At 38.5% G+C, this 69,017-nt stretch overlaps 3 protein-coding genes and 2 long non-coding RNA genes across 6 annotated transcripts; 3 read left to right on the top strand and 2 right to left on the bottom strand.

Annotated features, from left to right (window-relative positions):
- Positions 1-12,925: 12,925 nt before the first annotated feature.
- On the bottom strand, positions 12,926-13,496 carry LOC5566728 (39S ribosomal protein L47, mitochondrial). The gene is made up of 2 exons (XM_001651083.2): positions 13,303-13,496; positions 12,926-13,235 (listed from the first exon to the last, which is right to left on the bottom strand). The coding sequence occupies exons 1-2, from the start codon at positions 13,395-13,397 to the stop codon at positions 12,941-12,943; spliced, it is 390 nt and encodes a 129-aa protein (XP_001651133.2). The 5' UTR covers positions 13,398-13,496; the 3' UTR covers positions 12,926-12,940.
- Positions 13,497-24,467: 10,971 nt separating this feature from the next.
- On the bottom strand, positions 24,468-32,968 carry LOC110680561 (ATP synthase subunit b, mitochondrial-like). The gene is made up of 3 exons (XM_021856349.1): positions 32,802-32,968; positions 32,178-32,497; positions 24,468-24,977 (listed from the first exon to the last, which is right to left on the bottom strand). The coding sequence occupies exons 1-3, from the start codon at positions 32,827-32,829 to the stop codon at positions 24,609-24,611; spliced, it is 717 nt and encodes a 238-aa protein (XP_021712041.1). The 5' UTR covers positions 32,830-32,968; the 3' UTR covers positions 24,468-24,608.
- Positions 32,969-33,043: 75 nt separating this feature from the next.
- On the top strand, positions 33,044-35,094 carry LOC5566727 (small VCP/p97-interacting protein). 2 transcript variants are annotated; one of them, XM_001651085.2, is made up of 3 exons: positions 33,044-33,210; positions 34,443-34,613; positions 34,679-35,094. In XM_001651085.2, exons 1-3 carry the CDS (start codon positions 33,151-33,153, stop codon positions 34,691-34,693), a joined length of 246 nt encoding a protein of 81 aa, XP_001651135.1. In that variant the 5' UTR covers positions 33,044-33,150; the 3' UTR covers positions 34,694-35,094. The 2 variants fall into 2 exon arrangements, with proteins under 2 accessions (XP_001651135.1, XP_011493291.2); XM_011494989.2 differs by lacking the exon at positions 33,044-33,210 and adding an exon at positions 34,069-34,162.
- Positions 35,095-38,694: 3,600 nt separating this feature from the next.
- On the top strand, positions 38,695-39,487 carry LOC110680562. Its single transcript, XR_002502921.1, has 2 exons — positions 38,695-39,083; positions 39,151-39,487. It is a non-coding gene; the product is annotated as an uncharacterized LOC110680562 (long non-coding RNA).
- A 19,308-nt stretch (positions 39,488-58,795) lies between these two features.
- Positions 58,796-59,471, top strand: LOC110680563. The gene is made up of 2 exons (XR_002502922.1): positions 58,796-59,267; positions 59,330-59,471. It is a non-coding gene; the product is annotated as an uncharacterized LOC110680563 (long non-coding RNA).
- Positions 59,472-69,017: the final 9,546 nt, after the last annotated feature.

Below are 69,017 nucleotides of genomic sequence, written 5' to 3' on the forward strand. Positions count from 1 at the left end.
ATGAAAAAGGATAGGGGATTCTACCCCATTACCCCGAATGCCAACACCCCAAATTCCATTACCTCGAATGTACCATTACCCCGAATTCCATCACCCCGAATGCTATTTCCCCGATTTTTTTTTACAATTTACAATGATATTGACATGATGACATTGATGCCATTTCCCCATGATATTGGAATTCGGGGGTGATGGCTCGTTCGGGGTTTTGGAATTCGGAGTAATGACGTTCATATTTAGATCGAAAATAAAAAAATGGGTTTTAGAGGGTTAACTTATAAACTATAATATCAGAACGACCACTGAATGACAATGACACTGACATACAACACGTTGATAACGAGGTGTGCGCAAATAGGTCCACAACAACTATTGCCTCGAAGATTTTCAGGAGTTCAATAAGTATTTTTTTGGACATCCTAACCAACTATTCCGTTTAAAATTCCTTCAAGAGTTCATCCTAGATTTTTTTAACGATAACCACAGACATTACTTTCAAAGAGAAGGAGTTACTCCAAAGATACTTTCAAAAAGTTCAGAAAATCCAGAATTCTCCAGGAATTTATTCGAATATCCTTCCATAAATTTACTAACGACTTCTTCTAAGATTCCAGTTCAGAACATATTCAAGAATTAAGCCAGTAATTTCTGCAGAAAGCCCCTCAACAATAACACCTTTAGCGCATGACGGCCTCACCATAGTAGCATGTCCGAAACAACTTGAAACTATTGAGAACCAGAGTTACAGGTCCAAAGCCCTGATAAAGGTGGATGGTAATGATGGCTATGACGAGGTCATCATGTAAAGAACAAACGGACAATGCTGTATCGTGTCAGCGCCGATGAGGCAGCCCCTCTAGCACGATGTAGGTAGCGCAACCCTAGTTAGGTGGCCTATTGAAGACTCTAAACCAACCAAGAAAGGCAAAAGTAGAGCAAACGGATTTTACGGCAACAGACCCGGCCACGAATAAAGGACAACGATTGGAAAGTTGTTGTGCGGAATGTCGGTGTGAACGTGACAGCTATCCAGGAAATATGCTGGCCAAAAACCGGAAAACGTGAATTCCGAGCAGTGGATCCCATTGCCAAACCTTCATTCAAGTACCACGTCTACATCAGCGGCGGCGACTGAGCAGAACGTGGAGTTGGCTTCACAGTGATTGGGAAGCAGATGAAGCGAGTTATTCGGTGGAAACCGGTAAGCGACCGAATCTGTGTGTTGAAAAGGAAATTCTTCAATTACAGCTGATTCAGCATATATGCGTCGACGAACGATAAGCCCGATGACATGGAGGATAAGTTCTATGAGAGCATAGGAAAGGCCTACGAAAAGTGCTAAAAGCAAGATGTCAAGATAGTAATCGGCGACGCAAATGCGCAGATAGGGAAAGAAGATAATGGCCTGCGGCTAGTAACCTTCGCTGCTCAGTATGTACTTCGCACGCAATAATATCCGCAAACACACCTGGCGACACCCGAGTGGCGTTGCCTGCTCCCAAATAGATCACGTGCTGGTTGATGGACGACATTTCTCAGATGTCATGGATGTCATGACCTTCCGAGGTCATAGTACCGACTCAGATTATTATCTCATTATAACTAAAATACGGGTGCGGTTATCCAGCGTCACGAGTTCCAGAACTAACAGAACGCTGCGCTTCAATATTCAACGCTTGTCGACTGATGGGCTTGCTGCACAGTTCTGCCAGCAGCTAGACGAGCAGTTGGGAAGAATCAACGTTTCTGAAAATTTCGACAGCTTGTGGAACCCTATCCACGAAGCTGTGACTTGAACGGCGCGAGAAGTGATTGGCACTAGTCAACGACGAAGACGAAACGACTGGTTCGAAGAAGAGTACCAGAAAGTGGCATACGTAAAGACTGTCGACAGAAGCAGTATGCTTGTGGCCAGAACCCAACAGAACAGAGAGCGGTACTGGACAGCGAGAGTTGAAGAAAAGCGAATCCACCGTTGAAAGGAAGAAAAAAAAGTACAAAGACAGTGTGGTAGCTGAAGCGCAAGACAGCATAAAGCGAAAAATACTGTACCAGTGTTCACCATGTGCAATGATCGAGAAGCGAATTTACTGACCGACAAAACGGCGATGGCTGCTCACCGATCATATGAACTGACGAACTGTAAGGCTGCTGGAAATGATGAGATCCTGATCGAGTTTCTCAAGCACGAAAGTAAGCTGCTTTACCATTCGATCCACCGAGTACTTCTGAAGGTATGGGAGGACGATGAAATGCCCACCGGCTGGTTGGATGACCTTATACGCCTAATGTACAAGAAAAGGCACAGATTGTAGTGTGCCAATTACAGAGGATTTACCCTACTGAATTCGGCGTACAAAATACTGTCGCACATCCTATTTAACAGACTGAGACCGCTCGAGGAGTCGGCGAATACCAAGCTGGTTTTCGTGTAGGCCGCTCGACAAGTATAGCTACAAGTTATATATAACTATACGACGGGAGTATAGCTTGTAGACTGATCATCTGTTTATTGGAGTGGCGATTCCCTAACCTCAAATCTACCTTTTCCACAAATAGAAATTCTTGACTTTCCGCAATAAATTTGCATCTATCAAGTGAAGTTTTGTTAGAAAGGAAGATTCCAATCATTTACTTTTTGCTTTATGATTTCAATTTCCCGAAAAAGGCATTTTTAGATGCGTCATCATTCATTTCATTTTATTTATTTATTTGACGTCAAGCATTTTGTAGACCATTCTAAATTACATTGTGTTCTTAATATCTATGTGTTTATATATTATAAATTTGTTGAGTATACTCGATTCATAATACATTCCTCAGTTACTATTGTTTTGTATATCAAAAAGTATTTTTTCAGTTTTGTTCGAGACATGTTAACATCAATCATTTCACAATGCTGATTATATATAGTCATCATCTGATTCAACGGACTAAATTTAGCGTAGTTCGTGCGATGATGACCTACTGTGAACAAGTAACGATTGCGTAAGTAACGAGTTGGAGTATAAAAATTCAGTTTTGAACGTATATCAGCAGAATCAATGCGCTGTGAAACAATATCGTTAACAAAAGAAACCATAGCATAATCACGACGCACTTTCAGTGATTTCATATTGATAAGCATGCATCGTGTGGAAGTTCATATTGATAAGCATACATCGTGGAAGTACTGACCAGCCTAAATTACGTAGTGCGTATAATAAAAACTGCTTTTGTATCGATTCTATACGTTCTTCATGTTTTTTTGTGTAAGGTGACCAAACAATACTACAATATTCTAATATTGATCTTACATATGCAACATAAAGTATTTTTAATGTGTAAGGATCACGAAAGTGTTGGCCAAATCGTTTTATGAAATTGAGCATATTTCCTGCTCTATGAATTATTGCATTATAGTGATCTACAAATCTCGCGTAACATTACCAAAGGACCCATGTACAAATGAGAGATTCTCTCCTCTCTCGTTCTCTTTTGATTATAACAGTGGAATACTAAAGATTTTGGGAAGTTTTTCATTATAGATCGAAAGTCAATTTCCTTGACTAGCGTTTCATACAAAAAAAGCAACAGAAGAGATTAATGTGACTCAGTTATTCATGAAAGAGAAAGTAAACAAAGAGAGCCTCTCAATGTTAGATACGTCCTTTAGTAATGTTACGCGAGAAATGATAGTTTTGAGTCTAAGATAACTCCTAAGTCTCTTATTTTATCACATTTTTTTACATGTTTGTTTCCTAAAACAATAGACATATTTGGTGTGGTTCGTTTTCTGCTATAACTTATGAGGTTACATTTTTTATATTCAATTCCAATAAACTTTTGCAGCACCACGTGTAGAAAATTTGTATCCCATTCTTAAAAACATTATGATCGTCATCATTCTTTATTTCTAAAAATAGCTTCATGTCGTCAGCATATATAAGGACCCTCAGTTTGTTTAGAATATAAGAAACGTCATTAACATATAAAATAAAAAGAAGAGGGCCTAAGTGTGAGCCTTGAGGTACTCCAGATGTAAACATGTATTGGATTTGATCTTTTCCCATTGAATTTTACTATTTGCTGACGGTCGTTTAAATAGGACTTGATCCACTTAAGGAGACTCATTTCGATTCCCATTTTTTCAAGCTTGAAAGTCAACATTGGAATGTCAAGTTTATCAAATGCTTTACTAAAGTCAGTGTAAAGAGCTTCTACGGAGTAACCTTTATCCATTGCACTCAGTGAGTAACTTACAAATTCCAGAAGGTTCGTAGTGGTCGAACGACCTTTGAAAAAGCCGTGTTGAGCGTTTGTTATACGATTTTTTTATTTGGGTAAACATATTTTTGTTTACAATTAACTCGAAAAGTTTTGGAATACATGACATAATAGCAATACCGCGATAATTTCGAATGTCCGATTTCTTACCTGATTTATATATTGGTATGAGGAATGATTTTTTCCATACCTTTGGAAATTGGCCAATTTGAAGAGACATATTGAATAACCAAAATAATGGAGTTGTGAGTTCACTTGCTAAGTTTTTAATGAATCCGGGTGGAATTTCATCTGGCCCTGATCCTTTAGTGGCGTCCAAATTTTTAAGACCAAACAAAATGTCTAGAACATTTATAGAATTAACGCCAACATCACTCGGAAAGTCAGCAAAATGTGAAAAGTAAGAATAATCTCGATCATTTTCCGAAAATGTAGAATAATTTTCTTGAAATTTTTTTTGCGAAAAGATTGCAAATATCTTCAGAATTATTTCCTACTTTTTCATCCAAAGTCATTGTTGATGGAAAGTTGCACGATTTGAGTTTAGTTTTAACGTAATTGAAAAAAATCTTTGGACATGACTTTATTTCATTTTCAGTTTTTATGTTGTACTCGGTAAGTGCTGTAGAAATGGCTAAATTGAGTTGGTCGCAAATAACCAAATATTTTTCTAAATCGTCTGTTTTTTTATATCTTCCGTAAACTTTGTGAGCTTTTTGTTTTCGATTTTTCAAATTTCTGATTTGCTTGTTGAACCAAATTGGATTTTTTGAGTTGTGATTCCTTCGTCTCTTCTTAACAGGTACTTCCTCCCTAATGGTTTCCCACAATAAATTGTAAAAGATTTCTATTGCACATTCAATATTACTTTGATTTCTCAAAACAGATTGCCAATTTGCGTTATCTAATTTTAGTCTAATATTAGTATAATTGGCTCTACTATAATCGAAAATATTCTCATACATATATTCGTGAGGAGTATGATAAATATGCATAAACATAGAATATTCTATTGCCGTGTGAAACGCTTCATTTTTCCATAATGGTGAAATTGACTCACTTACACAGAAATCTTCATGCATATTTGTCAATAAAAAATCTAAGTAACAGTTTTGTTTATTTTTTACGTGATTTATTTGATTAAGGCCTAAGGATGCAGTTTTGTCAAAAATAAATTGCAAAGTTACATTATCGCCAACAACAGGGAGTAGAATACTCTCGTTTTCAAAATCAGGAATGAAATCTGCATTACGTTGATTGAAATCGCCATAAATATGCACCTTGTTTTCGGGAGGAAGTTGAGTTATGATTTCTTCTGCTATCAGGAAAAAACTCTCGTATGTTGACTTACAAGCCTGATCTGGGGGAAAGTAAACTGATACAAAAATATGAGTTTCATTACCAATATTTGATTTAATCCACACATGCTCAAATTCTTTAAATTTAGGTGTAGCAATGATTTCAGAACTGAAATTTGATGATATTGCAACGACGACTCCTCCGCCCGATCTTCTTTGTGTTAAAAGTAAGTCACGATCATTGCGAAATACGTAGTAATTGCTACCAGAAATTTCTTCACTTTTCACATCATCATTCCAACTTGTTTCTGTTCCCAAAATGATTGAGTACGATGAACTTAATATATTTTTATGAATTTCATTAATTTTAAAAGCACTTTTCATGCGATTAAAGTTCTGACAATAGATTAAACTTTCAGTTGGCTGTGTTTCAGAAGAAATTATTGGTAGTTCGTTATTTAAGTCTGTTAAACCATATGATGAATTGTCATTATTATTTGTTGCCAAGTCCTGATTAGTTTCACCGGGTTGAATTGAATTATTTTCTGCCTCTGAGGGGTCCGTCAATTCCGTAGAAAACATTTCATTTATTTAGTTAACATCTACACAGATAACACTGAATCAACAATTTCACGCCACAATACTCGGTTCGTGGCCGCATCTCTCCATCCTCGGTTCTGCCCCACGCTCGCCAAATCGATACGCACTTGATCCGCCCAACTAGCTCGCTGCGCTCCACGCCTTCTTGTACCAACCGGATCCGAAGCGAACACCATCTTTGCAGGGTTGCTGTCCGGCATTCTTGCAACATGCCCTGCCCATCGTATCCTTCCAGCTTTGGCCACCTTCTGGATACTGGGTTCGCCGTAGAGTTGGGCGAGCTCGTGGTTCATCCTTCGCCGCCACACACCGTTCTCCTGCACACCGCCGAAGATCGTCCTAAGCACCCGACGTTCGAAGACTCCAAGTGCTTGCAGGTCCTCCTCGAGCATCGTCCACGTTTCATGCCCGTAGAGAACTACCGGCCTTATGAGCGTTTTGTACATGGTACATTTGGTGCGGGCATGAATCTTTTTTGACCGCAGCTTCTTCTGGAGCCCATAGTAGGCCCGACTTCCACTGATGATGCGCCTCCGTATTTCGCGGCTAACGTTATTGTCAGCCGTCAGCAAGGATCCAAGGTAGACGAACTCGTCGACCACCTGGAAAGTATCCCCGTCTATCGTAACACTGCTACCTAGGCGAGCCCTGTCACGCTCGGTCCCACCAGCTAGCATGTACTTTGTCTTGGCCGCATTCACAACCAGTCCAACTTTTGCTGCCTCGCGTTTCAGGCGGGTGTACATGTCTGCCACCTTTTCAAATGTTCGACCGACGATGTCCATATCATCCGCGAAGCAAACAAATTGACTGGATCTCGTAAAAATCGTACCCCGGCTGTTAAGCCCGGCTCTTCGCATAACACCTTCTAGCGCAATATTGAACAAAGGCACGAAAATCCATCACCTTGTCGTAGTCCCCGGTGGGATACAAACGAACTGGAGTGTTCGCCTGAAACCTTCACACAATTTTGCACACCCTTCATCGTCGCTCTTATCAGTCTCGTGAGCTTCCCGGGAAAGCTGTTCTCGTCCATGATTTTCCTTAGCTCTACGCGGTCGATACTGTCGTATGCCGCCTTGAAATCGATGAAAAGATGATGCGTTGGGACCTGGTATTCACGACATTTTTGGAGGATTTGCCGTACAGTAAAGATCTGGTCCGTTGTCGATCGGCCGTCAACGAAGCCGGCTTGATAACTTCCCACGAACTCGTTTACTACAGGTGACAGACGACGGAAGATGATCTGGGATAATACTTTGTAGGCCGCATTTAGAATGGTGATCGCTCGAAAGTTCTCACAATCTAACTTGTCGCCTTTCTTGTAGATGGGGCATATTACCCCTTCCTTCCACTCCTCCGGTAGCTGTTCTGTTTCCCAGATTGTGCCTATCAGCTGGTGCAGACAAATGGCCAGCCTCTCCGGACCCATCTTTATGAGTTCAGCTCCGATACCATCCTTACCAGCAGCTTTATTGTTCTTGAGCTGGTGAATGGCATCCTTAACCTCCCTCAACGTGGGGGCTGGTTGATTTCGCAGTACTGACGAAGGCATTTCCTCCGTTGTCCCGTCCTTCACTGCCTGTGCTCTCAGCGCCATTCAGGTGCTCATCGAAGTGCTGCTTCCACCTTTCGATCACCTCACGCTCGTCCGTCAGAATGCTCCCATCCTTATCCCTGCACATCTCGGCTCGCGGCACGAAGCCGTTGCGGGATGCGTTGAGCTTCTGATAGAACTTACGCGTTTCTTGAGACCGGCAAAGCTGTTCCATCTCCTCGCACTCAACTCAATCGATTCTCGACACTGGACTCTCTCAGGTGAACGATATTACGAACTGCAATGGACGTCTGAAATGCGACATTTCGTCTGTAACTGATACTCAACCGGGAGTTAAGAACAATGCGAAACAGGCTTCGAAAAGTCCGTAAAAAGTACTTCAAGCACCGATCAGCAGAGACTGCTTCTCTCTTGAGAGTGGAAAAGGTGGAAAACCTATATGATGAACTGCGAACAACCGCATTTCGGAATTACATCAGACGCCTGGAATCCGACTTCAAGCACGACCCCTTTTCGTTCTGGTTTTTCGTTAAAAGCAGGAAGCACGGTCATGGAGTTCCGTCGGACATGGTTTACCGCAGCTGTAAAGATCCGAGATACCGCAAACTTCTTTGCGTCGTTCAAACTGCTTCTGACAGTTCCATCCATCTACCTCGCCTGGAAGTATCAACAGCGCTGGCAGATGCTGGGCCGGATCGCCTTCCTCCTGTTTTCTTTGAACAGTGTGCGTCTTTGCACTCGTTACCAGCATCGATTATTTTCAACAAGTCGTTAGGGACCGTTCAAATATTACGTAACCCAACAGGGAGAGGGAGGGGGTCTTACATAGTGTTACGGTTCATACAAAAATTTAAAATTTTCCATACAAAAGCTGTTACGTGGGGGAGGAAGGGGGTCTAAAGTTGGCAAATTTTGCGTTACGTAATATTTGAATGAATCCTTATTGGACGGCATTTTTCCTGATGCGTGGAAGATTGCATCCATTACGCCCATTCACAAAAGTGGCAGTATTCACAATGTCGAGAATTATCGCCTAATCTCAATACTAAGCTGCTTGGGTAAGGTACTTGAGAAAATAGTTCATGAAGTTTTTTACCGCTCCGTCCGACATGTGATATCTGATAGTCATCATGGATTCATGAGAAACCATTCAACGACTACAAATCTCATGACATTTGCGAACAAATTGACTAAGAGGATCGAAAAGAAGTAGCAGGTTGGCGCAGTTTACGTTGATTTATCCAAAGCTTTCGACAAAGTGCCTCACACGTTAGCTGTGGAGAAAATGCGCCACATTGACTTGCCCGATTGGATCATAAACTGGACGTCATCGTACATAACTAATCGTAAGAGTTACGTAAAAATTAGAGACGCATATTCCGATACCTTCACGTTTCCTCCAAAGTCCCACAAGGCAGCCACCTTGGCCCATTAATTTTCATAATTTTCGTCAACGACATCTGTAGTCTTCTGCGCTGTGATTGTTTGATGTTCGCGGATGACTTAAAAATCTACCGTACCGTTCTGTCACCGTTAGACTGCTGTGCTCTTCAGAAAGATCTGAACATGGTTTTGGACTGGTGCGAAAGGAATGGAATGCAAGTGAACTTCGCGAAATGCAAGGTTATATCCTACAGTCGTCAGCGCTCTCCATTCTTCTTCCCGTACATATTCGACAGTGAACAATTAGAACGTGTCAACAAAATTCGGGATCGCGGCTTCGTTATTGACTCTAAAGATAAGTTTAACGAGCATATCACTAGTACACTCAAAAAAATCCAAACGTCATTGCTACGTGAAAAATCATGTAGATCATTCCAAACTTTTAGGGGAAAGGTATTCAATATCGGCAGATAGAGATATGTTTACCAAATTAAGTGTAATTGTGGTAACATTGTGCTAAAAGATTATGTAGCCGGCGGGACTTGAACCCACAATTTCCATTATGTACACGGACGCATTACCAATTATACTACAGCTACGCTACGGTAAACTGAAGTATTTGGCTAATGACCTTTGTAGCATCCCCAAGCCCCACAATCTTACTAGTCCAATATCCACACTTATCCCTCACCATATCTCTATCTGCCGGCATTGAATACAGTCGGTGTGAGAAAACGCAACACTATTGTACCTACATCCCCATATGATCGCACGGGTTGTCGATTCGGCTGAGGAATAGGTGCGTGGCTGCTGCCGTACACACTGACCAACGACGGCTATGATACATCCGTATCAAAGGGGTTTACTCTTCTCTTTTTTATTTTCGACTTTTGCAGTCAGCTATTTTTACTTTTTAGGGGAAAGGTATTCAATATCGGCAGATAGAGATATGTTTGCCAAATTAAGTGTAATTGTGGTAACATTGTGCTAAAAGATTATGTAGCCGGCGGGACTTGAACCCACAATTTCCATTAATTGTTAATTAATTGGAAATTGTGGGTTCACACACCGACTGTATTCAATGCCGGCAGATAGAGATATGGTGAGGGATAAGTGTGGTATATTGGACTAGTAAGATTGTGGGGCTTGGGGATGCTACAAAGGTCATTAGCCAAATACTTCAGTTTACCGTAGCGTAGCTGTAGTATAATTGGTAATGCGTCCGTGTACATAATGGAAATTGTGGGTTCAAGTCCCGCCGGCTACATAATCTCTTAGCACAATGTTACCACAATTACACTTAATTTGGCAAACATATCTCTATCTGCCGATATTGAATACCTTTCCCCTAAAAGTAAAAATAGCTGACTGCAAAAGTCGAAAATGAAAAAGAGAAGATCATTCCAAATTCATTTTACCTCCACTTCACCTGACTAAGATAAAGATCACTAAACCATTCATACACGGGAAAAAATTCTGTGGTAATAATTACTATTGTAGCTGACTACGCCCATTCTTGAAACTATCATGGAATTTTAGACCAATTTACTATGTTTACGGTACATCCCACCATATAACTGGTACATTTGACAGAAATAATTTACAACAATCTGATTTCGACTACAAACATGGTGAAATCAAGCGCATTTCTGGTCTGCTGAAAATTGCCGGTGCGAGCGCTTAAGTTAATCCCCTGAAATAGTAGTTCTTACCGCACAATTTTTTTGCGTGTACCTACCAAATAGTGACTCGGTAATGTTTACTGAGATTACCTATCGCACTTACGTGGAATTCACGTAGGTGCCTAAGTTCACTTTGACATCTGCTTAGTGTACGTGCATTCGGTGTTGAGCTCAAATCCTAAGATGGCGCTTGCTTGATTTTTGAAGAACTTCAGAAGCAGCTGCGGCTTTAAACACTGTGTAAGATTGATTTCAAGGTAAATATGCTTTGAATAGTGATGAATCCCTGCATTGCTTCATATTTTCACGCGAAGGCTACAGTAAGACAGACCAAACTCACAAAATTGAGGAAACAGGATTCAAAATGCTCAGATTAACAATAAAAGTAGCACAATCTTTAAGTTTGTTTACATTTTCCAATTGTGAATTAGTTTTCTTCCAAAGCCTATTAGAAATAAGATTGGTCTTCATTACAGTTAAATTTAATGCAAAACCATCTAGGTCCTACTGAAACGCTTCGTAAAGGCTATCGGAAAATCCACGTAGCTCTTAAGTTTAGCGACGGTGGAATGGAGCAATGCACGAGTTCACTATCTGACGTTTGAGCGGTGCCGTGTTATTTACGTGATCATGGCAACGAGTGAATTCGGCACCACTCAAACGTCAAATTAGTGAACTCGTGCATGGACCGATGCACGAGTTCACTATTTTGACGTTTGAGCGGTGCCGAATTCACTGGTTTCCATGGTCACATAAATAACACGGCACCGCTAAAACGTCAAATAGTGAACCCGTGCATTGGTCCATAGGTCCATGGACGAACTTCCAAAGTTCATGCGTTCATCCTGGGCTACCTATGATTTACGTAAGAGCTACGTGAAAAGTGCGATGGAAAAAAATCACTCCGTCATTGAAATTTGTACGCGTCGTTGATGATTGTTGCTAATTCATTTCACGGATTCGAATCAAAGAAAATCAGTTGGTTTTGCACTGACACAGCTGAAAAAGTATCAGCATACTTTATGCATATTAGCGCGTAGAGTGATACTTTTTCAAATCAATATAAACTATCAAGACTGGGTTTTATCACTTTGAAATGCAAGCTGAAAAGTCATCATTGTTGCCAAAACGAATGACGGGCTACTTAGCCTTAAAAACTCTTTTTTGCTCCTTGGTGTGTAGCACGTCGTCTACCGTGGTCCAATCCCATCAAATTACCGATCGTTGCCAACTAATCGACTTAGAAACGTTAGCGAACCGTAGAAAAAAAATTATTCGTGTTTGACCTGATTATGAATCGTATTGACTGTAATTATTTGTTAGGTAATATTTGTTTTTATAATCCTGTGCGCACTACTCGCAACCGTTCTTTTTTGTGGATTCCTACTCGACGGGAGGGGGACCGACGCGTGGAGGGAGACCGATGGCTAGCCATAACCCACTTAAATACCTCAGGCAACAGATTTTTTTATCGTGTTCAGATATTCACTTCACGGAATGATACAATAATGCGAGTATGTTGTGAAAAAATGAAGCAATTTGGTGCAGCCGTCTTTGAGTAACCAGCATTTAACTCTTAAAAACCTCATATGTGCTCATATTGTAATTTTCAGATTTCTCCAAGAATACTGAACCGATTTGTATTATTTTTTCAGAGTAGCTCCTTATTACTTGGCATTGTATAGTACATATTTTATTTTTTTGATAAATTGATCAAAAACAAATTGGCTGCCAAAGACATTTTATATTGAGAATGTCGGTCCCCCAAGGAACATCGGACTATTTTTAAAACTTGATCAGCAATGATTAATATCGACACGGATTCTTAGTTTTTTTTTTGAAATCTTGTGAAAAATTGGTGCAAAAAAATCAAGAAACAAAAAAGTTATCACGATTTGAATATTTGTTTAGCGGTAATAAATGAAGCTGCCGGTAGACAATTCTCGACTCGAGTGAAGTGACTCGCCGTGTAAATCAAATGGAGAGTCACTTCGCTCGAATCGAGTATTGTCACCTCGCTATACGAGACCGACAATTCTCACCTCACGCCACTCGTGGAATAAACCCAATTTTCCCGACCTTTTCACGGTGATTTCAAATTTCAGCGGTTTTTCCGCAAATTCCCGACCGGGTGGCCACCCTGAAAGCACCTATTACCATTTTACCTTATCAAGCCGCTCGGGACTGGGAAATAGTTCCATCTTTTCCTCGCATTCATGTTCCATGGTCATCAGCATGTTCCGTTCCTTCAGAAGCACGAACCAAAGTTTATGCAAATCCACATTCGACTTGATTCGCAGCTCGTCTTTATTCCACGCCCGACCATGTTTAACTTCATTTTCGCCCCAGTTTTTCTTGTCGTCGAAGAAATCCATCAAATCGAAACGGTTGCTCGAAACGGAGAAGCTTTTGGCCATTTGTATGGAGGCCGGAGTCGCACTCGAAAGCCTGTGAGAGTACACAAGTTGGTAGTGATGTAATCAAAACATTGTGTGCAGCGTGATGAATAACTTACAGGCTTCCATTATAATGAAGTATACTGGTCCGAACAACATTATATATGTTTCCCACTTGCTTTGAGGCAACCAAAACTCTGTTCAGCACGTTCATTATTACAAAATTTTAGCAAAATTCTAAACTTCTAAAACACACATGCCGAATGCGGCAATCTTTTTTCAATGATCTGAGCTTGTCAAATGTCAAAGCAGGAGAACAACAACTACTGTTTACTTTTTTAATCATCGTCATCAATGATGCACGGAAAAACAAAAGTACTCAATATTAGGTATTTTTACTCAAAATTTAGTACACTGTTTTAACAGTGTTTTTTTGCCAAATCTCGCATAACCTGTGATCTCACCCTAAAAGCCATTGGTAACCGAGTGTTCAACACAACTTCGTGCACATTTTTGCTGTAGGGATTATCATGTATTTTGGACAGGCTAAAGATATGTCTGGAAACGGCGATCGATTAACTGCATAAGATTCTAATATTTTATTACGTTATGATACTTATATGCTTAACGTCTCACTGTACTTTGTTTCTAGGGTGAAAAAATCAGAGGGGGTTGTGTACAAGACACGACCGCATGACGTTAACTCGCCAAGTCTCGATTACTTTTTCAAATCGACGTAAGTAACTTTCATATGGTTTTGAGAAAATTAATTCAGAAGAACCACAAGCTGTCTTTTAAAACTGGTTTAAAATTATTCAACTTTTTAAATTTTTTTCGCCGTGTACATCGCTTAAATTTTGCATACATTAAGCTCGCGTTCAAAAACTAGGGAGTTCCTGTTATTTCCCACAAAAAAAAATATTACAAAATGATAAGCCGATTTATTCAGTTACTTTCGACGTTTTTCTACCAGTGTAAAATCGGCTCAAGTAGTGTTTTGTTTTGATTCGTGGTTAAGTCACTTTGTCTCTCCATACAGCGGGGCGGCGAAAGTAGTGGTTAGGTTGCGAAAGTTGAGAATCTTACTTTCGTCGTTTTGTAAATCCGGAAATTAAACGTTTTAAAAGTGAAAAATCGAGTTGGTTCAGAGCGCATCGTGTAGAATTTCGTCTGCGAAACACGTAGAATCGATAAAGTAAGTTTGTATACTTTTTTGACTTGAGTCTGTTAGAATAAGTTTTCGAGAAGTGATTTTCTGCATTTGAATTTTAGTCGATTGTCATAGTTGCAGCCTTCCTTTTGTTCAAACTCTAACATAATATCGTGATGGTCGCAACATTTTAGATTTTAAATTGACACCCAGTATATCCAGCTTTTTAAAAACGCTAATGGCTGCCGCAAGCAGGCTGGCTTTCTGGTAGGGATCGGGCGATTTGACGTTTGACTTGGGTCATTTCTATAGGCCTATTCACATGACGTCTCAAATCAGCTGATCGGGAAGCACTTTGACATTTCTTCTATGAAAATGACAGGCCCGTGTTAGCACCGGTCCTCCACCGATGTAAACAAATGCATAGACGGATCTGTCACATGAAAAGGCCTATTGAATGGACCCAAGCCAAATGTCATATCGTTTCATCCCTACCAGAAAGCGAGGCTATTTGTGGCAGCCATTGGCGCTCGTAAAAAGCTGGATTGCCGTGAGATGTAATTAACATCAAAAGAAGAATGAGCGAAAAAGTAGAAATTGGTCTTCTTTTATAGTGCTTCCCAACCCACGTGTTTGAACGTGTTTGGTTGCGTAAGAATGGGGTCGACATTTTCCCAATTTTCGACAGTCTATCGTCAAAAATCAAGAGTTTTCTTAATTTGAGTAAAATGTTGTATAAATTTTCAATCGATTGGTGGGAAAATTTTGAAAATCTACTGATAAATGGCTGAATTATTAGTATTCAAAATCTTACATAATTTCGTGACGGTCACATTTTAGATTTTCAATTGACACCCAGTATATTGCCGTAAGACGAAGTTAACATCAAAAGCTTACAAACTGTAGCATTGGCTGCCAAAATAGCGTTTTTTATCGGCCTGTCTGTTTTGCATTCCGGACACCAAATATGCTTTAAAATGCCATCGTGTGAATATAATTTGGACATGGGCGTTTTCTTAATATCCATACAATGGTTCCTTAAAAAAACGATCATATCATAACGAAAAACGCCTTCAAGTATGCATGTATGCGACATTCCAGTGTGTTTCATCAGATGGCCAAATAGGGTCCTAAAATGGTTAATGAAATCTTGTTTTCATTTAATAACACGAAAGATCAAATTACTGCAACTACTTTAGCAATTTTTCTCGCTCAAATAACGGATATATCATATTAAAACTTTAATTTCAAAATTGGATCCATTAATGAACCTTGACACTTGAGATCATGTTTGACGTTCGCTTAGTCGACAAAGATATCACAGGGGTTTTAGTTTTAACACTGGGGTTGTTCCTATCTGACATTTCAGAAGGGACACGGAAAACAAAATACACCCAAAATTTGAGTTCAAATCAAGGAGTGTGACAAAATCTATAAAAACATAAAAAAATGTTTTTTGTAATTAAACAAATGAAAAACATTTGGGTTTATTCTACGACTGGCGTGAGGTGGCAATTGTCGGTGTCGTATAGCGAGGTGACAATTGTCGACTCGAGTGAAGTGACTCTCCATTTGATTTACACGGCGAGTCACTTCACTCGAGTCGACAATTGTCACCTCGCTATACGACACCGACAATTGTCACCTCACGCCAGTCGTAGAATAAACCCAATTGAAAAAATTGAGTAAACATGTGTTTTTGGCCTGAACGTAAGCGTTTGGCACTAAAATTGGGACATGGCTTTAGGACCCTATTGTATCAACTGAACAAAAACTATAATCTATTTTGGACATCACCTGATTTATGCTTTATATACTAATGTTAAGCTTGTAGATGAACTTAACTTTATTTTTAGACATATTTTATCATATTGCCACCTTTAAACTTACCATGAATGCCAATTCTGAGCGTTTTTATTGCGTTTAATGTATGTTCTTGAAACAGTACATCCTCTTGCATTCGTAGTTTTCACAAATCTCGCATAACTTCTGATCTCGCCCTAAAAGCCATTGGTAACCATGTGTGTAGCTCGTTGTTTCTGAGCATTTGAATGAATTTTCATGTTATTTAACAACGCTATTGGGAAGAAAGGGTCATTATCTTTCTGCCAGTGATGTTGGTTTGGATGCTTATTCTTTCATTTGCTCAGAAACAACGAGCTACACACGTGGTTACCAATGGCTTTTAGTGCGTTATCTCAGAGTATGCGAGAAATGTTCTGTTGATACAATTTACAATTTTAATATTTTTTATTTTATTGATGTACAAGGGGGTCAGGGGCCAAGTCTCCAGCATAAGTTTAAAAACTCACACCTTCCATAATACACCGGGGATTTTGGAATATGGAAGTAGGCAACGCAACATCTTTGACCAGAAGGTTCTTTAAGTTTTGCTTCTACTCTAGACTTACACTACACGTACGAATGATGCAAAATCAAAAGAAAATGAATCAGTCATACATATAGCGGCAGTGAAGTGTTTTGCCTAAGGATTTGGGAATGGAGGGATTTTGTGTGGTGTTTTGTAAATCGCTCTGTGAAACAAATGTGTTATTAGTTGAATAATAAGATAATCTGATTTACCTTTCATTTAGTAATAAGAATGATTATAAAAACTTTATACTCATCTTTATTTCGGCCATTACGCTGCCATGATAAGGGATGTTCGTCCTCTCCGTTAAGGTGTTCCTCATAATAATGGCGGGTTAGATATGGAAACAAGGTTAAAGAGAGAAGGAATGTTAGTGATTGTTACATGCTTTATTGCAGTATTGGCCTACATTGAAGTCATACAAAATTCGCTCTTTGGATTCCCACGATAACAATCCCTGAAACTAATGATAAACAACAAAAAATGAATCCGAAAGAGCGAAATCTTTGAAGATTCAATGTAGGACAATCCAGCTTTATTGCATGTAAGAAGTTCTTGGTGATATTCTCACAACGGCCATTCAGAATGGTTCGACGGATGTAGATAAAAGATCATTATGATGAAATTAACGCGACGACATGTTAGTAAGCTCGAAACGATTATTGTATTTGCAACTGTTAATTTAAATAGTTAAGCTAAGGGTCGATTATTGTATATAACTTTTTAGATAAGCAGAAGTAAAGCACCTTGAACGTGAAGTAATGACCTTCCATCCCATCTTCAAGTGCTCCCCACAAGCACAACACTTCATTCTGGCACTTTACAATGCCCATGTTGTAATTTGTTCACACAAGAAATCTGCCTCGACCCAGTTGGCAGAACGCGCCCATACCCCTTTCTGAACCAAAGGACAGGGAATTTACAATTTTAATATTTTTGAAGCCAATTTGTGATTGTTATGAAAATGGCCATCATTAAAAAGTATCATAGTATATTAATAATGCAATACATGATTTCTCGTACATAAATTCCTCACCATCTCATTATATATGAGCATTTACACCAGCATTTGGACCAGCCTGTCCAAATTATATGCATGTCCAAGTTATATACGTTACACTCAAGAAAATGGATCCCTGCACTGAAACAAGCGTTGAAATAATGAGAACCATGAACAAGTTCTTAATTTTACTATCCATTTATAATCCAATCATGATTGAGCTATCAAGAACGCTTTTTATTTGCGTTTTGTTTCCTCTCAATCCAACCGCATCGATAGCCGAGCGGTAAGCGTTCGCGCTTGACAATCGGAAGATCCTCGGTTCGATTCTGGCTTGCTGCAAGTTTTTAACCATGATATAGTAATTTATACTGTCGAAATGGTACCATGGTAAAATTGAATGCACAAAATATTTGAAATAAATGCAAATTTAGTCTGCACAAATCAAGTGGCGTTGTGTATTTAATTTGACCCTCTAATATAATATTTTCAACTGCAACGCTGTTCTCAGTGCACTGAGAACAGCGTTGCGGTTGAAAATACTATATCAGAAGGTTAAATTAAATACACATCGCCACTTGATTTGTGCAGACTAAATTTGCATTTATTTCAAATATTTTGTGCATTCAATTTTACCTCTCATTACTGCAACGCTTGTTTCAGTGTATGGAGCTACATGCTCTCATTTCGCTTATGCGGTTTTCTTTTTTCAAGGAACCCTACTCCTATATCCTCCCATATTTCCCTTCCCTTTCCTCTTTCATCGGGTAGATGATGAAATCTCGAAAACTTATTCATACAGACTCAAGTCAAAAAAGTATACAAACTTACTTTATCGATCCTACGTGTTACGCCGGCGGAATTCTACACGTACCGCTCTGTACCAACTTAACTTTTCACTTTTAGAACGTTTAATTTCGGGATTTACAAAACGACGAAAGTAAGATTTTCAACTTTCGCAACCTAACCACTACTTTCGCCGCCCCGCTGTATGGAGAGACAAAGTGACTTAACCACGAATCAAAACAAAACACTACTTGAGCCGATTTTACACTGGTAGAAAAACGTCGAAAGTAACTTGATGAAACGGCTTATGATTTTGTATAATTATTTTTTTTTTGGGAAATAATAGAAACTACGTAGTTTTTGAACGTGAGCTGATTGTATGCAAAATTTAAGTGGCATACACTGCGAAAAAATGTTAAAAAGATGATTCATTTTAAAACAGTTTTAGAAGACAGGTTGTGATTCTTCTGAATTAATTTTCTCAAAACCGTATGAAAGTTAGTTACGTCGATTTGAAAAAGTAATCGAGAAATAGGCTCAAATATGACGATTGTACAAATCTCCCAATAGGGTCCTAAAGCCCTGTCTCAATTTTAGTACCAAACGCTTAGGTTTAGGGCAGAAACACATGTTTACTCAATTTTTAATTGATTTTTGGTTTAAGTACAAAAAACATTTTTTTATGATTTTGTCACACCTTTTGGTTTAAACTCAAATGTTGGGTATATTTTGTTTTCCGTGTCCCTTCCGAAATGTCAGATAGGAACAACCCCAGTGTTCAAACTATAGTCCATTTTACGAGACGTTTTTGAACAGCTGATCGCTTATTTTATGAATGAAATTTTGACAGTAGGCGGTGTCGTAGCGTGTGAAAGTAACAGCAATATCATCAATGTTGCCGTTCCGTAAAATGGACTATATGCCCTGTGGCATTTTTGTCGAAAAAGTGAATGTCAAACAAGATCACAAGTGTCAAGGTTCATATTCGAAACCATTTTTAAAATTGAAGTTTGAAAATGTTATAGCCGTTATTTGAGCTGGAAAACTTGCTAAAGTAGTTGCAATAACATGCTCTTTCGTATTATTAAATAAAAACAAGAATTCATTAAACATTTTAGGACCCAATTGGCCGGGAACATGCCTTTGGAGTCGGCCTTCTGATACCTGATATCTGAACTACGGCTGTCACTCACATTATGCTGGAAGTACAGCGCCTATAGCGGGCCGACCACAATGGGCAATGGGCATGCTGATTGAAGTAGAATACGGCTACTCAGTCAAGGATGGATGATCAAATTGGTGAGCTCGTTCATGCTTTTATTTGTGCTATATATTTCGAAACATATTTTTTTATCATAACACGGTCGGAATGTTACTCACATGAATTGATTTAATAAGAAGAGTTCGTCACTATAAGTGTCGACATCAACTCTTGTACATTTATATAACAGTAGAAACCCCATACTTTTCCTTTTTACCTTATTTTGATCATTATAAAAAAAAACCTTTGAATGGTTCGACGCTAAAAGTGTCAACATATCGTATGTTCACTTTGTATTTGAAGTACTGATAGTTGATTTGTTGAATTGAGGTTGTATGAATCGCATCACTTACCAAGGTGAACCCTGATCATGCAGTAATGATTCCTCCCCACTAACAAACCACTAACAACCATGGAGATGCAGAGGTGATCAATATAACAATGGATGTCACACTAACATTCCTTCCCTTCCCCGATGAACGTAAGGACGTGGCCGGTGCCGTTATTGACTTTTTAATGTTTGGAGTTCTCGAAAGTGTACATTGAAGATGGAAAGCTACTCCCAAGCTACATCTCTTGATTCCTTGTGCAACTTCGATTACTCTGGTCAATCACGGAGTAGCAACTACGAATTGTACGGTCAACAATGCTTATTAGCTTATGCTAATCTTAGAAGTTAATTCCAAACTGTTTCACCTCAAGTGTCCTATGTACTGGTCCCTTCCCGAATATATACCGTAAGGTGGTTCCGGGGAGAAAAGGATCTGAGGCCAATGGTAATGTTTGTGCATTATGTACACCACTTGAGCTATTAAGTGAGAAATCTCGAAAACTTATTCAAACAGACTCAAGTCAAAAAAGTATACAAACTTACTTTATCGATTCTACGTACTTCGCAGACGAAATTTTACACATTTTGCTCTAAACCAACTCGATTTTTCACTTTTAGAACGTTTACTTTCCGGAATTACAAAACGACGAAAGTAAGATTTTCAACTTTCGCTACCTAACCACTACTTTCGCCGCTCCGCTGTATGGAGAGACAAAGTGACTTATCCACGAATCAAAACAAAACACTACTTGAGCCGATTCTACACTGGTACAAAAACGTCGAAAGTAACTGAATAAATCGGCTTATCATTTTGTAATAATTTTTTTGTGGGAAATAACAGGAACTCCCTAGTTTTTGAATGCGAGCTTATTGTATGCAAAATTTAAGCAATGTACACGGTGAAAAAATGTGAAAAAGGTGATTCATTTTAAAACAGTTTTAGAAGACAGGTTGTGATTCTTCTGAATTAATTTTCTCAAAACTGTATGGAAGTTACTTACGTCGATTTGAAAAAGTAATCGAGAAATGTTCACCTACAGTGCATGGGCTGGTTTTAGTGGGTCGTCAGTGGTGCAGCATCCCCACACTCCCTGAGCTACCTTCTCAGGGGTCTCAGATATCCCCCTTGTAAAAAAGTCGCATGAGTATAAATTCTAAAAGTGATGATGGATTCTAATGCCCCATTAATTATTTTATGTTTGAAAAAATGGTCACCAGAGGAGCAAAAATACAAAAAAAAGCAAATAGGGGAAGGCGGGGCAGTATGGTCATACGGGGTAAAATGGGCCACCTTTTATTTGAGCTTAAAACACAGATTTTGATCTCAATAACCTTAGGACCTTATAAAGTATGCTTCAATTAGTCACCACCGTGAAAACTAGGCAAAAAACTGATTTGGAACTTCATATATCGATAAAAATCTGAAATGTTGATGCTACTACGAAAATCTTATAAGATTTTGGATGTAAAAATAAGCTTTGCATAAAGTTTTGTTTATTGACTTCAATTTTTTTCACAGCAGTTCGTTCTTCCATTATTCATAGGCATTATGTGCACAAAATTGTATAGATTCTAAAATAAATTTTCAATAAAATATAATTTATATGAAACATCTAGGAACGGGGCAATATGGTCATAGCCGGTCAAAGCTATCTTATCACAAAAATAGATACCGTAAAATGGGGTGTTAAGGACTCGTGGGGTTTTAAGGGATTGAACTTCTCCATCAAGTTTGACAAGTCACTAAAATGTCGAAAGTCGATATTTCAGTCATCTGAAATGCTTCATTGGTTCGGAGGATTGTGAGCTGCATTATGTGATAGGGGATGTCTTTTAAAATAAAGTATTGTAGAGTCTAGATATTGAAAACGTTCCAAAACATTTTTGTTAAAATTTTATAGGCTGTATACATTTAACTACAAAACTATGTTTCAATATTGAGAAAAATATGTGAGTAACTTAGAAGGTTAGTATATTTAATTGAGATCATAACGCCGACAAAAGCTTTGGAAAATTTCATCTAGATTTCGATTTTTGATCATTTTTATGGAAGAAGTCTCTTTTTGAAAATAAGAGGGGTGTTAAGGGGTTATCTTTTCTACTTTTTCCAAGTTACTAAACTCATTCAATTTATGTCGTAAGATACTCCAATATACATTTGGCTTGTTTCGTGAAGTAAAACTACATTGTAAATGTTAAGGGATCTATTTTATTTGTTACTGAATGTCACCAAAAATGTCTAATCTCGAAAATCGGTAAAACTGGTAGGGACAACGTGGGATTTTCTTGATACTATTTTCAAAACCTGTTCGATCACACTAGAATAATGTTAGGAATGTTGAAATGATTTTTTTATTTGGAAATGGTTTTGAAGCCATTAATACTTTTAGTAGTAATCCTATGAAGTGGAAAACAATAATAAAAATTTTGTCATTCCTGAGCTCTTTTTGAGAAACTTCGCGGCCTCGTCGAATACTGAGCGCATTATGCTTTAGAGTGTGCGTTAGATTTCTGCTTCATACTGGAACACTTTTCTTCAGTATGTTTTCGACCATGCCACTGGGTGTTGCATGTAAATACGTTGTTTAGTGTAGTGCCTTATTTACAGGGCAAATTGGCTATTCTCCTTATTAAAGCTACAAGTTTGTTGTAATTATCCTTATATGATAGCTTATTAACGAAGGTGCTCTGGATAGCTTGTAGAATCCGTAAACGTAAGATCATGTTGCATATAAGTATAACAATTATTTCAAGACAATTTTACGATGTATTGATAGCTCCCAAAAGGATCAATAACTATGAAAAATTTAGCACTTAAAATTAAACGGTTTGCGTTTGCAGAAGTTCTAAGTTTAATACAGTCACCTCTCCACATCTCGAGATCGAAGGGACCATCGAGATAGGTAGAGATCGAGACAAAGAACATTAATTTAATGAACACTAGATTGAAAATCATTCCGTTACTAGGAAAATAATAAACAAACAAACTTCATTTCGAGTTTCCCAAATGGTATGAATCACGTAAATCTGGTCTAGGGTATTTTGATAATGTTCAAAATCGACATATGGTGAGAAAATTGGGAACAAAAAATCAACAGAAACACATCGAGATATGGAGATATCGACATAGGGAGAGATATCGAGATTTAGAACATAGAGATGTCTAAAGAGAGTCGACTGTAATATTGAAGTATAATCTGATTAAAGTTGAAATTGAATGAAAGCATCAAAGTTATTGGCCAAAAAGATTATGTTTTGTTGTTGGCAAAATAGGGTTTTATTTACGAAACTCAAATTCCTTAACACCCCATTTTGCATTTCCATCAAAAATCACATATTTTCATGATTATCTCAGAAATCTGTCATAAGATCCTCATAAATGTATTTGACTTTTGATATACACGACGAGAGAATGGTAGGGCTGTTCTTTTTTTAATTATTGACATACAAGAAGTTGCTTGAAATTCGAGCTGAAATTATTTTTCATCCCTTAACACCCCATTTTACGGTAACCAAAAATGGCATGTCATTTTAGCAGTTTAATTGCAATATTGTTATCGCACGTGATTGCAATTAAAACTAGAATTTTTAACTGGTTAAACTTATTTGAACGACTATGTTTGAAAACTGAAGCTCTTAGAACCATGATTTATTGAACTGTCAGCAAAACATATTATTTCATGATTCAAATCAGACTTCAACCCAGTTTTTGTACTAAACTCTATCATACATTATTGTCTTCTTCTAAATTAAGCCTTGCAAATGGTTTTCCAATTAAAATAATAAGATTTAGTATGGTGGCCCATATTGCCCCGTAGGGGGGACCATTTCGCCCCGTATAGTGTAGAGTCACACACAAAATAGTGTTTTTCAAAAATGTTCCCAAAAAAATTCTAAGTAATCTTTTTACCAAAATACAACTGTGGTATGAAAGGAGATGCTTCAAACTACAAATTAAGCTTATGGATCGATTAAATTGTATTGTTTTTCTATGCTTTTCAAGATCTTTTGCTTAGGTGGACCATACTGCCCCTATTGACCCTATCATACACATTTGAATCGCGATATGCACATTGTGAACTGATCGCGCCAAAATTCCATTCAGTTGTTTTTGATTTCTAATGAAACCAAACAAAACTTTGATCTGGTCTGCGTATTTTCGTATAACAGATTTCCCACCCTTAGTACATCAGTTGAGTTATTAAGACGAAGATGGATCAAAGTTTTGTTTTAAATAATCAAGAACACAAATCTTAAGAACTGATTGTTAACTGAGTAGGTATTATGGCGATTATGTGTATATTCTAGAATTTCTTGCATATTTCGAGAACGGCAAATTAATGCAATCAGGTATTGGTCATCACAATGAACGTAACACATTTGGATATCGCGCTAACTTGATAAAAGTATTCAATTTATTGTTTACTCCCAAATCTTTCCCGTCGAACTTTTCAGAAAACGAATACTTACTTCGCTCTACAAGGTCTGAATACCGACGCCCGGTCATTGATCCACATATTACACATTTACTTGGCGCGGGCGGCAATGGCTCCCAAATCGGCAATGCATCGGCTCAGAGTTTCCTTCTCCTGCTCCGGGGTGATGGACTTTACAACATTTTTCACAATCCAATCGACCATATGCTTCTGCGAGATGCGACGATCGACATTCTGGCGCTCAACCTGGTAGTCCAGACGCTTCTTGACCTCACGGTAAACGGTCATGGCGCGTTCACGATAGGCAGCCTCCAGCTGGAGGGCAACGTTCTCCTTCTTGGCCTCCATCAGCAGGGTCTGGCCCTCGGCACGCCACTGTTCCTTCTTTTCGTCCTCCATGGCCTGGGCCAGCTGTTGGATGTTGTTTTCGCGGTCGGCCTTCCATTCGCCTTCAATTCTCTGGAAAGATGTTTAAGTGGGATGTTAATCGTTTTGCTCTGCAATAGGGTCGTATCCTAAAATATCATTTGAAGACTCAACCCCCAAACGTACAGCTACGTTTACAAGACAACTTTTTTTATGTGGAGAACTCTAAAAAATGAGATCCAACGGTCCCGCTGAAATTTTTTTTAAGCTATCTGCTGATTCACTGTATGTTTTGCACGATAATTTTGCACACTGATTTTTTGAAAATTCGAAAACTATGTTCTTTAAGTACATTCTTACTTTATATCATCAAAATTCCAATTACCAATAACCAATGAAAAAATGGGAAATATTGTAAGGAGAAACTTTGCCGAAGACATCATAGCCCTAATTTTATTCCTATGCGCCATACAAATTATTTTTGATTTTCATACAAAAAATCTTACTATGGGGGGATGAGGGTCTAAAAATCGCCAAAACTGTTTTACGTAATAAATGGACAGCCCCATGTATGGACACAGCAGGAATGTTTATTTGTAGACCAACAGTGGCGTTGTATAGGTAAAATCTGGTTCACTCTAGTATACTTTGTGCACACGAGAGAGAAATTGCCCATGGCGCGGTTTGCGAGAATCGAGAAAGCGCGCGCAACTGGCGTAACGACGTCTGCTGTTGGAAGAGAAAGCGTCAACGCCATACATGCCTATGAATATGTTGCATGGAGCTAGCAGGTGTCGCGTGATACTGGGCATCTTTTTTTGCTCGACGGACTGACAGTGTTAATAAATTGCGGTGGGCGCAAAAGGGGGGTTTCAGCGTTCAACAATCAGCCATCATTTCCAAAAATAGTGTACAAGTATATGTCCCAGCTTTGGACATCGTTCAAAAACTAAGATATCGTGATACAATGGATCATTGAAATAACCGAAACGGCCGCTATGAAAAGTAGAGATACCGCCACCGTATTCTAGTGTGTTTGACATGACAGCGATGCTGTCACAAGTATTTTTCACTGCAATAAAAAGTTTTCTGTGAACAAGCCTTTCCCTCAAAATGGAATTTAGAATTATGAACATCGGTGGATCTCTGGAGAGCATTTTGTGTTTTGTCCTAGATGATATCTTGAGGAAATCAGGACCAGTAGCGACTGATCGTCTCGGAAATAAGAACTCTATCTTGCATAAAAAAAAAAACAAAATGAGATCATACCTGAACTATGAATACAAAATTGAACCTAATAGAAACCTCGACATGAGAGCTCGATTCCTAAGTGAACAGACATTTTGGAGTTTGTTTTGAGATTATAAACAAACTTTGTAAGTAGTCCTTTTTTGGACTTTCTTCGTTTTGAAACATTCAATCTGGAAAATTTCTAAGAATAACCACAGAAATTTCTTCGGAAATTCCATCACGATCCTTCCAATGATCGTTTCAGACATTTTCCAACGAAGTCTCAAGTTCTCCAAAAATGTACCATTGATTTCCCTTAGAGTTAATCCAACATTCTCGTTGAAGCATCTTCAAGAATTGAAAATTCCTTCAGGAATCACTCCTTTTTTTAAATACCCAAGGAAATCTTCAAGGAATTTTTAAAATCATTCACTCCGGAATGTCTCCAGGGAAATGCTAAGGAAATTTTTCAGATTGTTTTGGAGAAAATTGTTAAAAATTCGCTAGCAATTTCGGAAGAAAATTCTAGAGTAATCTGATGAAACTTGTGGAGTTCTTAGTATGCCTTGATGAATTTCTACAGGGAATTTCGAAAGAACTCTTATATTTTAATTAAATTCTTCTCAGATTTTCCTTGATGAATTGCTGACATAACTAAAAAACATTTGAATTTCTGAATAATGTCCTACAAGGCGTTTTGAAGGAATTCCTTGAAGAATTTCGGACAGAATCCCTGAAAAAATCTATCTATGAATGATCGGAGCAACAACTGTATTATAGTAAATAGTATTAACTGGTGTATAAATTAAATTTTGAAAAAATCCACTGAAATTTGAAAATTTTGTTCGAAGAATTATTAGAAAAATGTTTGAACCACAGCAATAATATTTCGATGAAATTCTGGAGAAACGCCGTGAGAAATTTTTGGAGGAACTTAATATAGGATCACATGTCAAATTAATTAAGGAATTCATGGAAAGATTAATAATAGATTTCGAACAATGCCTGAAGGATTATTGGAGCAATTCCTAAGGGTAATCTTTGATGAATTTTGAAAAAGAATCCTTACGGCACCCTAATTTCAGTGATGTGAAATTAGGGTGGCCCACTGAAAAATATGTCTGAAAAATATGGAGAAACTTTGCCGAAGACATCATATATCTAAAATTGACGGTACAGGCGCAATCATTTTTGTCTTCCTAGATAAGGCTTTGGGACCAAAGTGCAGTTGTCATATCTGCGATACACGATGCGCAACACGATTGATCCTGACCGCATCACCCGCCCCCGCGGAGGTAAGTGATACGGCTAAGGGATCAAACACTACTCTATGGACAAAATTCTGCAGAAATTTTTCGAAACATCCTTTGAAAAATTGCTGGTAGCATTCCTGGAAGTATTCCAGAACAAATTTCCGCGACAAACTGGAGTGTGAAAATTATCGTGCAATCACTATCCTAAACGCCGCCTATAAAGTGCTATCCCAGATTCTCTTCCGTCGTCTATCACCTATAGCAAACGAGTTCGTGGGAAGTTATCAAGCAGGTTTCATCGACGGCCGCTCGACAACGGACCAGATCTTTTCCGTGCGGCAAATCCTCCAGAAATGCCGTGAGTACCAGGTCCCTACACACCATTTGTTTATCGATTTCAAGGCGGCATACGATAGTATCGACCGCATAGAGCTATGGAAAATCATGGACGAGAACAGCTTTCCCGGGAAGCTCACAAGATTGATCAGAGCAACGATGGACGGTGTGCAAAACTGCGTGAAGATCTCGGGCGAACACTCCAGTTCGTTCGAGTCTCGGCGGGGACTACGACAGGGCGACGGACTTTCGTGCCTGTTGTTCAATATTGCGCTTGAAGGTGTCATGCGGAGAGCCGGACTTAACAGTCGAGGCACGATTTTCACAAGATCCGGACAATTTGTTTGCTTCGCGGACGACATGGATATTATTGGGAGAAAATTTGAAACGGTGGCAGATTTGTTCACCCGCCTAAAACGCGAAGCAACAAGAGTCGGGCTAATGGTGAATGCGTCGAAAACAAAGTACATGCTGGTAGGCGGAACTGAGCGCGACAGGACCCGCCTAGGAAGCAGTGTTACGATAGACGGGGATACCTTCGAGGTGGTGGACGAGTTCGTCTACCTCGGATCCTTGTTGACGGCTGACAACAATGTTAGTCGGGAAATACGGAGGCGCATCATCAGCGGAAGTCGTGCCTACTATGGGCTCCAGAAGAAACTGCGGTCAAGAAAGATTCACCCCCGCACCAAATGCACGATGTACAAAACGCTCATAAGACCGGTAGTCCTCTATGGGCATGAGGCGTGGACTATGCTCGAGGAGGACTTGCAAGCTCTTGGGGTTTTCGAACGTCGAGTGCTAAGGACGATCTTCGGCGGCGTGCAGGACAACGGCGTGTGGCGGCGAAGGATGAACCACGAGCTCGCTCAACTCTACGGCGAACCCAGTATCGTGAAGGTAGCTAAAGCTGGAAGGATACGCTGGGCAGGCCATGTTGCAAGAATGCCGGACAACAACCCTGTAAAGATGGTGTTCGCCACGAATCCGGTCGGAACAAGAAGGCGTGGGGCGCAGCGAGCTAGGTGGATTGACCAGGTACACCAGGACCTGGAGAGCGTGGGTCACAGTCGAGGATGGAGAGAAGCGGCCATGAACCGAGGGAATTGGCGAAATATTGTTGGCGAGGCTTTATCAAGATAATTGATGTAAAGCCAAATAAGTAAGTAAGTTTGATATGCCAAAGAATGGCTCAGGACCAATGAATGTATTGGCCGATCCATTCCTGGCTAGCTCATCGGCAATTTCATTACCCTCTAGACCCGTATGCCGCGGGATCCAATATAGTTTAACTCGATTGCGGATGGCTAGGGTTTTTAGAGCAAGAACACATTCCCACACTAATTTTGAGTTAAAAGTGTAAGCTTTCAGAGCATGAAGAGTTGCTTGGCTGTCGGAGGAAATACAGATTGTGGCATTTCTGTAATTCCTCTTTACGCTGAGCTGCGCACATTCAATGATAGCATACACTTCAGCCTGAAAAACTGTAGGCCACTGTCCGAGAGGGACAGAGATTTTAGTTCTTGGTCTGTGCACTCCAGATCCAGAACGATTGTTCATTCTCGATCCATCAGTGTAGAATTTGATTGAGCCTGGAGGAATACTCGGTCCTCCTTCTTGCCACTCTTGGCGAGAAGGAATGAACACCGTATGTATATGGTATGTCATAATTCACAACCATTTCCATCCAGTCATTGCATTTTTCAACAATTGGATTTATAGAAAATTCGTTTAGTATGCTTAGGTGACCGGTTAAATCACCTGGCAGAAGGTTTTGTGATCGTTTTAGCCTCAGAGCGCTTTTGTCAGCATCCAACTTTATGAATTGGTCTAGCCGGGGCAGATTAAGCATTCCTTGACTTCCCCGGGCATAAAGTATAATCGTACCTGCCACTGCCACACGATATACGAATGCAAAAATGGTAACTTTAGCAGAAAAAGCTCTCAGTTAATACCTGTGGAAGTGCTCATAAGAACACTAAGCTGAGAATCCGGCTTTGTCCCAGTGAGGACGTAATGCCAAGGAGAAGAAGAAAAACTTTTTTTCAAATGGAAGATATCTTCAAAAATAAATTTATGTAGGAAGAAAATTTCAAAAAATTTGGTGATTTTTGTTGTTTACCACGAAAATCAAGCATGTTTATCCAATGATCTGAAACGGCCTTTAATCATAAAAATCAGATATGGAAAAGTAGTCGATGTGATCTTAAGAAAAACATATCCTTTCTCTTAAGGTGAAATAGCTTGGAATCAAAATTCAATAATGTACCAAAACTTTGAAGGCACAAATCTCGCGAAAGAAGCATTAAACTATAGCGCAATTTCTATTTAAGTTTTGTGCACTGACAGAAAGTTTAAAAAAAGAAGATGGACTTTGTACGTCCATTATTTCAGCAGATTAGTGCCTTCAAAATCGTGAGTAGGGCCACTAGCCGGCCATTGTGCCAGCCATGTTTGGATTCCGAAATATGTCACCTTGAAGTGGGATTCAGATGTCTGGACTTCATTGCCGTACCCACAATATTTTTTCTTTGGGGAAATCAAGGCTGGTAGTATGATCGTATTAAAAATAAATACTTTAGACAATTCTAGTTAAAAATAAACGATACCATACATATATTATGAATACTAAGAGATACCTAACAGGAAGCACGAGATGAGAGTTTGATTGCTACTTTGAACAGACATTTTTCTATGTAATTCTAAGGCCTTTTTTGGAATTTACTATATATTTCTTTCACGTATTCACGTATCTTTTCAGGAGTTTGCTTTGAAATTTTTCATGAATTTTCTAAGTGATTCTTCCAAAAAAATTGTTTTATATACCTTCAATAATTCAATCTGGTATTTTTCTAAGGGTAACCACATCAGGAATCATCCATCCAAAAAAAAATCCATTAATTTCTCTAGGACTTCCTCCAACATTTACGTTTAGAGTTTCCACTCATTCAGGATTTCCTCCATTTTTCTTTTTGAAGAATTTTCAATGAAATCTTTATATATTTTCTAGTCATTATTCCAAATTTCAAGGAAAATTATTAGATTGTTTTGAAAAAAAAAAAACAAAATCAGCGTTGAATTTCGAAAGAAAACAAATGTGTGTAAGTTCTAAGTACGACATCCTTGAATTCCTTCGAGGATCTCTGAAAGACCTCCTAAATGTTTGATGAAATTCTTCCTGAATTATAAATAAATATTAGAATTTCCAAATAGTGTTCTATTAGACGTTTTGAAGAAAATAATTGAAGTATTTGGACCGAATCCCTGAACCTTGAATAAAGTTTTTGAGAATGTATGGAGATTGAGAATTTTTACAGAAAAAATATCAACGAAATGTTTGAACCGCAGCAACAATATTTTTATGATATGCTGTACACATTCCAAGAAGAATTTCTGGAGGAGCTTAATGAGGAATCCTAGAAACAAATTTATCGAGCGGTTCTTTGAAAAGTTTATAATAGATAGCTTCGAATAATGCCTGAAGAATTTTCGGAGCAATTTCTGAAAGTAATCGAGGATGAATATTTGAAAAAATCCTTATGAAAATGCCTGGAATAAATGAAAAAAATCGGCTTAGGAATTATTGTAGGTTTTCGTGGAAAAGTGTCGAAACCAATAAACTTTTGTGGAATTTGCACCAGGTGTATATTTATTTTGTATAATTGGCGAAAACCCAGCTCGTTCGTGGAGTTCGTGGAAGTATTCCAGATGTAACCTCTGGAACAATAACTAGAAGATTTTCTAAAGCTTCTCTGGAGGAATCCTCGATCATCTAAAATGTTGTCTCAGGAGAAGAGCAAGGAAAAAAGTGACTTTAGAGACCCTTTTGTTGAAAAAAGACTTCAGAGACCTTTCTATAAAAACAAAGAAGATACATTTTTCCTAAAAATAATCACATCTTTTCAAAGGTATCAAGCATTGCTGAACTCGTTCTCTATAGATAAACAGCTTGATAAATAGCAGCAGCGAAGCAGAGCCCAAACGAGAGAGCGATGATAAAAGCCATTTTTCTCGCTTATTTACTCTACTGGAATGATGAACAATCCCCGAACATTTGATAACAACAGTGCGAGTGCGATAACTGAGAGACACTGTCAATTTTCAGAATTCAATCCCTGATCGATATAGAATACTATTCAGGATAAGTTTAATCAAAAGTTGAGAATTTAAATCTTTAAATATGAATGAAGTGAAAAAATCATAGTTTTCGAAAATTTAAGAAATCAGAGTGAGCTTCACGCAATTTCGCCAAAATTATTTGTTAATAAGTCAGAATAATAAAAATAAACATTAGTACCTCTCGGGACGGCCTCTGAACGTCATTTCTTAAAGTACCCCCGAAACAGGGCCCCGATACAAAAGTTTGTTTGTAACACCCTTAGCGTTTGGAGATTTAGTCCCCATTCTTTCGTGACCGTGTGAAATTTCAGAACCACTGTAGCAATATAACGAGACGGATAATTAAATAACTTACATCGATTTCCTTGTCGCAATAGGCAGCCACAGCCGGTCCAAACTTCTTAACGGCGTAGATGACCATGATGGCCAAAGACAGACCGTTGTAGTATTCGTGCTCCATGACGTAGATCTCCTTGGAGCACAGATAGGTCAGCAAGCCGGCGCCGAAGACGTACGGTCCAGTGACTCCCGTTTTGTTGTAGAAGAAGGTGAACCATTCCTCGGGCAGGAAGCCCATGCGAACTTTGCCGGGGTGTTCCGCTCGCACCGGACGGTTGCCATCAGTAGCAGAGGCAGATCCACGGGCCAGGATCAGGCCTGCGGGCTTCTTGGCGGCTGGAAGAGGAATCGAAAAGAAGAGGTTATGTGATTAACAATTCCAGTTGAGGTATTTGTCCGGAAAATACGTTTATCAGGATGTTAATTATAGTAAATCCCTCAATTTCAATCGCTTTTTTGATTTATCACTAGATATTTATGCAATTTCAAAGCATTTCTTCGAATCTAACGAGACATTTGCAAAATGATTACATAAACCTTTCCTGTCAGCAGCTCCAGCCCCATATCAACATTTTTGCGCCGCGTATTTTACACCTTATAAAACCCGTTGAAAACGAATTATTCACATCCCGCAACTTACCGGCCAAAAGTGCTGCTCTCGAAAGCATTTTGAAGCAATTTAATTGTTGAAAATCGAGTTTTTTCGTGCCCAAAATCTACCTTCACCACACGCACTAAATTCCGTACCGAAGGAGAAAGATGGTCGTTCTGCCAGCAGTTGTCAAAAATTAACGCAGAGTCGCACTCAGAATGCTAGCAGCGAAAAAAAATCATATGCAACATCCGCACGTCAAACGCCTGGCGGCTGCTTGTATCAAAACAGACCAGTAATTTGCGAACGACAAGAAAAGTGTGCGACCATAAAAGTGCTGCGGATAAATTCCGAAAAATCGTTGAATCCTTTTAAATATAAGCCTGTTTGATGCAAAATGGGACTCTGCTCGTCCTGCTTCAAAGGATCCAGTGAAGAGCTCATTACCCCGGATGCCGTAAGGATGGGGAAAGGGGAACTTCTGTTAGATGTTTTCCTTGCACTTGTTGCGCCGTAGAAAACAGGGGAGCAACTACTAGCGTAACATTTGAAAATGTCCAATGTGCAATGTATTGTTTCGTGAATTAATTTAAATTAGTCAACTTATAAAGTCACATGCAGCAGAGTCACAAATCGTATGGCGAGTAACATAATGATTGTGCGCTGTGTTTCGGTTGGAGAATATTATACCATAAACTTATTTTCCAAGCCACATTTTTAAATTAAAAATAATATTGATGTACATGTGCAATCAGTGCACCAGTATCCGCGCATGTTTCAGTACCCCGCTCACACTGAAAAAAGATGGGCTTAAATAAGGTAAATTTGTAAACTATAGTCGCTATCCATTTCAAATCGACATGTTAAAGCATATTGAGGGCACTTTCTTATGTATTTACTTAAGCAACATTACTTTTTCAACTCGTGAACGGGTACTGGAACATGAGCGGGTACTGGTGCTTTGACGGTATTCTGTTCCCTTAAATATTCCCTTAAATAAAGGTTTTCAGATTACCGGGTACCCCCGTTGGTTTGACCACATTTAACGATCAACGCTCCGTCATCGTAATCATCGTCATCATCGAAACTTGAAAAGCAGTTTTTCTGTTCATAACTAAAAATTATTCGATGAAAATGTGTTCACTGTGTTTCGGTAGGGGAACAGAATACAGTGAACACATTTTCTTGTAAATTTTCTTGATTTTGAACGAAAAAACTGCTTTTGAAAATTTCGAAATCAATGACGGATCCTGCCCCCTTAATCTGAACACTTTTTAATCTGTACCCCGCTAATTTGCACATCGTTCAGATTAAAAATGGTTCAAACGTCATTTAGCTCATGGAACAGAGTAAAGGGAAAGGGAACGCTGTGGAACGGGGCGCAGAATCAAAACAAAACAATGAAAGAGGTAACCAGAAACACGTTTCTAGGGTGACTAGATGTTCAAATTAAAAATGAACCCCGATGGTTTGCATGAGGTATCGTTCAAATTAGCGGGGGTGCTCGGTATAATCCGACCAATAGTCCAACTTGTACAACGAAACTACACTATTAAGGGCCGATTTCTTCACCTTCGCTTAAGCCGTAAACCACGTTTACTCATACGATTAAACCAGGTTTAAGGCCTAAGCGGTGGTGAAGAAACCGCTTATTATAAGTCGTAAATTGGAATCCGCCTATCATTTCAGACGGTGAGACGACAGCAGCAACTGGAAGCCGCCGAACGACGTCGCGTTGAAAACGAAACTAGAGGTATCAAAGACCCTGAAAGAGTGCGCCGGATGCAGCAAAAATCTGAAGAAACCGCTAGAAGGGAGGAGGAAGCCGCTCGGATGGGTGGTGGTCAATCTGCTTTGAGAGTAATTAACATGTTGCAAGCGAAGATATTTCCATTATGCTAACGGTCATCTATTTTCTTTTTCAGTGGACACAAGATTAACGGATTTCTGCGGAAGAGATCATCTTCTATGTCTTATTCATGATGTTTTGATACGAAATCACCAAATCGAGAAAGATAATAATATTTCATATACGTTTATTTATATCTTATGTGTATAGTTGAGTACTAGGTTGAGTATTAATTTTCAAGAAGAACATCGATAACTAACTGGTTTTGTTTTTTCATCTACCGATACTTTCAAATTCTCGTGCTTTATACTCTGTCGAGTGTCGGGTGTTTAAAATTTATTGAGCACAGTATGAACATTCAAACTTTCATGTGACTTAATTACTGGTATGATGAAACATTATTTATCATGTATGCATTTTTCCCATATTTATATGTAAAAGTACACACATACAAGAAATATACATGCTAACAACATTTATTTTACTGAATAATTGTAATCGTGTTTACAATGCAGCATTGACACCTGTGAGGCGTACTTGGTGCAGTGGTTAGAACATATGCCTGTTACGTCGAAGACTGATATCGAATCATATCAGCCATATAGTCAATTCAGATCATGTATGTAGTCAGGATTTCCATCAATGAAAGCGACCTAACAATTCATTCACGAACTTTGAAACTATGAAAGTGAAGTCCAAAACATGCCTCGTTTGATTTATTTTACATTAACGGTTTACAAAATTCAGGATTAGAAAGTGTTCGGAAATATTATTGAATTGGGATATAATATAAATTGCATTGCTAACAATTATTACAATATGTTGTACTGTAATCGTATTGTTATTTCCCAATGTTTTGAATGGTACTGTTACAATACGGTTTATTGTTTTTGTATTGTATATTTCATCCAGGAAGTGCGAAATCGCAAATAGAACTGTGGCATTACACCCGATTCTGTTTTTGCACGGATATTGCAAAACAAGTTTCCATACATTTTTTCCGCCAAAACCTTATTTTTGCATGAAACGTCGGGAAATGGTGTTACTTTTTTGCACGGTTTTTGAAATTTTGAACTGAAACTGTTTTTGCACGGTACGCATCCCCCGTGCAAAAACAAAATCGGGTGTATATCGAATCGGTCTGGTTGCTTCACCGCATTTATTCGTCATCTCATGCTGAATAAGTACGATGAAGATACCAAATTGATCCGATGTAATCCCGCATTTCTAATCGCACTTGTTATGGGCGCAATAGAGCATTTCCGTGAAACAAAATATTTACTCATAAGCATTTTAATTTACTGGACAAACTCTTCCGAAGAACCCATATGTTTTGAAGCCCCTAACCATTGAAAAATAACGAAAAACTGGCGGCAAACTAGTTTAACACCACCCCACCCCCCCTTTACAATTTATCTTCCTCCGATTTTTTAGCTACCCCCTTTACCCCTATGAAATTATCTCCACGTTGTGGTAAATTTTGATCAGCTGTTCCTCCGCGTCTCCACTTTGTTGTTCTTCGGATTCGTGCATGGTGACGTCTTTAAAAAAAATGCTACCTCTGTTGCTCTTTCATCATGGTACACACACCATTCTCCTGCATGCCGCCGAAGATCATCCTTAACACTCGGCGTTAGAAAACCCCAAGAGCTTGCAAGTCCTCCTCTAGTGTAGTTCACGGCTCATGCCCGTAGAGGACTACCGGTCTTATGAGCGTTTTGTACATCGTACATTTGGTGCGGGGTGAATCTATCTTGACCGTAGTTTTTTCTGGAGCCCATCGTAGACACGACTTCCACTGATGATGCGCCTTCGCATTTTAGACGACTAAAATTGTAGCACAGACAAACAGACGTAACACTCTCATCATAGTCCATCGACAACCTTTTTAACGGTCGCACAGTTGCGCATGGCCGGACAAAACCTCAAAAACTCATGTTCTCAAAATCACTTGGTAATATTTTCTATTGACTATACCATTGAGTGTCGATTGCTCAAACTTTGAGATTGATCTGTTTTGTTTTCGACTTTTGGCAGTACCTCTGAATAGTAGTTGGTTCAATTGGGGATGGTACACAAATTATGTCACGCTAAATTTCGACTTTTTGGACCCCCTTCCCCTACCTTTGTCACGTTTTTTGTATGAGTCCTTAAAAAATTTTGTAAGGCTTGTCACGCTTGGCTTGACCCCCTCCCCCCCCCTTGGAGTGTGACGTAATTTGTGTATGACCCCTTGTACGAACTTTTGTCGAACACAATTTTATGATTGGAGCAGGTTTTAACATAGCTTGGTTGAGGTTTTTGCTTCGAGGTTCTTGAAAAATCACTATATTTGGGGAATGTTCTCTCTTAAAAACATACCTGTATAAAGGATAAAGGCCCAAACGCAATGATAGCGGAACGGCAACGGAATGCGGAACCGGTTCGCCAGCATGAATCACATCATCTCGACTGAGCTGTCAACGAATGAAAGTGAACCAACACTGAGTCGACTAGCATGTTATAGTTCATCCTGGCGGACCGGTTCCGCTTTCCGTTGCCGTTCCGCTTTCATTGCGTTTGGGCCTTAAGGATTTTACATTTCCAGAACATGACAACTATGTCTTAAATTTAATCCCGTTAAAAGTTACAATTTATCTTACGAAAATAAACTGTAAAAAAATAGGAAATTAGAAATAATATTTGTAAATCCGCTGTGGCTGAGCCAAGAGCACCACCGTGAGCTTCGAAGAATGTAAAAAATGGACACGTCAGCACTGCTTTTTCTCAGTCGATGATGAAGATTGTTTTAAAATCGTTCTGAATCGTCAATGAAATGCAATCACTCGTAAAGAAAAAGCAATGCTAACTTGTTCAATTCATTAATTCGTCGGTACATGTGTCATGCGTGATTTAACTATCATCAGGTTGCGATGCGGTGTTCGATCTTCGGGCGTTTTTTGTAATTTATTGCCTAAAGCAAAATGTAAGCTGGTAATGGTTTATGAATTCATAGATTTATGACGTTCGAATCTCGTTGACTAAGGCCTGGAAAACTAATGTCAATGTGAGATTTTTTTAAACCATATATACAGTCGAAGCTTGTTATAACGACATCGCAAGGGACCGCCGTAATAAAGAAAAGTCGTTATGGGGAATAGATATAACACCTAAAAATGTTTCAAGGGACCGAAAAATGTCGCTATAGAGAGCTATCACAGACAAACAGACGTAACACTTAGAACAAATGTCGATCAACATCTTAGTCACGAGGACATGTACGCCCAATGCTAAAATCGGTGTGTTTGGCCTATAGGCCAAAAGATGGCGGTAGTGTGCAAACGTCAAACACGAAAAAAAAACGATGCGAGCGCTGCGCGTGCTGAATCGGCCACCTACCATATTTTTGAACCGACCGTTAAAAAGGTGGTCGATGGCCAATGTTGAGAGTGTGACGTCTGTTTGTCTGTGGAGCTATTGTCGCTATAAAAGTTGTCGTTATAACGAGCTTCGACTGTATTCAGAAAACTGTTATCTCGGGTACTGTGAAGAACAAATCTTGATCAAACAATATCAAAACTAAATTTAATCTTATTAGCGTGTTGGACATGTCGAGTCTGCTTGCGGCAGCCATTAGCGGTTTTAAAAAGCTGAATGAATATTTTTCAAATTTTGTTTGAGCCGTAACATTGCGACGATACCCAGCCACCCCCTTTAGCATTATGAAATTTGTGAATGAGCCCTTAGCCCGTCTCTTGTTGCTTCGCGTTTCAGGCGGGTGAACAAATCTGCCACCTTTTCAAATTTTCTGCCCAATAATATCCATGTCGTCCGCGAAGCAAACAAATTGTCCGGATGAAAATCTTGCCTCGACTGTTAAGTCCAGCTCTCCGTATGACACCAACAAGCGCAATATTGAACAACAGGTACGAAAGTCCATCGCCCTGTCGTAGTCCCCGTCTAGCATAAAAAGGAAACATCAGCAGCTTCGTAATCGCGAATTTCCAATTTTTCCGGTTGGCCACTGCATACTGGCCTTACTTGTAGCACAATCTAAACACGATAAAACACAAAAAAGTTGCGCTCTTATTTTGATACAAAACGCGTGACAAAAGAAAACGTAAATGACAATTCGATTTCGATAAACAAAAAAAAGTAAACATCGCTCCGCTGAAGTGATAATGTCCGGAAATTAATTTTTACCGATAATATTAAAATATTATAGTGATTATGTGAATAGTTTTTGTCGTAAAATGTGTTAAATTTGATTGTGCTAGATGTTAGTTTTACCTGACATCAAATAGACCCTAATTGCAAGGAATCCCATGTGATATATATCTAGTTTGATAAAAATCCCGTCGCGTCTCCTAAGAAGGCGCCACTTCTCCTGAGCATATTTAGTTGTCATTCAATCTAAACAGTTTTCGGCTAGTATCGGTCAAGGCAGGAAGTGTTCACACAAGTGCAAAGGCAAAATGTTGGGAGTTACCAATGAACAAAAGGTAAGTCATCTCGTTACACGGTGATAACTCAGCTGATAAGAGCGTACTTGTTTGTGTGTGGACGCAGGTCCACGTTTATTTAGCGATCTCTTCGGAATCTGAGTCGGCATAAAAGCCGCTTTGGCCATCGTTCATCACAGGACGTGACCTTCGGTGCCCTTGAAAGTTGCTCATCATGCCAATCGTTCTGCAGATCTTCTATCAAGGCAAAAAGCATTATTAGTAGGGGATATGGCGCGTCGTGAAGGTCATTATCACTTTCTAGTAATATGTACCAGAAAATACAGCTGGCAAACGGCATGCGTTTTCCGAATATTCCTATTAAAAAGAATTGTATAATCGCTGTAGATTCACATATCTATGTATTCCTGTAATCCATAGTCTCGTTCATTAAACATTTGATTTAACAGTGTTAACCCTTTCTTTCCCACGACTTTAATTCTCTATTTCTGTATCATCTAATAGAAATAGTTTCGTAATTTGCAATGCTTACTGTGGATTATTGTTAGTCTTTTTGTTAAATTTTGCTTAGTAATTATTTGAAATTTCGCACACAATTTGGAACACAATTGCACTCAAAATTCAGGAGACCTAAACGAGCGCCGAGTTCGTAATTCCTTCAAGTATATTTTTGGGATACAATATAGGTAGTAGGTATTTAAAAATTCCAATCTTGAGAATCTAAAAGTGCCATATCGAATTATTTTACAGTAAAATGGAGTGAAGTGATGCGAATTGAAACAAAGCGAGCTACAGTTAGAAATGCTACTATTATGCAATGATAAACCCTAAAAACCTACTGAAATATTTTTTTTTGCAATTTCCCATCGTAATAGGCTGTTTTTCATCACGCCAATCTGTCATGAAACGGCCTACTTTCCTGCACTAAGTTATGCAGTGCGGGTGCTGGGGTAGTCATTGCGCATCTGAAATCAGTTACGTAATGAATATTACGCAACGCCTTTTCCTTGCGCAACTATTTTGAGTTGTGTAATGAATCATTACATAACATCTGAAACTGCAAAATAATGGAATGCATTATGGTCATAAAAAATAAGAAGAAAATATTAAAACAGGGTGTCTACTACCTGGAAAAACCTGGAAAACCTGGAATTATCAGGGAATTTTATTCAACCTGGAAAAAACCTGGAATTCTCAGGGAATTTTGGCTACACTCAGGGAAATTATTTTGAAGCAATAGTGCATGGTAGAATATGTCGTGATCTTTTCAATCAAAAAATTTTCGGCTGCGCCGCTATCAAAACGCTAGTTGACATGTTTAGTCCTTTTAACGATTTTTATTTATTCAACATAAACATGTGCAGTAGGACGCGGCTTATTCTTCAAAACCTCTCAAAACCAAAAATTCGTGTACTCTACTGAATTCAAATCACATTATAAGAGAAACCTCAAAATCTGAGCCAAAAATATTAACATTTAAAGGTGGCGCAAGCGTTTTGAAGGTGAATTTTCAAGTTATAAAAAATGACCTTCAGTGAAGTAAACATAACTTTGTTATTTTTCGACCAATTTTGCAACTTTCAGCACCATTATCTTCCGAATTAAATTTATAAAAACTTTGTAGAACACAAAATTTATTTAAAATCTAAAATAGTCTAAGTTAAAAATATTTTAATCCAAATTTTTCCTCATTTAACTAAAAATATAATTTTTATTCGACCATAACTTCATAAATACTCAATCGATTCCGAATATGTTTAAATGTTTTCAAAGTAAATTTAGTTGTTTTCAAACTGTTCACACTACACATTTTTCTAAAAAATGGTTCAACAAAAACTACCCAAAAACATGATTTTTCAATGAAAAAATCAAATATCTTTGGATTATTTATTAATTTTTGCCGGAAATTGATTTTTTTTCTATAAAACTTAAAGATATAGAGCATCTTGCTTTAACTACGAGTTGAATACTGCATATATTTTTTAACATACGCAGCCATATGTTTGTTTCAAAATTGTTTAAAAATTGACTTTGCAGCAATTTTTAAAGGTTTAACAAATGAGAAATACTAGTTTCAGCTTTAGAGATTATATTTAACTGGCAAAAATTTGAAAAAACTGGCATTTTTCGTTAAAAAATCATGTTTTTGTGCAGTTTTCGCTGCATAACTTGGTCAAGACATTTTTAATGAAAGGTTTGAAAACAATTGAATTAGATTCAAAAGCATGTAAAAAGATTTGAAATCGGTTGAGTAATCATGAAGTTATGGTCAAACAAAATTGAAATTTTTAGTAAAGGGAGGAAAAATTTGGAATAAATTACTTTTAACTAAAACTTGTTTTGATTCAAGAGAAATTTGGTGTTCTACAAGGTTTTCATAAATTTAATTTTGAAGGTAATGATGCTAAAAGTTTTAAAGTCGGTTGATAAATAACAAAGTTATGTTTACTTCACTGAAGGTAATATTTTATAACCCGAAAATTCACCTTCAAAACGCTTGCACCACATTTAAATGTTAATATTTTTGGCTCAAATTTTGAGGTTTCTCTTTTAATGTAATTTGAAATTAGTAGAGATCACGAAATTTTGGTTTTGAGAACTTTTGAAAAATAAGACGCACCCTAATGTCTAGGCAATGAAGCAAAATTTAGGATTGCCAAGTTGATAAAGGCTAGTACAGTTCTAGTTGGGTTTCATTCATGAGCATATGAAACCTAGTTGAAATCATTCCATTTTTTTTCAAAAAAAAAATTTCGTTTGTTATATAAAAATAATAAACTTTGTAGGTAAGGAGAAAAAAAGTACAAAAATACTATATTTTGAAGGTTAGCAGATTTTTTTATAGTCTTGGTCATTATTTTAATGCAAGTCTCTATTTTTGGTTAAGGTCTCTAAAGTCTCTATTTTAATCAAAATGGCCACTAAACTCACATTTAATCTGCTTGCAGTAAATCCTGGTGCAAAATTCTAGAGACTCAAGAGAAACATACAAAGACTATTATACGATTATTCCACAAGCTCTTAATGATATTTTTCTCAGATCCCGAGGAATGCTTCAGGAATTCTAGTAATTTTTCCAGTGATTTCTTCTGGAATTCTTCCAGGAATGCTACCAACAATTTTTCAATGGATGCTTAGAAGAATTTCTTAAGAATTTGGCCCAGATTTGCTAAAGCTTTCAACCGCTTCCACAAAGGTTTATTCCAGAGTTTAAAAAAAAAACTTGCAGTAATTTTCACAGAGATTATCCTGAAAAAAAACCTAGCGTTTATCTCATGATGTCCTCCAGATGTTTTCCCACTGATTTTTTGTAACTACTAGAAAATTTCGCACGGATCCTACAGGAGCTCTTTCATTAAGATTTATTTCAGAGTTTTGAAAAAAAAAAATGTTTCGACATTTTTCCAAGAAACACTTTAATAATTTCTACGCCATTTTTTTTTCATTTATTCTGAGCATTTTTATAAGGACCCTTTTTTAAATTTCTTCACGATTACACTCAGGAATTGCTCCAAAAATCCTTCAGGCATTGTTCGGTGAAATCGGAGTTAAAAACTTATAAACTTTTCCAAGGATTTCTTGATACATTTAACTTGGGATTTCTTATAAAATTTCTCGAGAAATTTTCTCGGCATTTATCCATCATTTCATCAAATATGATTCCTGCGGTTCCATTTCTTGAATAATTTTTCAAATGAAATTTTCAAGTCTCAATGGATTTTTCTCAACTTCATCACCAGTTAACACTATAGTAATTATTAAAACTATTTCCTTTCCGAATTTCTTCAAAAACAAGACTCTAAGACTTTATTCAGATATTGAAATTTTTTTTTCAGTTATTTTAGCAATTTATGAGGAGAATCCTAGAAAGTGCTTCATCAAGAATCCAGAATTTCGACATTCCTTGTGGATTTCTCAAAATTTTCTACAATAAATTTGACAAATTTCTTTGATCCTTTCCTGGAGACATCACTTGATCTTTAAATACTTTATCAAAAAACTTGGCGGAATTTCTGAAGGAGGTTAGAATTATTGAAGATGATCTAAATAAAATTTTTGGACAACTTTTAGATTCCTTGAATCATGAAACGATTATTGGACGGATTCCTGATCCTTAGATAAATTCCTGATCGAGTTCATGAAGATATCTAAAACGAAATTCTTGGCAGAATTACTCACAGAATTCGCTAAACATCACAAATCATACTCCTGGAAATATTATCCGTGTAATATGTGAATATAATTTACAGCACAACGAGCAATCGTAACGGCACGAGTACGTTTTTGATGTTCATAAAACTGAATACCATCTTAGGGAAGTCTTTTTTTTTCTTAATTTCAAAGAGATCGTTTTTAATATCTGACAGGCACTTTCAGATCATTTGATAATAATTCTTGGTTTTCGTGGAATTATTACAAAATAACCAATTTTTTTGAGTTGTCTACACACGTAAAACAAACAGATATTCTTTTAACCCTCTAATACCCAATCCCGCCTTTAGACGGGGTACACTTTGGAATTTTGTGTATTTTTTCGTAGCTCGGAAATTAAAACGATTTTATTTTTGGCTTAAACCTTGACTCATAACATGCATATAAGAAAAGTTTTTTATGATTTTTGAAACTTTTTTGTATTATTGAAAATTGTTTGAAAAATTGTATTCTTATATAACCTTCAAATGCCTGGGATTCATTTAACGTGTATTATAAAAAATCGTACCTTTTATATTTTTCTACGATCAACCTATCACAGAAGAAGAGCCTGATGGTATTGAAATGATTACAAATCTGTTTTTCCGTTAGTTACACGGAAAATAAAAAATGTTCCAGAAAAAAATTGAAAAAATCATATTTTCAAAAGTATAGTAAAAATTCTAATTTTTATTATTGTCAAAAATCAGTAACCAGAAGAGGCTTCAAGAAAAAATTGAAAAGAATAGGGATGTTCAAAAATAAAAATAATAAAAATCAAAAACCAAAATTCATAAATTTGCGAAGAAAAATAAATCATTGCCCAAACCGTGTTTAGAATGATTTTAGATAACGAAAAATTATATTTAGATCGAAAACAAAAATTTGGGTATTAGAGGGTTAATTAATTGAAAATACTTTTCGTTAGACTTTTTTTTAAGTGTTTCAAAGCCAAACTCCTATCTTTGAAAATAAATGTTTAATCATCTAATATGAAAAATTCATCAAACACTTATGGATTATAAAGAATTTCTTGAACCTGGAATTATTTTCCAGAACCTGGAAAAACCTGGAAATATCAGGGAATTCTATTTCTGTAAATGAGTAGACACCCTGTAAAATCTCAACCTTTTTGATATGTAGGCTGAAACACCCGCCATTTTTTTCGATTCCTACATGATCAAAAATTGAAATTGTTTTGAATAATTTACAAAGTTGTCTTATGGTAAAATTCGTAATGTAAGATTTTAGTGAATTGAAATCTTGGAAAATTTCTTTGCATTACTTTGAACATTTGTTGCGGAATTCCTGATAGACTTTCAGAAACCAGGAATCATATGTATGAAAATTCTGTAATTTTTCAAAACTCATAGAAATTATTTTTTATCTTTAGATTCTTGCAAGTGTTGCTTTTTGGAGTATGAAAAGATTTTTGTACGAAAGAAGGAGAAACATTTAGTGAAACAGGTGGAAACAACAGATTACAGGGTAACTAAAATTAAACTATACTGAATCTTGAATGAACAAAATAAAACAAATTTTTAAGAAGTTTCACCAAAATTTTCTTTAGAAATTACTCCTGAAATCAAGCAGAATTCATTCCATGACTTCTGGATTCCCCAGAAGTCAGTTAGTTTCTATGAATTCAGCCTTGAAATTGCACAAGAATTCAATCAATATGGAATTCTACAAATAATCGATAAAACCACAGACAAACAGACGTAACACTTAGAGAAAATCTCGAACATAATCATAGTCACGAGGACATATACGCCCAATGCTAAAATCGATGCGAGCGCTGCTAGTGGCGGATTGGCCACCTACAATATTTTCGAATCGACCGTTGAAAAGGCGGTCGATGGACAAGCATGAGAGTGCACAGTGGTACCGACCATAGGTCATAAATCGAAATATCTATCACTTCCGATACACTTTAGAGTGTTATTTGACATCTAGGAGTCAGTATTGATGTGAGTAATGAGAATAGAAATATACTCACTTTGTAACTACATCACTTTATTTAAAGCACGTTTTTGAATATGTTCTTAATCACATTTAATCAAAATTCTGCCACCAAATGATCATGTTTAAGTTGGAAAATTAACTGTGAAGGTTCTAGCTGCAAATATTTGCAAATAAGTTAGCAGGGTGCCTTCAAAGTTGTTAGTTTGTTACGAATAAAGGCAATGGTAAAAATATCCAAAGAATTTATGACATACCAGTATATTTATAGCTAACTGGAATAAATATACAAAATAATGAAATTTTCAATACTCATACTTCAATTCGATATAAATGCACTTGCAACATTGTATATTGATTTAATAAGTAGTCTTAGTGAGGGCGCTGATATAATAAAATCCTGTTAAATTAGTATTGGTACAAACGCCTTTCTAATAAATATGGCATGACTTCCCAAAGTGTCGGAGGAATGACATGAACTTGTTGTTGTAATTATTTCGAGCAACAAGATATTCAGCAACTTTCTAGTATCTATATATCCAGTGCTAACAAAATGTGAGCATAAAAGAAATATTAGAAAGCAACAAAATATTAACAAATAAATCATTAGTTATTTCCTAGTTCTTAGTATTTGAAACGTAAGGATAATTTCATTAAGTGACATGTTCGATATTTGGTTTTGGTAGAGATTTGGTGTGAAATTGGCATTATCAATTAATAAGTATTTCAAGAATTTATTTGATACGTACATCTTCGGCACTTAGAAAGGTGTTATTTAGTTTTTAAGATCACTTACCAAAAATAGGATTATGAGCATGTAAAGCGACTCTGTGCGGGGAATCTTCTCAAGTTGGAAAATAATAATCCTGATATATTGCTTTCAATGTATAGGTTTCATGGTACTTATCAATAGAATATTAAATCTATTGTTAATCTTGGACACAGAAAGAGAGATAATTGTAGAGTCGGTTTTATGCACATATAATAATTCATATAACAGAGCACTCGCAATATGATCTCCGCATCCTAATCAGAATTTTTGAAGTGATATCAATAACGACATCAACCTCGATGGAGTTTCAACAGTCAAAAATAATTAATTTGACAATTTCTGATAGTATTTACCATCGGATATTGAGTAATATGATTTATGATCGCTTCGTAGAACGAATGGAACCACTGTGGAGTGTGACGTCTGTTTGTCTGTGGATATAACTATTTCCAAAGGTATGTTTCAAAGAATATCTTTCCTTTATGAATATCTTAATAAATCCCTTGCCCGTTATCAGTTTTTTTTGCTAAATTTTTTTCCACAGATTCCTTTACTGGTATGGGGTCATGCACAAATTACGTCACGCTCTAAGGGGGGAGGGGGTCAAGCCACGAGTGACAAGCCTTACACATTTTCGGAGGACTCATTCAAAACACCGTGACAAAGGAGTGGGGGGGGGGGGGGGAGATAGGTTGAGTTGAAATATAGCGTGACATAATTTGTGAACCATCCCTATGCTAATTTCATAAACAAAACTATGCCATTTTCAAAGACTCGAAAGCATTTTGACAACACTTTTCGTAAATAATTCTTATAATCTATTGAAGCAGAATTTTCTCAAAAAAGTCATAGAAAAATATCTGACGCAATTTGTGATGCATCATAGAAATTTTTCTGATGGACTTTTGATGAACTTTGCGAAAGAATTTGTAGTTAAATTTTTGAGAATACGATTTGTAGCAATTCACTGAGGAATTTCTATTGAACTTTCAGCGAATAATCTCAGTATAAGATTTGACAACCAATGATTTTTTGAAGGAATAGCTAAGAAAAGCTTCGAAGTATTGAAAGGTAGTATTTTTTTTAGTTGAATACGGGTACATACTTTTATGGAAAAAATGGATATATAAGGAATGGTTGTTCAGGAGATTTGCATAGAAATCTTCAACGGATCTCACAATATTTCTTTACTTATTTCCAAGAGAATTGTGCCAAAAGTTCTAAAGCTACCCTTTGATATTCCTTGAGTAATTTGATTATACTACAATTCTTAAAGGAATATCGAATGGTGGCTTCAAAAATTTTGTTACAAATCTGTTTGAATTCTTAAGAGTTTGAACCATAATAAGTTTCCTTGGAAAAAATGTAGTTTAGAGCTTAAGCCATCAGTTTATTTATGCTAATTTACTTAAAAAAAATTAAGCGGAAGCAAAGAAAAAAAAAATATTGTTGGAATAAAAACTGTAGTTTATTTTGATGGACTTATTCACACCATGGTAAATTTGTGCCATCCAACTGAGCAAGACTGAAATTCTTAAAAAAAAATAGATTAATCCTTTTTACCAAAAATTCCCACTGTTTATTTTCTAAGAAATTCCTTTAGTACTACTGATCAGTTTTTTGTCAATAATAAGAGTCATGCTAATCGATTAAGAAATATTTTTCACGTTAGAATCATGAAAACAATACTTCAAATTTGTTATCCAAAATTCTGGGGGAGGGGCTGGTTCCCTCTGAAGGGGCCCAGGTTACCTGCCCCTCCCCTGTTCCTACGCCAATAATATTAATGTTTATAGGAGTTGTTCATTCTGTAAAGATTCCCGGATAAAAACGTATCATTCAGTGAATGGAATAAACCAATAGTATACAATATAGCACATTGTAATTAAATGTCGAACAAACATTATTCTTGATTGAATACCCTAAATTCTCAAAAGGGAAGATTCAAATATGACATCCATCGCTTTTCGGAATTTCTAATGTCATTTCAAATGGGACTCTCTTTAGGAAATTTCTTGACCCATTCAGTCAAGGAATTTCTTTACTTTTCTTGAGCGAAACAGCATACTTAGCTATACCCGTGTCATTTGTTTAAGTAGTGCATGTCGTTCCACTTCATTACTATTGAGAAACAATAGAGTAGTTGTTTTATAATTCTTTACCATTTTGCAAAGAGCCTCTTTAGAAAAAGATACCACAATTTATACTTTTTGAAGAGAATGTGACAAACATTAAACTTTCAAAACCGCGTCTCTCATTTAGATTTGGCCTAATTGAACTATACTGACTTAGACCATGCATCGGTACTCTAGCGTATCAAACTATTGCTTCTACTTATGGGGTCCGAGATAGTTTTTTACCACATCTTACCGGATAGCACCTTTAACTAAGCGTTTCGACATCGTTATGTTTTTTAACGTTTTTGCATCACCTTCCCTAATGATTGTATTTATCTTTTCCGTGACATTGCACATTCTTAAACGGTTTCTTCCTATCTGAGGCGACAGTGAACAATGACACAAAAACAGCATAGTCATTATGACAATCGTTATCTCAGCAGTGAGTTTCAAATTTTATCGATTCGTCACCACCAGCTAGCAAACTATCGATCAAATTTTCAGCAAGAATTGCTTTTTGATACTCTAGATTTGTGCCCTTGAATATTCCTGGTGTGGCAATTTCGTTCAATATCCACCTTATGGGTTCGCAATAATCGAAGCGGTAGACACGCAGCTATTCAGTAATATCATGTTCAGAAACGCAAGTTCCAATCCCGCCGATCGAGCATTTTTTCGGGTTAAAACTTTTCTGAATTACCATAGGCTGTATTTAGCCAATTATTTAATTTAAATTGAGTTGTAGTTACAGTTGTAAAACAAATGTTTCGTGCGTTGGATTTACGTGTTTGAAATCGTTTTTTTTTATAAAAAATGTTGTTAACAAAATGTTAATTTAGTTTTACAAAATAAGAATGATAGTGTTGCTTAAAACAGAACACTAAAACATAAGAAATTAATGTAATGATTGAAATTATACTAATGAAGGAATTGAAAAAATATAAGGTTCAGGAATCTTATAATTTTTTAAATCAATAGAACGAAAAACAAAAATTGGACAAATTGTGGACGCAAATTCATCAATCCAATTATTACAATATTCTTGAATAATTGTAGAAAAATATTCATAATTTCTTTACAGATCATAGCACTATGGGTGATCAGGTGGCCAATAATCGAAAAACTGACTGTTTTATGACAGATTTGTCTTCACATAATAAACACTTTTATTGAGGTATTTCTGGAATATAAGTAGTTGTCTTTTGTAGTTTCATTGATACAGTATGTCAAAATTAGAGTTTTTAAGAATTTTTAAATAAACACACAATTTAAACACAAGGTATACAGACAAAATAAGTCACTAGTTTTTCCTAAATTTATCCAGACTATCTGGCTTTTTAAAAGCAGGATAGTCTAATGGCTAATGGCTGCCGCAAACAGGCTCGCTTTCTGATAGTGATCGATCGATTTAATGTTTAGCTTTGATCGGAAAAAAACGATCATTTTTTATTTTTCAAATTTTGATAGGTTAGATAGGTTATTATGTTTACTACCAACCGTCCATGAATCGCGAGATGGGTAGGTAGGATGGAAGGAAATAGGAGTGGGGTCCCTTGAAGAGGCCTTTTCATTTGACAAGTCCGTCTATGCATTTGTTTATATCGGTGGAGGACCGGTGCTAACACGGGCCTGTCATTTTCGTAGAAGAACTGTCAAAGTACTTCTAGATCAGCTGATTTTTAAACTTCAAATGGAAAGGCCTAGAGGGAAAATCGCATAAGCGAAATGAGAGCATGTAGCTTTATACCACGATGGGTTCGAACAGCGATACCACGATGGGACACTGCAATCGTAAAGAGAGCCTATAGCTCATTACCTTAGCGGGTTAAGAATAACAGAATGTCCTGAAGATTCAGGCGTCTGAATTCAGTTTCACTTAATAAGTGTTTACCAAGTGATTGGCTTCGCATTTGCGCAAAAACTGGACAGTTACATGAGCCTCTGTACTTGCCCTAAATTCTTTTGTTCTCATGACTTTTACTGCCGCGTGTTGGTGCTGTCTCGCTCTCTCTCTCTCACCGCAGGGTGGCCACCAAACCGGGAAAAACGGGAAAAGCGGGAAAAAGACGGGAATTTGAATCCATCGGGAAAAAGACGGGAATTCGAATCCATCGGGAAAAAGACGGGAAAACCCGGGAATTTTAGATGATATCGGGAAAGTCATTTGGAACGAACATCTTTTAGTTCTAAATTTACAAATTCACCAAAATGAGTCGTAAACAGTTGTTACGGTTGATGATATTGCCATTGAGCATGGTGTAATTTCACACAAGTAACTTTTAAACAATACACTATTTTTTTTACAACTGTTTCACGTGGTTTCACTTTACTCATTTGTTCTCTTACTATTGACTTGAATTTTTCTCTAACTTATCTGACTCAAAGTTTTGAATCAGAGTTTCAAAATGTCTTGCAGGCGGTTTAAGCACTCAAAATTTTCTTTAGTTGTTTTAACACTTAAGTCGTCGCGCTGTTGTATTTTGTAAAACACTGTTAAAAAACCTCGCTTTTCGTTCACAACAGTAGCGTGATGGTTCTGAAGGTGGCAAACCGCGCGACGAATGGAAGGTTAAATAAATCAATGTTCTTGAAACAATGCTGCATTCATAAGAACTTCTAATGTGTCATTCGTTATCTAATCGACTAAAAGTTGGATAAGTAAGGTGAGATATATGCTTCAACATGTGTGGCTTTGTTCCATCCCTACCTTAAACTTATTTGCTTTAGTAAAATCTTAATTTCTATGAAGATAAGAAAATGAAAGATTATGAATTGAAATTCTTTTGAATATTGTAGTAAGATGCACAAAAGGAGCATATCTATATAAATTGAAATTGAATGATGTTTTTATGTCACGAGTTGGCTTGACAACGGGACGACCGATTTGAACAATTGTTTCACTTTTGTTGTACTGAAGGGCTCCGTCGTGTTTGTGTGAAATAATATTTCTCAAAATCCCTCCGAGACACCTAAGCAGCTACAAATGTTTGAAACCTATTCGAATATGATTTATTGCAGTGCGATAAATATTTTATTGTTTTACAAGTAATGTCATACCAGATCATTGTAAAAGTAGTTAACTTTCCAATGAAAGTTACCATTATAATATGAAAATCGTTGAAATAGTAAGACATGTCTTGTCTTTAAATCCGGTCTAAAAGCGAATGTGTCTTTAAATCCGGACACTCTTGTATCAAAATCCGGACAAGTGTGATTGGCTCAAGATTATTCACATAAAACTCATCAAAATCATGTTCCAATTTATTCCATAACCCATATTATTGAATTTGGGTCATTCATTTGTCTTACAATGCTTTGAAGAGCAGAGCATAGCTAAACCATGCATTTCGATTACCTGCACTGCATCGCTTGTGGCCTAAACTGCAGCAACACTAGATTCATGCAATTTTTCCACATAATTCGTTTTGTATTTCACTCATAATGACTTCTGTAGGAATCGTTTGAAGTTTTCCTACATGTTTCACTTTTTAAAATTGACTCATACGACGAAAACAAGTTGGTAAAATATAATGTCCGGATTTCAAACACTTGATCATAATCCCGGACATATTCTTCTTCAGCACAAATTACACATTTACACCATATTCCATGGCTGGCAAGTCATTGGAATACTCAACTTTCATTCAGGTATATTTATCTTCAAATGACTTTACACACTATAAAAATAAACACATTATAACTAGTCAAACAATGATGCTGAGTCTGTCAACACTTCTACCGAAAGAACTTTCGTGGCAAAAATATGACGGCTCACTGAAGCAAGGTATTTGTTTTTGTGTTCTATCAATTATGTGGCAATGATAACTAGATTAAAAATGATGTTAAAATGTTGTATGTTCTTTGAATTACCAAATATAGTAAAATACGGGCACTTTAACATTAAATTTCACATTGTTTCAATGAATATATTCAGAGTGTCCGGATATTGGTACCGTCCGGATTTTGATTCACCACGGTAATGCAAATTTGACACCAAAACTGTGGGATTTTTTTTCAATTCTGCTGTACGGCCTACTTAGCAATACAACGTTTGCAGGGACAAACTAGTTGTTCATAAACATGGGCATGGTAGTTGTTGCGTACACCCTACGCGAGAACTCACCACAGTCCAACAACTCGTTAACCGCAGACCCGTAATCGATTACTTTGCCCGAAGATGTAAAGGTTGCTGCGATCGTTGACAGCTGAGTGGGAGCCTGTCATATCGATACGAGACAAGAGGAGTGTAGATTCCATAGCAATAGCATGCGTGATGTGCTCTGGATTGAATTTATTGAAATCGCTAATAATTGTGATTAATAGTAAATTTGAACTCGCTATCCATCAGTTAATCCCAGTAAATTTGTAGAAACTAGAAATAACGGATAGGTGAGATATTCCAATTCGTATAAACCTTAACACGAGTCACTATTGTCTGATTTTAGGTTAGCCTTGATCGTAGATTTGTACGGCCAATACGTGTATCTAATAGTGCTGATAACGCTTTAAAACGGTACTGAGTTTATTAATCTATTACTTGAATACTTATAACCTAATATCGACTATTTACTGTAGCCATTGAATTGAAATTGGAAGCACATAAATTGAAATAGATCCAAACCGTAGATAGCTACAGGAATCTTACAAACGTAAAAGTAACATAACAATTTGTACAACTAAGCAATACTTATAATTGAATAATTACAGGAGAATTTTAATCTCCGAAGAATAAATACGGGATTAATTAAATCACGGAATCGAGTTTCCTTACACAGCTCAAGCAACACTTTAAATTCTCGTTTGCGGGTGAACTGGATCCACAATGCAAGCGATCATCTCAAGGACACGATGAGAGCAGCTTTGGAGCAGAGCTGCCTGATGTGTGGGGCAACCAGACACCAGCCAAATGGTTAGCTGTGACGAGTGCCATAGGTGGTACCATTTTGCTTGTGTAGGCGTTACTGAAGCTATTGCGGATTACGACTGGAGCTGCCAAAGATGCCATGACGCCAGAATCTCTCGTCCAGTCGGAACCACGCCCTTAGCCCCGCCAACAAGCCATGTTACACCACCAACCGTCACTGGAATGCTGCCAGCAGTAACGTCAGTGACCCAAAACACATCAGGAGAATCAAGTGTACACTACTCGGCACCGATCAGTGCTCTAACAATGCATCAACCTCTTTTGCAGCCGTCGTCTTCAAATAGTGTATACGATTCAACGCGTACTTATACAAGCTATATATCGATACCGTTGACGGACCCGGTAATCACAACTGCCCCGTCGACAATACCTGCATATGCTACATCAATTCCCTATGCCCAACCAGTACACCCTACATCTTCTACTTCGGTATCAGCAGAAGCCGCTCGCCAGAGTCTTGTATCGCAGCTACCCGCCGAACTGCGCCTTCGCTTCCTAGAAGAAGAGCAAGCACTCGAAATGAAGCATTGTGGAACGGTATCAGTTACTAATGGATCGTAATCCCGTTTCGGCAACAAACAATATTTCGTCAGTTCCTTATCATGAGAACACGACGAATTCGGCAGCGCAGTGTCATTTATTTTCGGCTCATCAACCACGGATGACAACTGTAGGCGTACCACCCACTTCAATACTTCCGAACCCGCAGTACCACTCTTCTCCGGTGCAGAATCCTGGATGCTCGCATAGACCATTGCGCGGCGACATTTGTTTCGCTACCCAGCCTTCACCGGTACACAACCGCCCGAACCAAGATTTCCCACACGCTATTCCATTGCAAGCGTCAGGAGTCGGAAATGAGTCTGTGGTGCTCAACAGGAGTCAAATCGCTGCTCGTCAAGCCGTGTCTAAGGACCTGCAGAGTATAACGGCGACCCGGAACAATGGCCACTATTTTTTGGTACCTTTGAGAGTTCAACTCGTATATGTGGGTACACTCCGGAAGAAAACATGATGCGGTTGCAGAAATGCTTGAAAGGGAAGGCTCTCGAAGCAGTACGTTGTCAGCTCCTGCATCCAGCAAACCTCGAAAGCGTAATGGCCCCTCAAAATGTTGGTTCGACCGGAAATCATTGTTCATTCTCCATTCAGAAAATTCATGCTCTACCCGCACCAAAATCCGACAGATGAGCATATTATTGATTTGCTATAGCCGTGAGGAATATGGTAGCGACTGTTCAAAACTGCAATCTGGATGAACATTTGTGCAAATATCTCTCTTCTACAAAGCCTTGTAGATCGCCTTCCTCCTATGATCCGGTTGAATTGGGCGACTCATCGTCAGGGATTGTTCCGCGTTACTCTAACGGAGTTCAGCACGTGGCTTTACACGCTCGCTGAAGCAGCCAGCACGGTTACCATACCACAAATTCAAGTGGAACCTGAGAAATCACGACGAGTACGGAAGGATGACGCATTCTTAAACGCGCATAGTGAGACCGTAATAAAACCAAGCAACTACGAAGCAAATACGATCGCCAGTTCGAGTAAATGCATCATCTGTCAAGGAGCATGCGAAAACGTTGAAGAATGTAAGCATTTCCTGATACTGGATCATCCTTCCCGATGGAATTTACTCAGAGAGTACAAACTGTGTCGTTGCTGTCTCGCAAAACACCAGGGACCATGTAGAGTTACTAAGGTGTGTGGTAAACATGGATGCACTTTCAAGCATCACAGACTGCTGCATAATGACTCTAAAGATAAACGACCAGCAACGACTAGTGCAATCTCGGCCGTGAGTAGTCCTGAAGCTAGCAACACTATAGGCAACCAGAATGATGCTAGACATACTTGCAATACACATCGCGGTGACAACAAAACCGTACTGTTTCAGTACATCCCAGTCACACTCCGTAATCAAGATGTAAAGATTCGAACTTACGCTTTCTTAGATCTCGGATCATCGGTAACGCTGCTGGAAGAGAGTCTTGCTTCGAAATTGCAACTAAAAGGACAAAGCCATCCATTATGCCTTCGATGGACTGGCGACGCTTGTCGCTATGAAGATTCTGCAACAATAGTTGCTTTGGATATTTCCGGGTCATTCGACGAAGAGAGGACACACCGGCTCAGTGAAGTTTATACAGTTAAAGAGCTGAAGCTACCCAGTCAGACGTTATCGTTTGAAGAGCTGTCGAAGAAACATGATCATCTACGAGGATTGCCAATAGATTCGTACTCAAACGTTCAACCACGAATTTTGATTGGTATGAACAACGCTCGAATTGTAAATCCCATGGAAAGTCGAGAAGGAGAGGAACACGATCCCATAGCAGCCAGGACGAGATTAGGATGGATGGTATTTGGAACGTGTTCCGCAGGTGGCCAAGCAACATCCACAACTATTCCGCATAGCTTTCACGTGTGTCATCACATCACAGAAGCGGATGTGGAACTCAATTCCGTAGTTAAAGATTATTTCGCGCTAGAAGGCCTTGGCGTATCTAAGCCTGAAAGGCTGCTACTATCAAAAGAAGACGAATATGCTGCTGAGAAAATGCGTTCAGTGACAAAATTCGAAAATGGTAGATACTGTACCGGATTGCTATGGAAGTATGACAACATCAGACTTCCCGACAACAAGTCTATGGCACTACGACGCCACAACTGCTTGATGAAAAGAATGCAACGGGATCCTAAACTGAGTGAAACGTTGAAAGCAAAGATGGAGGAATACGTGTTGAAAGGCTACGTTCGAAAACTTTCCCCGGAAGAATTAAGGAAACCTATGGACCGCATTTGGTATTTACCAATGTTTCCCGTGTATAATCCCAATAAACCGAACAAAATCAGAATTGTTTGGGATGCGGCTGCGACCATAAGGGAAACCTCTCTTAACTCTGTTTTAATGAAGGGCCCAGATCAGTTAACACCGTTGCCCTTCGTGTTATACAGATTTCGTGAAAAACGAATAGCTATATCAGGGGATATCGCGGAGATGTTTCTTCGCGTTCAAATGAATGAAGATGATCAACAGTGCCAGCGAATTCTGTGGTGTGAGGCAGATGGAACGGTCGGAGAGTATGTTGTGACGGTCATGACCTTTGGCGCCAAATGCTCACCGAGCTGCGCTCAATTTATCGTTAGAGAAAACGCCGCAAGGTTCAGAACAGAATATCCAGAAGCAGTAGAGGTTATTGAGAAAGGCCATTATGTTGACGACATGCTAGCGAGCGTGGACACTGAAGAGGAGGCTATACAACTCGCCAAGAATGTTCACCACATACACCAGCAAGGGGGATTTACAATGAGAAATTGGATCTCAAACTCAAGGCTCGTCATTCAGGCACTAGGCAGTACGGAAATGACGGAGAAAAGCATTGATGGAAACAACGATACTGTATTAGAAAAGGTTTTGGGTTTGTGGTGGGACACCGAGACGGACACGTTTCGCTACAAACTATCGACGGAGCGAAATCAGCAACTGCTTACTGGCCAGAAGCATCCTACGAAACGTGACATTTTGCGTGTGATGATGTCAGTGTATGACCCTCTTGGACTGTTATCGAACTATATGGTACTGTTGAAGCTACTCTTTCAAGAAATCTGGCGGGAAGGCGTTTCGTGGGACGATGAAATCGGCGAGAGACAGGTGGAAAAATGGAACAACTGGCTGCTGCTACTTCCTGAGGCCGAGTCTATTCGAATTCCTCGATGTTATCACTTGTCGGCTTCGAAAGGGACACAACGAACTGTGGAACTACATACGTTTGCAGATGCCAGCGAATTAGGATATGCCGCGGTTTGCTATTTTCGATTCACTGAAGGTGAACAAATCTCTTGCTCGCTAGTAGGTGCAAAAAGTCGAGTGGCACCCCTCAAATTTGTGTCAATTCCCCGACTTGAGCTCCAGGCAGCGGTAATTGGTTCAAGACTAGCGAAAAGCATCGAACTTGGTCACTCCATTAAGATCTCGCGGCGATACTTTTGGACTGATGCCCGTGACGTTATGTGCTGGCTAAAGTCAGACCACCGAAAGTATTCGCAGTTCGTCGCATTTCGAGTTGGCGAAATATTGGATGAAACAGACCTGTCTGAATGGCAGTGGTTGTCTGGGAAATTCAACGTTGCCGATGAAGCAACAAAATGGAACGATCAAATTAGATTCGATGCGAGTTCACGATGGTTTTCCGGACCTCCGTTCTTGTCGAAGCCAAAAGAAGACTGGCCAATTACGTCATTTAATCAAGAAACCGTGGAAGAGATAAGAACGCATTTATTGCATCATAGCATTCAAGAAGGTGGTGATATCCTGAGAGCCGAGGACTATTCCAGTTGGATCCATCTCCGTAGAATCTCAGCTTTGGTTCTACGATTCTCCGCAAATATCAAGCACAAAAGGAACGCTGAACCAGCTCTGCTAGGACCACTAACCACCGAAGAATTACAAGCGGCTGAGACATACCTCTACAAACGCACTCAAAAGGAATGTTATGGCCACGAAATAGCAGTATTATCAGAAGATCAGAAGAAACCAGCTTTGCCGAAAACAAGCGCGTTGTATAAATTAAGTCCATCTCTTGACACCGTTGGGGTAATGCGTATACACAGTCGGATTGATGTGTCTGATTTCGCCGGTGAGAATACGCAATTTCCCATCGTATTGCCTCGTAGTCATCCTCTAACTAAGTTAGTACTGCAAGATATACATGAAAAATATCATCATCAATGCAATGAGACATTCGTCAATGAAGCTCGAAAGAAGTTTTACATACCAAAACTACGCGTTGAATGCAATAGAGTTCGTCGAGAGTGTCAGCGTTGTAAGATCCGTCTAGCCAAGCCATGCCCTCCTATGATGGCAAATTTACCAAAGGAACGATTGGCGGCGTACGTTCGACCCTTCTCGTACTCAGGCGTGGACTATTTCGGACCGTATCAAGTGGTTGTTGGCAGACGGTTGGAGAAACGCTGGGGAGTGCTGGTGACCTGTTTAACTACCAGGGCAATCATCATTGAAATTGCTCACAGTCTATCCACGGATTCATGTATTATGGCTCTCCAAAACTGTTTTGCCAGACGAGGAACTCCGATACAAATAATCAGCGATCGAGGTACGAATTTCGTTGGCGCATCGAAGGAGCTCAAAGATGCCTTGGCTCTTGTCGATAGTTCAAAATTAATCTCAGAGTTCACAACGCCTTCCACATCGTGGAAATTTAATCCGCCTGTGTGTCCTCATATGGGAGGAGCCTGGGAGCGCATGATACAAATCATTAAAAAGATATTGATGGAGATTAAACCAAAACGTTCACCGACTGACGAAGTATTAAGAAACATGATGATTAAAGTAGAAAACATTGTGAACAGTAGACCTCTGACACATGTTCCTGTCGACGATGAGTCGTCTTCAGCATTAACGCCTAATCACTTTCTGGTCGGCTCTTCTAATGGCTCGAAGCCACTCGTACCGTATCAAGACTGCGCGACGGTGATGAGACAGTCCTGGAAAACATCCGAAATACTTGCCAACTACTTCTGGAAGCGATGGGTACACGACTATACTCCAGAAATTGCTCGTCGTTCGAAGTGGTACAGCCCAAGTAAGCCAATTGCTGTTGGAGACATTGTTGTAATTGTGGATTCTACTTTTCCGAGAAATTGTTGGCCAAAAGGACGAGTAATATCCGTGAAAACCTCATTAGATGGACAAGTTCGGTCGGCCGTAATTCAGACCGCAGGTGGAGTTTATGAGAGGCCTGCGACCAAACTAGCAGTGTTGGACATACGTACAAACATGAGTAGCATGGACCAACGCCCAAGTACTGGGGGGGAGTGTTGCGTACACCCTACGCGAGAACTCACACAGTCCAACAACTCGTTAACCGCAGACCCGTAATCGATTACTTTGCCCGAAGATGTAAAGGTTGCTGCGATCGTTGACAGCTGAGTGGGAGCCTGTCATATCGATACGAGACAAGAGGAGTGTAGATGTCATAGCAATAGCATGCGTGATGTGCTCTGGATTGAATTTATTGAAATCGCTAATAATTGTGAATTAATAGTAAATTTGAACTCGCTATCCATCAGTTAATCCCAGTAAATTTGTAGAAACTAGAATAACGGATAGGTGAGATATTCCAATTCGTATAAACCTTAAACACGAGTCACTATTGTCTGATTTTAGGTTAGCCTTGATCGTAGATTTGTACGGCCAATACGTGTATCTAATAGTGCTGATAACGCTTAAAACGGTACTGAGTTTATTAATCTATTACTTGAATACTTATAACCTAATATCGACTATTTACTGTAGCCATTGAATTGAAATTGGAAGCACATAAATTGAAATAGATCCAAACCCGTAGATAGCTACAGGAATCTTACAAACGTAAGTAACATAAAATTTGTACAACTAAGCAATACTTATAATTGAATTAATTACAGGAGAATTTTAATCTCCGAAGAATAAATACGGGATTAAAATCACGGAATCGAGTTTCCTTACACAGCTCAAGCAACAGTAGTTTTTAAAACAAATCCCTGTCAAATTGAATTAAAAGTGCCAAGAATAGAATAACACAGTTGAGCAGGTTAGATGACAAAGGCGGGTATAATTGACCTAGTTCTGAGAAAATAGACTTTTAAGTTTTTTCAGCAATTTTTCATTCCATACTGATTGTATGGAAGCCAAAAACAAGCCAATCTTCTAAGAATAATATTATTTTTTCGATTGGTCGTAAAAATCTCTTTAAAATGCCATTGAAAAGCTTGAAGTAGATTTTTTTTTCAGTATATTCACCTCTAAAACCGATCAAAGGGTCACCTGTTTGCGTTTGGGCCCCTCAATAAAAAACCGGGAAAATTTTGAAATGTCTACAGGGAAAACCGGGAAAAAAGCGGGAATTTCAAAACGAATGTTTGGTGGCCACCCTGTCACCGGCAACTTGAAAGCAGAGCGCACACACGGAGCCGCAAATCAACCCAACTATGACTTCTTTTGACGCAATTCGGCTCTTCCGTGGGATAACCCAAATTTGGGTTAACTGATATATACCTACCATTAGGTTGTTTCCATTTGTCAGCGGCAAAACAAACAACAAAGAGCAAAAAAAAATCTACTCAGCGTTAGCTTTCGAATTCTCCGTGATGGGTTAAAACAACCTAACATTAGGTAAACTCGAAAGAACCCAAATTTGGCTTATTCCATTGAACTTCGACGCTGGGTCGGTGCGCCTCTCTCTGTTTTCGACAACATTGCTGTTGCGAGAGAGTCAAAACAACCCAACCGTGGGTAAAAACTAAATGCAGTTTACCCAAATTTGAGTTTGAAGAACTTATTTTTTGGGTAGTCAGATTTCTCCGTGCAGTAAAAATTAAACATTTTATAGCATGCATGAGCCTCTGTACGTGCCATAAATTCTTTTGTTCTCATGACTTTTACTGTGCGCCGTGTGTTGGTGCTGTCTCGCTCTCTCTCACGGGCAACTTGAAAACAGGGCGCACAGTAAAAGTCAAACGTTTTATAGCATGCACAGGCTCATAGGCTCATATGCGATAACAAGCTTCGACCTTGAGTTGGCCGAAGCAAAAGCTTTTATAGCAGCCTGACTATCTGAACAGAAGTATGAGCCTCTGTACGTGACATACATTCTTTTGTTCTCATGACTTTTACTGTGCGCCGTGTGTTGGTGCTGTCTCGCTCTCTCTCACGGGCAACTTGAAAACAGGGCGCACAGTAAAAGTCAAACGTTTTATAGCATGCATAGGCTCATATGACTTTACCCATGAGCCTCTGTACGTGACATAAATTCTTTTGTTCTCATGACTTTTACTGTGCGCCGTGTGTTGGTGCTGTCTCGCTCTCTCTCACGGGCAACTTGAAAACAGAGCGCACATTAAAAGTCAAACGTTTTATAGCATGCATAGGCTCTTTACGCGCTGCTGAACTTTTTTGCACGGTACGCATCCCCCGTGCAAAAACAGAATCGGGTGTATATTGTTTGATATACTTCTTTCCAAATAGCCAGATGTCCACTCTTCCCGTGAAGGGAATTGTGTGGTAAATAGTTTAATAGTTAGTTTAATAGGTTTATTAAACAATACGTCCTGTAAGGAAAGTAACTAGCAATTGTGAGATCACTTGGAGCAAGGACACTTTTGTACAAATTCACCAAAAGTGGAAATAACGAAGTGTGTGTAAATCTATGATTCACTGGATTTTTCTCCAGTAGATCCAGTATCCATAAACGGTAAGAGCAAGAAAGTGCTTCTTGTTTGAGATGTATGTGTAGTGGCGCAACGTCGGAAAAGGGCCTCAAGCGCTGCTGTGGGAGTTGTAGAAAACGCATCAGACATCGCCATCAAGCACATTGGAGATGGTCCAATTTTGATTGGATTGTTTTCATTTCGCCCTTTTGCCACCACACAAGACATCCATATGCTAATATTAGTCGAACAACTGTTGTGTAAATCTATTTGATATACTTGGGTTTGAAGCCCCAAGCTATGTAAGCTTTTTTGACTCTGAAATCAATGTGAGGTATCCAAGAAAGTTCTCAGTGCCAAAAAGACGTAAAGGTCGAATTCCATCGCGGTTTCGTCTTTCCGTAAAAAGAACGATAGATGTTTTATTCCGGTTAACCTTCGGGCTGTCGCGCTTTTGTACTTTGTACAAGAGTTGTGATTTATATGCTATTATTTTGCAACAAAGATATCTATCGACACCAAACCAAAATGTATTCCTCAAGAATCTTCTTACGAATAATACTCGACAGTTTTTACAGACAGATACTTCAGGATCCTGCCCATTTGGAAGAATGGCGTCTTCGGCAAAGTTGTTTAGTAAGTTATCGTTCAACGATCCGTCATCGTAATCATCGTCCTCATCGAAACTTCAAAAGCAGTTTTTCTTTTCAAAACTGAAAATTATAGTGGTTTCTGCGTTCGTGTACATACACGTTACATGTCACCAACACTACTTAAAGATTGCTGGTTGAAAATGTAAACAAAAATCAGCTGTTCCCAGCAAAATCAAACGGCAGTATTTTCAACCAGCAAATTTGTGCACGTGTTCGTGACACCGCTCGGCGAGAGCTCAATTCTATAAAAATGTGTTCAGTGTGTTTCGGTTGGAAAATAGAATACAGTGAACACAATTTCCTTTGAATTTTCTTGATTTTGAACGAAAAAACTGCTTTTGAGAATTCCGAAATCAATGACGAATTTTGCCCCCTTAAGGACTATCATTGCTCGAGGTAGTTGATTCATAATTTTGCCACTAGGTGGCGCTAGTGAGCATGCAACTTTTGTTTGCAGATATCTCAGGAGCCTGACCACTTAGAAAGATAGTGTCTTCGGCAAAGTAGTTCAGTAAACAATGATAGTCAGGCTTGATAGAAACTCCTCTGCGATGCAAAGAAGAGGCGATTTTGCCGTTTTTCTGAGGAGAAAAAAATAAACTCAAAATTTTCAACACAGATCCTCAAGCGATTCGAGTGAGAGTGCAGAAAAATGCGAGGATTTTTTTTGGCACTCTCTCTCTCTCTCTCGTTGCGATGCTCACCATCACTCACACTTCAAACGAACTCTCGAGTCTGCCGCCCGAACAGACAGTCCTCGGGGAGTTGTGAGAGCACCCTTTTTTGATGGAATTTTACTCGGTTGTGTTTTGTGCTGCATCTTCCTCACTCATTTTTCGTTGCCTCTCTGCTTAGCATTTTTTCGCTCCCTCGCAAAGAGGCAAAGGCAGCACGCAACTCTAGAGCATGTCACCGAACTCTGATGATGTTGAGGAGAATTATCAAGCCTGATGATAGTCCTTGAGTTACCGAACAACTTTTTCGAAGTCGCCATTTTTCTAAGTGGTCAGAATCCTGAGATTTGCGAAACAAATGTTTCATGCTCACTAGCGCCACCTAGTGGCAAAACCCGAATTACTTAGCTAAAATAATGATACCCTTGAGCTGGGTTGTACAAAGTACAACGCGCGACTACTTACGTTAGGTCATATTGGCAACACCAACTCTCAACTACCTGAAGATCACTTTGTTTCAGGTCGAATAGGGCGCTTATGCACATACCAATTATCAGAGCTAGATAGTCGTTGGCAAATCCATAAGTTGGAAAACCGCAATTATTGAGTTGCCTCAATAGCGTATCTGCTACGAGAGTCCACAAAAGTGGTGAGAAAACTCCCCCTTGGAAGCATCCTTACTTACTTACTTATGGGTCCTGGGCACCTATTCTGGTGCATAGGGCCGACGTGAAAGATTTCCATCCTGGGCGATTACCAGCTATCGCCTTGACCTGCGGCCAGGTCAAATTGCCGTCGACTTCTTTTATTTCTTTGTTGAGGCTGCGCCGCCATGATCCTCTGGGTCTGCCTCTGCTGCGATGTCCTGCTTGATTTATTGACATTGGAATTAAATATTCGAATTTTGGTGCGTTGACTAATCTGACTGTTCTTCCAAATATTTCTTAAGCTCGCAAAAGCAGCCCTCGCCTTCTTGATCCGTGCACCTATGTCGATCTTGGTACCGCCGTCAGACGCAAGTTGGCTACCAAGATATTGGAAGTTTTCGACGTTCTCCACTGTTTGCCCGGCTACTGTGAAGCTGGAAGGGCCAGCCGTGTTTACATCCAACGATTTGGTCTTGTTGACATTGATGTTGAGACCTGCCGCTGAGGAGCGTTCGGCAAGATCGTCTAGCTTACTCTGCATATCAGAGCGCCGTTGAGCTAGTATAGCAATATCATCAGCCAAATCGAGATCATTTAAGTGCTCCATAGTAATAGGCTGCCACAGCAGCCCACGGTTTTGTTCACGGTCAATGGCGCCTATCAGGATCTCGTCAATTACGATTAGGAACAGTAGTGGTGATAGTATACATCCTTGCCTCACTCCAGCTACAACCCGGATGGGTTCAGACAAGACCCCGTTGTGCAATACTCTGCACGTAAAGGCCTCGTACTGCGCTTCGATGAGGCCGATGATTTTCTCAGGAACACCCTTGCGTCTCAGGGCACCCCACATATTTTCGTGATTGAGTCGGTCGAAAGCTTTTTCGTAGTCAATGAATACCATATACAGGGACTCTTGGAATTCATTGACTTGCTCCAAGATGATACGGAGCGTGACAATATGGTCCACACAGGATCGTCCGGCACGGAATCCCGCTTGCTGTCGACGGAGAGTCGTATCGATCTTCTCCTGGATCCGGTTTAGGATCACTTTGCATAGAACTTTGAGAACAATACATAGCAACATGATGCCCCGCCAATTATCGCATACAGTGACGTCACCTTTTTTGGGTACCTTCACTAACACGCCTTGCATCCAGTCGGCCGGAAAAGTCGCGGTGTCCCAGATATTGCGGAATAGTTGTTGCAACAGTTGAGCGGATATTGCGGGGTCTGCTTTGAGCATCCGCAAACACTAAATTTTCGAATCGGTGCTTGACGCAATGTCGAGAAGAAATGTCGGTTTTTGAGCATTTGATGAATCCAATTGGTAATTATTGAAGGTAGCCCATGGTTTCGTGTAGCTTTCAATATGGCATCGAAAGACACGTTATCAGAGGCATCCTCAATATCCAAGAAAACATCCAAACAGGATTGCTTCTGTGCGAATGTTTTCTCGTATATCATTGTGTTTATTTATTTATACACCAACAGACAGTAAGCCCCAATGATGTTTTAAACTAAAAAATACAGTAAAATACTAAGTCGAAACTTAACAAAACAAGGCAACAAAATGTCAAAAAATAAAACAAATGAAAGTCACAAATATTCACACAGAGAGTCGGGACAGGTGAAAATCAAACCCTTCAGCAACCCTATTGAACACGCGTTGAAGACCGACCATAGCACTGTTTTGGCCATAGTTAGTTCGTCGCAATGGTAACCTCAACATGGCATTGTTACGCAACGTCCTGGAGTGAGCACTCGCATTGATAGATTCCAGGAGCGCAGGACAGTCTATTCTTCCTGAAAGCAAGTCAGCCACTACCATCGCTCTATTGACGTCTCTACGGGTCTGCAGTGATTCCAGTTGAATGAGTTGACACCTACTTTGGTAGCTAGGCAACCGGAACGGGTCTCGCCATGGAAGTCGACGGAGAGCATAACGGATGAAGCGACGTTGCACTGACTCTATCCTCTCCACGCCGTTACGGTAATACGGATGCCAAACTGCGGAGCAATATTCAGGTGTGGCCCGAACTAATGAGCAGTACAAAGATTTGAGACAATATGGATCCGTGAAATCCTTGGCAATACGGAAGATATCGTATACAACTTTGTGTAAAAGAGGCACAGTAGACTTCCCAGATTGGTAAGCATGTTGATTCACATGAAGAGACATGTTAGCCAAATAAACATCACGGATATGATGATCGATAATGCGTTCCAGGCATTTCAGAAGAAAAGAGGTCTGATGATTGGTCTTAAACTTTTCGCTTCTTCATACGACGTACGCCCTCCTTTCGGGATAAACTTCACAGTAATTTCATGCCAGGATCTGGGAATATACCCGGTAGCAAAACTGCTTACAAATAGCTTTTTCATAACATGTTTGATAAACTCAAATCCCTTTTGGAGCAGAACAGGATGAATCCCATCCGCTCCTGAAGATTTGAAAGGAGCAAAACTATTAAGTGCCCATTGAATCGATTCAGTAGTTACGATACTGCGAGCCGAGACCAGAGACTCGTAACTACATGAAAAGACATTTGGTCCATCTGTAGATGCTATGTCCACACATCTGGGGAAGTGTGTATTGAATAAACATTCTAAAATTTCTTCATCAGAAGAAGTAAAGTCACCATTAGGTAAGCGAATTTCGTTCACTTGGAAATCCTTAGATTTTTCAAGGATTTTGTTCAGTCGACTGCCTTCACTCAAACTGGAAACATTTGTACAAAGGTTTTTCACCAGAACGAAGGGCCTTCTTGTAAGCCTTGCGAGCCGACTTGAACGACTCTGATCCAGCTGAACGGCGTCTGTTCCAATTCCTTCTACATTGTTTCCTGAGTCCAGTCAGATCGGAATTCCACCAGTCTTCACAGACCGCATAGGACATGCTTCTTCAAAAGCTTCCATAATGTAGGATGTTGTAGTATCAACGGCATCATCCAAATCACTTGAATTTTCAATGGACGGAGAATATCCATGTAATTTGGTCGTAACCAATTCTATATAGAGTTCTCAGTTTGTGTTGACGGATTCCTAAAACGCAAAATCTGCGCAGTTACATTTAAATGTTCAAAGAAGATGTAGCGATGATCAGATAATGATTTCTCATCTGATACATGCCAATTCGTCAACAAGCGACTGATTCTATTCGAGCAGAGCGTTATGTCTAACACTTCTTTTCTATTAGATAATATGAAGGTTTTGCGATTACCTATGTTAAGTAATCCAAGATCTGTACTACTTAAGTATTCCATCAGACTGGAGCCTCTCAAATTGATATCTGAGCTGCCCCAGATGATGGGATGAGCATTGGCATCACTGCCCACAATCAGCGGAAGGCCTGAAGTGGCAAAAGTTCAACCTTGGTGAAATAATCAATATTTCCAGAAACAAATGGTATTGGAATTGAAAACGTTTACCCATTTCAAGTTATAATAGTTTTATAATTGAATGTCCTAAACAAACATTCGCTATTCGAAACACATACGATCAACAATTAGCCTTTGTGCTAAATTTGAAGATCATATGTGGATTTCAGGCAATTCACAAGTTTTTTTTCGCGAGATAGTATATTGGTCGAGCTTTTGCTCCACTATGGACCACACATGGTTTCCAAAAATTTATGCAAAAATATTTACACCTCTAAGCATCCTTATAATAGGCATAGAATTGCCCTTACATAAAAAAAATCGAATAAATTTTATATTTGTTTTGTTCCATGCAATGAACGTTCGACGAAAATTACAATTTTCACGTCTAAAACCAACAAAAAACCCATAACGTTTCCAAAACTCAAACGATTTATGTAATATTATACTTGAATATACTTGAACAGCATTCAAATCTGAGCTAAAAATCTTAAAAAGAAACTCTCCCACTCGTATTTAGATAATGACATCCCCTTCAACTGTTGTTGAATAAAACTTATGTAAATGTTGCTACGGGAATACATAATTTCAATTTTACATGTTAAGCCATTTAATCTGTTCTAGAAACCCTTCTTTGATTTTTTTCAATTATCGAAGAACAACATTGATAGCAATCTTGAAGTAATCAGCTCGTTACAAATGAGTTTTTATATTTACGATGCTATCAAAACTTATGCATTTGGTAAGACAAGAGGCATTGCAATACTAAAATGAGAATTTGGATTTATTATAAACGACCTTGATTCATCTTAACAACGAAGACTACTTTAAAGTACTCGCTATACATTCAATTGAATGTCATGAAATGTTATTAATTCTAATACAGGTACCTTTAGTTTGAGTTTACTCTGGACGTTTTCAAGCAGTGAAACAAAACATCGTGATAACAGACCTGTACCCTCCCGTGCATTATCAACTGTTTAGGAGCCAGATTCTAAAATAAATTTGTATACAGATCGTATATAGAGAAGAAATCTCGCGGAACATTACTAAAGGACCTATCTAACATTGAGAGGCTCTCTTTGTTTACTTTCTCTTTCATTAATAACTGTGTCACATTAACCTCTTCTGTTGCGTTTTTTGTATGAAACGCTAGTCAAGGAAATTGACTTTCGATCTATAGTGAAAAACTTCCCAAAATCTTAAGTATTCCACTGTTATAATCGAAAGAAGAACGAGAAGAAGAGAATCTCTCATTTGTACATAGGTCCTTTAGTAATGTTCCGCGAGAAATGTATGGCACGTTGTTGGTTAAACTTATAGAGACAAATGGTACACTGAAATGAATTTTATTGTAGAAACTACTGAATCCATGGTAAAATTAAGAACTGCACCAACGATTTTCAACCGACTACATTAATCTGTTAACTCTACCAAAACATAGTCAACATCACTACACAAGAAAATTTCTTCTGTTGATTTAACCAGAGTTGTAGTATTTTTGACTAGAAACATTCTTGATTTGAGAAGTTTAGCATCATACTTTTGACCACATTGTGTTGTACGGTGGGTGTCACGGATTGAAATACAATGCTTTATAGTGGATGCTACTATGGACATAGTCAAATTTACTGCACTGCTCAGTGATTTTTACCAGATTATAGTAAACTTAACAGATTTTTGTAGTCGGTTGAAAATCGTTGGTGCAGTTCTTAATTCTACCATGGATTCGGTAGATTATACAACAAAATTTGTTTGCGTGTAATAACAGTGACGCGTGATAGTTACTATCACATGTAGAGTCGACACAATCAGTCGCCTAAAAATCAACTCATATAAGCGCTATTAGAATAAGGAAATCATTAAGTACGGTTTTTACTCATTCTATCGCAGCTTGTATTATCAATAATGTGAGAATCATACATTCATTCTAGTTTCGTCCGTTGACGGAAACGCAGCGCCGTTTGGTTCCGAAGCGCGTTGCTTTCGGCCTAAGGAATATACTTACCATACATAGTTATCATACAGAGATTTATTAACTGCAACGTGTTCGCGCCTCTTATCGAACTTGTGTTTGTTTACATTTTCGCCCGTTTGCGCTGAGAGGAGTTTTGCCATCTAAGTGGTGTTTGACTATACTCAACAGGCTGTAACACTAAACCATTGGACAAAATGACAGGTGCCATCGATATTCTACTGAAAGTAAGTTTAGTCTTGGCAAAATAATTAATAACCATTATAGTAAGGCAGCAAGTCAGATTTTTTTTTAAATTATTTACTACATTTGAATGGTAAAATTCATTGAGCAATGAAACTAATGTTCGTGTCACTATTAGTCATTAGTATGAATCACATAAACATTGTTAATTTTCATTATTTTTAAGAGTGTAATTAATTATAAAACTAAGTCACACGTTGATCAACCTTTCGTCAGTGATTCTG

This window comes from Aedes aegypti, unplaced genomic scaffold (assembly GCF_002204515.2).
Source record: "Aedes aegypti strain LVP_AGWG unplaced genomic scaffold, AaegL5.0 Primary Assembly AGWG_AaegL5_hic_scaff_157_PBJ_arrow, whole genome shotgun sequence".
Taxonomy (NCBI): domain Eukaryota; kingdom Metazoa; phylum Arthropoda; class Insecta; order Diptera; family Culicidae; genus Aedes; species Aedes aegypti.

What these genes read in the sequence shown, in the direction of transcription:
- LOC5566728 (XM_001651083.2), bottom strand. Translation starts at nt 13,397, where the DNA reads ATGAACGTGCTGAACAGAGTTTTGGTTGCCTCAAAGCAAGTGGGAAAC. An exon ending in CTTCATTATAATGGAAGCCT is followed by an intron (nt 13,236 to 13,302) that starts GTAAGTTATTCA and finishes GTACTCTCACAG; the next exon opens with GCTTTCGAGTGCGACTCCGG.
- LOC110680561 (XM_021856349.1), bottom strand. Translation starts at nt 32,829, where the DNA reads ATGCTTTCGAGAGCAGCACTTTTGGCCG. An exon ending in GAGAGCAGCACTTTTGGCCG is followed by an intron (nt 32,498 to 32,801) that starts GTAAGTTGCGGG and finishes TTCCTCTTCCAG; the next exon opens with CCGCCAAGAAGCCCGCAGGC. An exon ending in ATTGCGACAAGGAAATCGAT is followed by an intron (nt 24,978 to 32,177) that starts GTAAGTTATTTA and finishes ACATCTTTCCAG; the next exon opens with AGAATTGAAGGCGAATGGAA.
- LOC5566727 (XM_011494989.2), top strand. Translation starts at nt 34,070, where the DNA reads ATGGTTCAAACGTCATTTAGCTCATGGAACAGAGTAAAGGGAAAGGGA. An exon ending in AAAACAAAACAATGAAAGAG is followed by an intron (nt 34,163 to 34,442) that starts GTAACCAGAAAC and finishes CTATCATTTCAG; the next exon opens with ACGGTGAGACGACAGCAGCA.